The sequence below is a fragment of the Telopea speciosissima genome, chromosome 1, assembly GCF_018873765.1.
Source record: "Telopea speciosissima isolate NSW1024214 ecotype Mountain lineage chromosome 1, Tspe_v1, whole genome shotgun sequence".
NCBI lineage: Eukaryota > Viridiplantae > Streptophyta > Magnoliopsida > Proteales > Proteaceae > Telopea > Telopea speciosissima.
Window position 1 is genome coordinate 8,580,768 of NC_057916.1, and position 72,089 is coordinate 8,652,856.

The window sequence follows — 72,089 nt, forward strand, 5'->3', positions numbered from 1 at the left end:
GCCAGTCTTGACTGCAACGACCATTTGGTAAGCAATCTCTTTTGTTTATATTGATTGCTCCCGTCGTTCTTCTCTCATCGGTAAACCTAGAAAATTTGAGGGAGTTTTGTCTTCTATCTCCCTCAGTTCACGGATTTCATCGTGGGTTGTTGTCTGATTCCAGCGACTCAAACCAAATACTAGCACAGACCTCTGATTCTGGCGACTCAAACCAGATAGAATGAGGCACTCAGCCAAAACGCAGTAGACCTATGCTTAATGTGGCATCTAGCCTAAACACATTATCTTCAGAGCTCAAGAGACCGAAACAGTATGTGTACACATGATCTTAATGACCCAGTTTACTTTGCTTGCCACTCCATATCATGGTTCAGGTCCCAAGTAAAGATGAGCCTTGCTATTAGTCTTAGACATCAAAGCATACCCAAGGCAACTATGGTTCTGATCCTATCCATCGCTATTTTATTCCTAAGAGAATGTAGAATCTTTCTTGCCAATGAAATGCTACAAAGGTGTCTGATCTTTGTATGATGTGTGACATCTCGATGGTTACATATGGAATGAATACTATATTTTGTTTTATATCTGTGTATGAGTGTGTGACAGCCCGATGGTATTTTATGTAATTTGGTATAAACAGAATAAATATTTTTTGTTATGATGGTTTCCAAACTGTTTTTTTTTCCTTTCATGTTTTACCGTACAACATTTAGGGGCTCGGAAGTATTCCAAATTAACAGAAACACAAAAAAGTATTTGAAATACTAATTTGAAATAGAAACGTTGCCATACAACCCCTCAGCTCGCATCTCTTATATCTCTTTTTTTGTGTTTTATTTCCCTTTTTTTTTAATAGCTATATCCTTAATAATGGGGTGGATCTGCCAAGTCCCAACTTCAAACCCAGTTTGAGTCAAGATCGAAGTTCGAACCGAGAGCGAGTTGCAGAGAAATCGAAGCATTATGCATTGATGGCATTTGAAGGATTTGGCAGGAACTCGGGCCCTTCTGCTCCTAAAACTTTGAACACATTTGGGAGCTTCCAACAGCAACATCGAAGGTGGATCTTTCGATCTTTTTCTTGTTCACTGTTTTTATCTATTCATTTGTAGTCGTTCCATTCGTTTGGAAATCCAGAATCCAGACTCTTTCTTGGGTTTCTTTCTTTATTTTTAGCAGCATGAAAAAATATAGGGTTTTGTAGCCGTATGAACCCCAGTAAGATCCTTTATTTAATCTTGGAAAACCCAATCATCCAAACAAAGGCACTTGAATTTTGTGGTAACTGGGGCAAGACGTTGCACTGAATAATGGGTCTCAAGCAAATTGTAAACTTTTATTTTCATTGTTTAGTACCATTTGGCACCAATTATGGTTTGTATGATATCCTTGCTGAAGTTCCAAGAACCTAACCAATGCGCCATGAGCATAAAAGTAGGAACCACTTTTTCACCCTACACCACAGGGACTACTCCACCCTCGTCTGCCATTATCCCACCTTCTGACTCTGTACTCACTCAGTCTGGCCTTTGTTGTGCTTCAATACGCCAAAAACGCTGGGGCTGATGAAAATCATTAAATTAGACCCTTAACCCTAGGGGTCCCATGATAATTGTTGCTTCCCATTCTGTGCTGCCACTCATTCTAGCCGGTTCGGGTACCTTTTTTCACGTCTGAAACACATCAATGTGTCCTTAACCATTTTGGTTCCCTATATAAACCTTTTTTTTTGCCACTGTTTTGGAGTTTTGTTGCTATCAGACATCTTTACAACTTAACAAAACTAATGATTGGCAGATATGTGAACTTATTTACTGACACCACCTGCCCAAGTGGCAAATAAGGACAGACATGGATGGGACTATCTGATAAGGGAAGCTGCACCCATGTCAGAGGTCTATTTTCGACCCCAAATGACTAGAAGTTGTTCAAAAGTAAATGTCAAAATCTTTCTAAAGGGGACATGTTCTGTAGGTCGTGCTGACTAGATGCATGAGAGATTGAGAGATCATTTCCACACCAAATTGTGCCACATGGCAGGCGTGATGTGGCTGAAATTTTTTTGATGGGTAGAGTGGTAGACTCAAAGGTCTCCTGCTCACATGACTAGTTCAGCTTGAATGGAGTCAGCCAAGTGTCAAAACAAAGCATTGAAAAATCCCGGGTAATGGAGAGGGTGCAGGCCACTACATGGGATGGTATATGGTTGATTTTGAGTGAAATTTGACATGTGGTGAATCAATATCCAGCGGTGGAAATTGCCACATTCCTTCCACATGACTCAACTAAGTGTGCAGTCTAGAGATGCCTTCTAGTCAGCATGACCTAGAGAATTTTTTGTCTTATGTAAATGACAAATACCCCATACTGTTGTAATGAAATCTAGTGGCATTTCTGTTACTTTATCACTTTGGACTCACTTTTGACCACTTCCTCTGCTTGTTTGGCGCTGAACTTGGCCAGTGAGATGGGTGTGGTATACTCTATCACAAGGACTGACCAACCTCTGTCCATGTGGCAGGTGTTGATGCTTAATAATGTATCCTATTGAGTGATAAACTGTATTTGGCATTTTATCACCTACACATTATATGACATATTGTAAACTTTTAAATAAAACATGACATTTGTTTTCACCCTATGGCTGATGGTCTAATACTTAACTGCAATTGCATTGTATCAAAAGAAGAAGAAAAAGTACCGAAAATAGAACTGGAAGTCTGGAATTCCATACCAATCTTCATGAATTATCCAATTCAACCCAACATAATTAATTGGCATTGGTACACCAAATCTTTTTTTAACTCTTTGTCCAGGTTTGGTCTTCTTGCATGAAAACTTCGATATTTCTTTGTTGATGTAATTGTCTTATGATAGATATATACCCATAAGCATGGTACAAAGTACTCATCGTAAACGTTTTTTTTTTTTTTTAGGAGGGGGGGGGAGGAAGATAAGAAAAGAGACTAGCATAATTTATCTCAATTGTATCATCCTTTACATAATGGGGGGTTTCCAATTAATATAAGTGGAAAATGGAAAATGACAAATGAAAGATGGGGAATAAATAGAACAATGAAAAATGAAAGATAGTAAGAGGAAAGGGACATAGCCCAACACATCAGGAGAATGACAGCTAAATGTAGTCTGCTACATGGATCCTTGCCCTCCAATAGGCTCTATCCGAGATCATACTTGGTACAAGACCTAGACTATGCATGTCCTTCCTCACCACTTCTCCTATGGTCATTTTAGGCGTGCCCCTAGCTCTTTTAGCTCCTTCGATTGGAATTATATCACCCCTCCTTACTGGGGCATCCTTAGGCCTCCGTTGAATATGACCATACCACCTTAAACAACTCTCTCGGAGCTTGTTATTGATCAGGGCAACTCCTAAATCCGCTCTGATACGTTCATTCCGTATTTTATTCTTCGTTGTTTTTCCACACATCCATCTTAACATCCTCATCTGTACTATGCATAGCTTATCAATATGACACTTCTTAACTGCTCAACATTCTGCCCCATACATCATAGCCAGATGTACAACAGTCCATTAGAATGTTCCTTTAAGCTTTAAAAGAATACGTCGGTCACACAACACTCTGGACGCACTTCTCCACTTCATCCATCCCACTTTAATTCTCTGTGGACCTTGATGAAATGGTATGGTTGCTCCAGCGTGACCAAGTCACGAGTTCTTCACAATTTTTTGCTTTTTGTCACCTGATTTGTACTTTGATCTGGATAGTTAAACTGGTTCCCCACTTCTTGGATGGACAACAATCATAAAAAAAGGAAAATGTTGAATATATTGTTTTCTCAAATTTGAAGCAGCAAGCTGCAACAGTTTTTTAGAATTCAAGTTTCTGCTTGGGGAATTGATGGTTTAGGTTGCTGATTAATATGGTTATTGGGCGGTGTTGTATCCAAATTCCAAAGTTGGGTAAATATTGGAATAGTCAGGTTTGCAATTACAGCATAGGTGACAAACTTTTGTGTCCTTAATGGGTGTGAAATTTTAGCGTCATAAACGTCTGGTATATATGGAGACTACATGAATGTAATTTTGAAATGTAACACATACACAATTGTATTTATAAAAAATCTCATATTGTGGTTTTCTTGTTCAGACCAGATATATCTCCTCCTAGATGGGGTAATCAACTACAACCCCTTGTCAATGGTTCTAATTCCCAGGCAAGGCAAGTTCCAGACACATTTGCATCATATCTTGCGACACAAAGTGCTGGAGCCCTCAGTTTTGCTAATCCTGACAGCTTTCAACACCCAAAAAGAATCAGGTCGCCTCCTATACCATCAACTAATGGAGGTTTATTGAGAAATTCCAGTCAAGGTATATCTGGGAGGTGAGTTCATAGAATATTTTGTCTTTGTTATTACTCTTGGGTTGGCTGTCCTCTTTCAATATATGTTATATTGTTATGTCAAACACAGTTGCAGTTTATCAATTCCAATTATTTATGATATATGCTGGTTTTTCTATTTCAATGCATGTGAAGGTCTACACTTAGCAGCTGGTTCTTTAGACTAGTTAATGCAAATGAGTTGATTGGTCTTTGCTTTGGTCTATCATTGTTTTTGTCTGATTTTTATATTTTGAATGTTGCTTTTACAATTATTTTACTTGAATTCCTACCTTGGTCATACTTCAATACTTCATAGTGGTTCATTTCATACTTCACAAGGATAATTATGTACTTTCTCCCCTGTCTTTGATAACAATACTGGACTAATTGTTTTAAGGGAAAATGATGTCCACACTGCCGGTGTCATGTACCCTCTCACACTTTCTTTTCTCCTTGACATGTGGGCGGCCCCCCTTGTATATGAACTGTGTGACTCCCCTCCCATGATCCCATTCACTTGGTGTGGGAGACCATGCAGGAAGTGTGGCGATCCCCTGCCTTTGTTTTAATTTATTTCATTCCTAGTGTCTTTCACCAATTTTTGTTTGAGAGTTTAATGTTACTTTCAGATTTTGGTAAGTTTGAGAGTTTCTCGTTTGTTTTCAAGGGGGTGTTTCCATATTGCAAAGAAGATATTGGATACACAATAGTTAAACTCTCTTACCTCCAACCAAAAACTTTTGGTTGTTATATTTTGGTCATTGTGCAATCATGGGCTTGGTGTTGCCTGATCCTTTTACCTTGGTATGGATAGTTCGATTGGTTGTCCACCTCTTGGATGGACCACGAACATAAATGTATAACTGAGGGAAACATTGAGTATATTGGTTATTTTCCCTATTTAAGAGCGGCAAGCTGAAGCAGCTATTATGGCTCAAGTTTCTCTGTGGGGATTTGCTGATTGTTGATTGATGTGGTTGTTGGGTTATGGTGTGTACATAGTTGGCCAGATATCAAACAGTCAGGATTTACATAGATAACTACAGAATGGAGACAAATTGGGAATGGACATGAAATTCAAGCCACATAAACATGTGTCTTTATGGAGATGATTGCAGTTTTGAAATGTAGCTATACACATCTTTGTATTTATATGAAACTCTCATATGGTGCTTCTCTTGCTCAGACCCACAGTATCTCCTCCTAGATGGGGTAATCAGCTAGAATCCCATGTTAGTAATTCCCAGACTCGTCAAGTGCCATCCACAGTTGCATCATATGTTGCGATGCAACATGTTGGAACCAACATTTCTGCTAGGCCTGACAGCTCTCAACACCCTAAAAGGACCAGGTCGTCGTCATCTTTATCCCCCACAAATGAAGATTTATCGAGAAATTCTAGGCAAGTTGTCACTGGAAGGTAAGTTCGGGGATATTTTACTTATTTGTGCTTTCTCTCGTACTCCCTGTCCACATCCTTGTATTTATGTCTCGTATGGTGGTTCTCTTTCTCTGACCCATAGTATCTCCTCGTAGATGGGGTAATCAGCTAGAATCCTTCGTCAGTGGTTCCCAGACTCACCAAGTGCCGTCCACAGTTGCATCATATGTTGCAACGGAAAAGGCTGGTGCCAGCATTTCTGCTAGGCTTGACAGCTCTCAACAGCCAAAAAGAACCAGGTCGCCCACTTTATCACCCCCAAATGAAGATTTATCAAGAAATTTTAGTCAAGGTGTCACTGGAAGGTAAGTTTGTGGCATATATTACTTATTTGTGCTTTCTTTTGTATTTCCTGTCCTCTTTTTACTCTATGTTATATCCAACATGTAACAATAACAGAACCTGAATCAGTACCTGGTGATGTGGAACCTGGGTCACAAAACCCTACTTGGGTTCGCTGTTGGCCCACCCAGATACCAAATACCAAGTTATAAAGAAATGATGGCAATTCTGTAATCATCTGAAGTTTTCAAGGGGGAGTGGCAGGGCTGTAATTAAACAGAATCTTAAAGGGGCTATTAGTTAACTCACACAATAGAGACTAGTATTTTTTGTAAGGGGACAAATTTGGAAGGAAAGATAAAATAAAGAAAAAAGAGAATAAAGACAGACGGGGAAATAATATTGGAAACCACAATGTAAGGGTTTTAAAATAACCACGATTTGGGTTGTCTTCAACCTCCAGCCCACGATTTGTGTAATAAACCAGCGGAGAACTTCAAATTTGCAATTGAGATTTCTCACTCAATATAGATCCAATCAAGGCGAGATTTCAGGGATAGGTTACTACTTCAATACTCCACCAAATACAAGCCCTAATAGCTCCATCGATCCACAACTAACAGGGATTTATCTCTGAATATGTCACTGGCAGTACCTGTAGTTTCAGATCTGAAACTTGGCTGCAATCTCAAGATAGAAGATGGCTGGGAGCTGGAATTTGGGGACTGGTATTGTCTATACCAGAGGTACTTCCCAGTCCCACTTTCAGGAGTAAAAGAAGGTTGCTAGTATCGGTGGAAAACGTAGTATGGTGAAGAGAGTTAAGAAACTCAGGTATAAGAGAAGATAGGAAGAAGAGAAGAGGGGGTCTCGCTGGGATGGGGAAGGCAGAGGGAAAAGAGAGGGAAGATAGGGGAAAGGGAAGAAACTTGCACAATAGCCACTCAGGCTTCAGCCAAAGACCAACTCAATTCATCTTTTTTGATCAACTATCCCAATCGTTGGTTACACATCTATTTATAAAGGGATTTTCTTATTGACACCCATTAAGGTGTCAAATAATTTGTAACCTTTCGTTTTTGCCCTTTTGGTATGACATACAATTTTTTTTCAATGAGGGTAATACTGTCGTTTCACATGCGTACTTGAAAAATGTGCATGACAATGACGCCTTTTGAGAATGACATACTGATATGTCACTTTCAATTTAAGTCTGAAAACCCTTTTATACCCCTATCTTAAAAACCTTTTAAGAATAAGACAAGGGATAATTAAAAGACGGTGTCAAGTTCTAAATACACCTATAGAGGTGTCATTCAGACCTCTCATTTATAAAACCCAAAAAACAAAGACTCATAATTACTTCCTAAAACTTAGATAAACAAATATAGAAACTCAATAAAACTCAAATTGGAAATTTCGCTATATGTCTAATAGATACCCTATAATAAAAGATTACATATCTTTCCCAAATAAAATAAATCCTAAATATCTTACTGAACAATTACCAGACTTGGACTCCAGTTCTTGGTTGGGGTGCTCGAATGGGTTCAACCCGGTCCAAAGACCTGCTCCTACATCACCTGGTCATAAGAAAGAAGAGAAGAGAGGAGAAGAGAGAAGTCGAAGAGAAGATGAGAGAAAGGAAGAGGACACAACCTACGTTTTGAGTAATGGGCAGAATGCTCAAACCGTGGGGTGGGGGAGTCTATTTTTATTAACCAAAGAGCAATTACAATGAATAGATTGGGACCACACCCAGTACCACCTTAAGATATAAACAAATAAAGATTATGACAACTATGACAATAATACCCATAACTTAAAGAAACAACACATACACCTAAACCCATAAAATCGACACCACATAACTACGTACCTTAATACTCCCCCTCAAGCTGGAGCATAGATATCACCCATGCCCAGCTTGGAATACCCTTGGAGAAAATACATTATGAAACAAGGCTTTGGTAAACAAGTCTTTAAGTTGATTATTAGAGCTAAGAAATGGAGTGAAAATCAATTTCTTCACCCCTACATCCGAACAAATTGATAGTCCATTTCAATATTCTTAGTCCTCTCATGAAAAACTGGATTACTAGTGATGTAAATAGTTGTCTGGTTATCACAGAACATGTTCATTGGTCTGCTAATCAGAAAACCAAGCTTCTGAACAAAGGATCTATGCCACATTAAATCAGCTGCAGTCTGAACTATAGTTTGAGAACTCGTGAGATCTCACCGAGTTTCTCGGTATTTCGAAAAGCCGAGACGAGACCATAGGCGATATTAAAAAGTCCAATATCTCGTCAAGATCTCGGTGAGATATTGGATCTCAGTTTCGGTCCACTTTTTTACCCACCTAAGTCCAATATCTCGTCGAGATATCGGATCTCGGTTTCAGTCAACATTTTTACCCACCTAATAGTTAAAAAGCCCACCTAACTTGACAGAACTCGCCATATCTCAGCGAGTTTTGTCCAAAACCCCCAAAATCCTCTCTTCTTCCCAACTGGAGTGCATTCGCATCCGGAAGCATGAGTATAGGTACTAGTAGTGAGCATCAATCGTGGCATTCATCTCAGCCTCATCATGACTATGATTATGGCCAGGAGAGCACCGGTTCTAAATATAGTGCCTATGGTTAGTTTGGCCAGTCAACACATGAGTTTGACAATCAAAGCACTGGGTCTGGTTTTAGGCACATATTCCCAGTCCCATACATGCCTCAATATGACAATAGCAGTGGATCTCACGCTTCATGGCAACCATCTCACGCCTCATGGCAACAGCTATACCCTAGGATAGGGGACTTGGCATATGCTGATGACAACTCTTATATGAATGCTGTGGAGCATTATATGCAACAGTGCAACAACATTATGTCATGGGAAGACTATGTGGCACGAGTGGGGACTGAATACGTGATTCGATCTCAGTTTATGTGATGATAGTTGTAACATCGTTAAACAATTTGATGTATCACTGTAACATTTCTAATGCTTATTAAGTTGTTTTACTATTAATTGAATGTTTTACTAGCTTTCTATTACTAAATTATGTCATTTATGAATAGACTAGGGTATTTAGTACGTCGTCGCCTACCGACTTAGGGTCTGATGTAAAAGTCCTATTTGGACTTTGTTTTTGCAAAATTTGATAATGCCATTGTGTTTAAATGGCCTAAAATAGGCTGAATACCAAGTTTCAGACCCAAAATAGGTCTAAAACCCACAGAGTTGAGGCTTCGAGTCGAAAAAAAAAATGCACCAACTTGCTGAGATCTCGACTCGACTCGTCTCGGTTTTTTGAGGGACCGAGATGGCACCGAGACCCGAGTTATAGTACCTTGGTCTGAACATTACTCTATGCTAAGCTTCAGCACTTGACCAGGCTATTGTAGTTTGCTTTTTACGCCTCCATGTAACAAGATTACCTCCGAAAAAGGTAAAATAGAGAGCCTATAATAGATCTCCGATCACCATCAGCACCAACCCAATTAGCATCAGAATAACCAATGTTGATGTGACCATTATGGCTTAGAATAAGTCATGATGCTGTAGATTGTAGAATTTTTTCATAGAAAATATACCAGATGCTAGTAGTCACCAGAGGCACCATGAATAACAACAAACAACAATAGAAATAATAATTAGAGGCACAAGGCTCAAAGAAAGCAGTCAATAATCCCAACAACAGAAAATCGCAGAGAGGGTTGAAACCTTAAATCACAGATGCTAAACCCTTGAAATCGCAGATGGTTATGATTGTCTGTTTGGTCTGAAATTTGACCACAGACATTATAGTAGAGCGAGAAAAAGTCCCTAAAAAATCACATGGATCAACCCATGAGAGACACGGTTCTTAGGAAATCTCTCGAAAAAGTAGGGTTTTGCCCGACAAATTAGGTTTTGGCAGGAACAAGGAAAATCTGATCTTTCACATCAAACGAACATGATTCATTCCATAGAAGGTATTCATAATGATGTTTGTTACTTAACAGAGGAGAGGAATAACCAGCATCATCAATCAAAACCCCATACAGGGTCAAAACCCAATGTGCATGGAGAGAAAACCCCCTGTGCGCATAGGTCAAAAACAGCAAACTCTAGCATGCGATTATGACACTCAGATGAAGTGCTTCCTCCTCCAATAACTTCAGTAACAATAATGATGGAACCCCAGTTGTGCATGTTCAAGAAACTAGGGTTCTAAAAGACAGAAAACAGCATAGGTGTAGACCAAAAGGTTGGGAAAAACTCTAACCACACTGGGAACAGGAATCTCGAACGGATCCCAGGTACTGAAATCAATGCTTTGATACCATGTAACAATAACAGAACCTGAATCAGTACATGGTCATAAGAAAGAAAGAAGAGAAGAATAGAGAAGAGAGAAGTCGGACGAGAAGATGAGAGAAAGGAAGAGAACATAGCCCACAGTTTAATGGGCCGAATGCTCAAACCGTGGGGTGGGGGAGTATATTTATATTTAACCAAAGAGCAATTAAAATGTAGAGACTGGGTCCACATCCAGAATCAACTTAAGAATATAACAAATAAAGACTATGACACCTATGACAATAATACTCATAACTTAAAGAACCGACACATACAACCTAAATCCATAAAATCGACACCAAATAACTACATAACTTAACACAGCACATTCATTTTGCTTTGTCATTTCCAATAATATGCTTAATTTTGCTTTTCTCATCTTTCCTCATTTCCTTTTATCTCACTAACTCTGTTTGGTAATTCCTTGTGCATATCTGCTTTATTCCCCTCGGGCTGCATAGTCGGACAAGGTCGCCTATCAAAGAGAATTCACATCCTCAAGAAGGCCCCTCTGCACTTGGACCTCATGTAGGTTCTCACATAGGTGGATCCAGGTTGCACGCCAATCTTACCAACCAAGTGCTGGGACAGAACAGGGCTCCTCCTTTTCCATCACAAAATGAAGCTTTCCATGGAAAGTCTCATCCCATTCAGGATGCAAATCCCACCACTGAGAGGTAAATTCTAGCAGATGCTAATGAATTCTCAAAACTCTAAAGTTTCCTATTTCATCATCTTCATCTTAGTAAATTATTATGCAAATGTTTCCTACACAGCCCGTTAAGGAAGCCTTTCTTTAATGGCCCAAATATCTGCCATGGGGCAGATTAGAAGGGTACATATTTCATGGACCTCAAGGTCCCGTGCTTGCATGCCAAGAATCAGCCAGCCGGAGTTTGCGAAGAGGTAAAACAGGGTTTTGAAAACCACATAACTATGGGACTGCGCACACTAGTCCTTGGAGGACCATTGTGCATGGACGTTCTTGGGAATGCATGCCAATGCACAGGAGGGTATTTGATCGAATTCGACTCTAAAGTTTGACACGTGGCTAATCCAGACCATGTCCTCTCTATCAACGGTCGGAATTACCACATCATGTGTCCATGTGGCACAATGCGGGTGGACCATTAAGAAAGGCTTCCTTAATGGGCCCTGTAAATGCAGGGCTGATGTATCTCATCCTTGATCAAGTAAAGTAAATTCCCAAACTTACTGGAGGCCCTCCCTCCCCACCTGCTCAGAATGTCAATGTTGAAGCTGATGGAGTGAAGTCTACCACCTTTCATGTAGCCAAGAGGACCAGGTCACCCCCTGTACCTTCTCAGTGGTCCTCTCTAAAAGGTTGTAATTGCCACATCATGTGTCCATGTGGCACGATGAGGGTAGACCATTAAGGAAAGGCTTCTTTAACGGGCCCTGTAAATGAATTTTTCCCTTGTTATTATCATTACCTTTGTCTTTAGATATCTCAGTGAAACCTTCTGGTGGTTCTCTTATCCAGGGCTGCTGTATCTCATCCTAGATCAAGTAAAATTAATTCCCAAACTTACTGGAGGCCCTCCCCACCTGCTCAGAATGTCAGTGTTGAGGCTGATGGTGTGAAGTTTACTACCTTTCATGTACCCAAGAGGACCAGGTCATCCCCTGCACCTTCTTCGGATGAAAATATTCTAGGAGATTCATCCTCTACGCAATTCAATACTGATAGGTAAATTATCATGGCCTTCTAATTCATTTATTGTTCAATTTCAGTAGTCTTTTTTTTCCCTGGTGGATGCAAATACTTATATTTGTTTTTTTATGAAAAATGTATCTTCTTGAAAGGGGGGGGGGTCTTCCCATTACTCATAAGGGTATCCTGGTGGGATCCCAAAACCAGTGTTATACAGGACCATTGAACCAGACATTGCCACAGTAGTTGTTTTGGTCAATTGACCTTTTTGACTTAAAGGTTGATGGTTTTTGAGGGGTATTGCAGGTCGGATCATTGGGCTGGGTGATCAGACTGTTTGGATCACCAAGTGCTGCGCCACTGAATGTGAAATGCCTAGTCTGTTTTTCAAAACATTCCCAAAATAAATTCACGGTAACCCCACACTCTGATTATCTACAAAACCACTGTCGTGCAGTTAGAACACCACAGAAACCATGAGCCCTCCAAATCCCAAATTTAAACACTCAAGTGTAACAGCACCTGAGAAATATATCAACTCGAACCTCCGACTACTTCCTCTATGTTCTCTTTTTTTGAAATAAAATGTTAAAGTATATTCATGTTCACTCTCCTTACTTCCATACAACTATCAAATTGATTGAATATGCTTTAGATTATCTTTCCAGTCCCTCATTTTTGTGATTTGCATGATATGGATTGTAGAGAGCTACAAGCGAAGGCAAAGCGATTGGCACGCTTCAGTGTCGAGCTAAGACAACCGGTGCCAAATGCTGATGATCTGAAAAAGCACAAGTCTTCAGGGGATAGACATGATCAATCTCCGGTGGATAGACGGAAGTTTGTTCTGGGGCATGCCTTTGAAGCAGCAGGGGACTTCTCTAATGGCAGCATTTTACCTGATTCTGAAGGCTTGTTATCTTCCCATGCTATAATTGGGTTCTGTCCTGATATGTGTCCAGGTATTGTTTTAGCTTTTAATTGGTTGTCACTTGTCATGTCTGTGTTTAGACTTTAGTTGCGACTATGGGTCGTGGTTCTCATTCCATCTCATCTATCAAGTTGGCCTGTGTTATCCTTCATATTTCAGATTCAGAAAGGGAGGAGCGTGAGAGGAAAGGAGATCTTGACAAATATGAACGCTTGGATGGAGATAGAAATCAAACTACCCAATTCCTTGCTGTCAAGAAGGTTGTCCTTGAGCTGTCTTGGAACATATTTTCTGAGTTTGGTTTGCTTGTTATGAAGTTATCTATCATCACCCATAATATGGAGCATAGCTGAAGTGCTTATCTGTTCTTGTACAGTATAATAGGACAGCTGAGAGGGAAGCAGACTTGATTAGACCCATGCCAGTCTTGCAGAAGACGGTTGATTATCTTCTGGCTTTGCTAGGTCAACCTTATGATGATAGGTTTCTGGGCATGTATAACTTCTTGTGGGACAGGATGAGGGCAATCCGGATGGACCTCAGGATGCAACACATTTTCAACAGAAGGGCAATAACCATGTTGGAGCAAATGGTATCTCTACTGCCAGATACTTTTATTTCTTTGAGACAATATGTGTAAGACCTTAGACATTTTATTTGAAAGCATGGACTATAAAATTTGTTTAGTTAAAACTGAATAATTTAATTGCAGATATGCATGAATTTTTGGGACAAGTGTATGAAGAGTGAATTTAGTATGACATGCTTTCTATGTACTGTAACTGTAATGCTGTATATAACTGGAGGACTGTATCACGACTGGATTGGAAGAGGCTGTTGTTGCTGCCTGTCGTATAAAAATGACGTGTGTAGGAGGGGTGGGGACCTACCAATTGATAAATACACCGTTGGAGATGTAATTCGCCATATCCACCAGACTGGATGATGTGGCAAGTTGATTTTTCATGATCTTTGGACAGTGAAAAACATATGGAGCACCTAAGCAGGAAGTTTATATTGTACAATTGCAATTACACCAGTGGGCTTAAATAATTAGATTGGATTTCCAGGTGATTCTCACTGCTTGCGAATGTCAGGGACATGGAGGAATCTTCCAATCCTTAAGCAAGGACTTCCCCTCTTGTAAATATTTTTGGTTTTCAAATAACCATCTCCCATTCCTGTTTCATATTTTGTGTGCGTAATAGTCATAACTTTCATTTGAAACTTATTTTACCATTCTAATTGGTTTGGTTGATATGTGCTCTGTAGCCACTTAATTTTGCTTAAAACTAAGTTGTCTTGTTTCATCCCCTTGATGCCAGATAAGACTTCACATCATAGCTATGTATGAATTGTGTGAATACACAAAAGGAGAGGGCTTCTCGGAGGGATTTGATGCACACCTCAACATTGAACAGATGAATAAAACATCAGTAGAGTTGTTCCAAATGTATGACGATCATCGGAAGAAGGGAATTGATGTGTCCACAGAGAAAGAATTTCGGGGTTATTACGCACTTCTAAAACTGGATAAGCATCCTGGCTACAAAGTAAGTCAGCTATAGCAGTAATTCAGTCTCGTTTAATTTGGGGTTTGTGACTATAAGCCATTTTGCTAGGTTGAACCTGCAGAGCTCTCACTTGATCTTGCAAAGATGACTCCAGAGATAAGGCAAGCCCCGGAAGTTCTATTTGCTCGTGAGGTAGCAAGGTTTGTTGGCCTCCTTTAATTCTTTATCTCCATCTCCCCCCCCCCCCCCTCTTTTTGTGCTCAACCTGATAGTGAAGGCGATTTTAACCTTTCAGGGCTTGCAGAACGGGTAATTTCATTGCCTTCTTCCGGCTTGCAAGGAAAGCGACTTACCTTCAAGCATGCCTAATGCATGCACACTTTTCTAAGGTACTGTTTGCTGGATTAGGTCTTGAATCTCATGCATCAATGCCAGTTCTTTTAGGCAACCTAGATAAGAATGAAGCAACTTAGATAAGAATGAATCCTATATCACCTAGGAACCAACTATTACCAGTTTAACTCTTACATATCATGCAACAAGGGTGCCATTTTGGATACTTGTGATTTTGGACAGAAGGCAACAATAAGAAGATTTTTCTCAAATTCACCTTCTCCAATTCATTATTCATCTTTGTATCAGCCGCCACTTCATGTGTTGTGTTATGTACATGTTATTGTTGATGTTGACCAAGGAATAAAACATGTTGAATTGTCTCAGATAGACACAGCATGATATATTTCGAACAGGGAAAAGGGATTTGGAGGAATGTAATACACAAGAGAGGCACACTGGTTGACTGTTAAGAACAGTTTAACTAGAGAAGTACGCTTCAAATTGGTAAGCCGTGGTTATGGCTTAATTAGGTCTCAACTCTCAATATTATGCCAAATTTGTGTCCGGCATAGTTGTCAAGGTGTTGCCTAGGCATCCAGGCTCTTTCTTAGGTCCAAGGCGACATCCGGCCTTGTTGACACTTTATGAGTCCATATTGTTTTGTTTTTTGATGAACATGCTTATAGTATCTCTTATTATATACTGGTTTTCTCATTTTTTTTTTTTGGATGAATAAAAATTATATTACGAAGAAGGGGATAATATACAAGCCCGAGGGCAAGGCAAAGAGAAAAGCATAAGAAACAAAACTAGTCTAAGGGGGGGGGGGCTGGCTGCTAAAAAGGGAATAGGTAAACCTCAGAACACAACAATGAGCCTGTTCGTTTGGGAGTCCTCTACAGGAGCTTGGGGGAGCGAGGAAAGCTTGGAGGAAACATCAAAGAAGCTATCTTCGAAGGTTACGTTCCATCCAAATATGAGAGATAATGGTGCAAAAAGCTAGCTTGCCAGCATAGTCACATATAGTCTTTCCTCCAAAAGTCATGTCGATCTAGAGCCACTCTCTGAAGGGGAAGGTGTCTTATTCTGCCCGGCCAGCAACAACTCAGGGCTCTCTTCCATATGGAGGCTGCAAAGGGACAGGAGAAGAACAGGTGGTCCACATCTTCTTGCCCATTCCAACAAAAGCAACATGAAGGGGAGACCTGGATGTGGTGGTGGATGAGGAAAGCCTGCATCGAAAGACAATTAGAGAGGGCACGCTAAGAGGTGAAGCTGTGGCGGGGGATGTGGCCTTTAAACCAAACAACTTTGTGCCAGGGGAGAGGGAGCCTCTGTGTCTCACCCAGGTCTCAAGCTGAATGAGTACTAAACATGCCTGAAGCTGAGAGGAGCCAATTAGGTGTACTAGCATAATTATATCATATTCCATTGATATGGCTTCTATGTTGCATATAAGCATAATAATATAAAATTATAATTGCTATATTACATGTAGTCATATACTACACGCCTAGGGCGCCTTGTCGCTGTGACAACTATGGTGTCCGATTATGGAACTGTTTAAGATGAAGGTGTCATGATTCAGTCTCTATTTCTGAGTTCTGACATATTAGCATAATTCATGATCAAAAGTTGGTCAATTAGGGTTAAGTTAGAGATGGATTTTTTTTTTTAATACAGTGAGAGATAGAATTAGGTCATATTGCAAATCTGGAATTGGGGGAGGGGGGGGGGGGGAGAAGTCTGCGAAGGGGCAGCTGATACTAAATAATTCTTTCGGCAGGTTTGTGTGGGTTTTGGATGGGTGATTTTCAGGTAGGATGTTTAAGTATGCTGGCTGGTGGTATTGGGGGAATGAGATTGGGAATAGGGTGGTGTTGAGGAAAGTACTAAGAACATTTTTTTTTGGGGGGGGGGGGGGTTACAAAGTTATAAGAATGTAACTGGTTTAAGGGAGTGTAACAAGAGGGGCTGTGTTCTGCAGAGAAAAATACAGTATGAAAGTGGAGAAGAGAATTAGAAAAGAAATGATAAGAAGACTATGTGGGGTTCTCTGAGTGTTGAACTCCAGAACTTCTGCTCCCAGAATACTAATTGAATGTCAATTCATTCACTAATCCATGTCTTGGGGTTACTGGCATATAATCAGATTCTAACAGCTAACAGCATCAAATGACATAAGAACCATGTCTATTGGGGGGAAAAATAGCATAGGAACCACCACCATACTAAATGATCGGAATGTGCTCTCTTTTAATTGAGGGAGAAAATTACAAGTGGAAACCCCTAATGGCTTAAAAGAAACAAGTAACTCAAAAAGCACCTAATACTCCCTGCCCACATGCCTTAACTTTTTGTTGTGGAAGAAAAAGGGACCTGTAATTCAATTCCCCTACCATATATTTTTGCATGTGAAAAAACCAAAAGGTTTTTAATACAAGACTAGAATATCCAGGCGGGCCACAGATCTGTCTCATTATAGAGGATTGCAATCTACAACAGAATGGGTCCCAGCTAAGAGATATTAGGATGAAATTCAGAATGATCAGATGATTTTAAAATACTTCTTTTATTCTTTATTATGATTTCTTTAGATATTTCCCGTAACGCTTTTACCATGGTTGTCAATGTGTCGCCTAGGTGACAAGGCGCTTTTCCAGAGGCTAGGTGTGCTCTCGCCTTATTTTGTACAAAAGGTGCCACCTGCCTTTGTTTCCTTAGCGTCGCTTGGTTCTTTCCCTTGCCCTCATTCTGTCTCATTAGGGGCTAAAACAAACCTACATAGTTTGCACTATGCACGCTTAGGCGACAAGGCCCCTAGGTGCCTAGCCACCGCCTTGGTTTGCCTTGTTGTTACGACAACTATGCAATTCAAGTACTCAACTTAATTCAGCCTTATCCCAACTAAATAGGGTCGACCACATAGATCCTTTTTCTCCAATCAGCTCTATTCAAAGCCATATATTTTTTTTGGGTAAACTACATCTGAGGTCCCCAATGTTTGATAAAAGTACGTTTAGGGTACCTCAATTTTTAAATTGATGTTTGGGGTTCCTTTGAGTTTAGTCCTACCCCAAACAGAATATATTTCCAACTTTACCCCTTCACCTCCTCTTCACCCTTCCTCCCCTCCACCCCTACTCCTATTGCGCAACCCGGGGCCACCCCCTCTCCACAAGGCCCATCCCATCCCTCTCTACAAATGCAATCTAAAGTTCGAAGCCATCAAACAACCAACACATTGAGTTCTAGTCCCAGCGTCACAACCTACACAACTATCCCAATATCCAACAATGACGTCATATCTTGATCACTATTCAATCTATCGGCTTTCCTTTCTCGCTGCCGCCCATGGTAGGAATTTGTTGCAATGGGCGTTTTCGACAGGCCAAAGTCCTTATCAAGTGCCGTTGATCGATTTCAGAAGGATGGCAACTATTTCCGGTTGAATTATGCTATCCTCATCTTCGCATATTCCGCATGTTCATCATGGCCGTACCTCTGACCCTATTCAGTCTTTATGGTCTTCGCGCTCTGGTTGATCTTTTTTGTCGTCTGTGAAGATCATCTCATCTTGTGGGGTCACCATGTGAGCAATCGCATGGACCTACTGCCTCTCATCTTGCTATGATTGTCTGCCGTTGGTTCATGGGAGTCCTCGAGAATCTAATTATCAATCTTTCCATTGGGCTATGCATATCGGCTACTCACGGGGTCTTTAGGAATTCTGATGGGAGTGAAGTTGCGTCCACGGTTTTGTTCTGATCTTCCAGTTCCAGGGTGACGTGATGGGATGAGATCAATTCAAGATCAAATGATCTCAAATTCATGGCTCATGAAGAGGAATGCCAATGAAAATCTCCTTCCCCTTGTCTGGATTCAATCTTGGTACATTACCGGATCCTGGTTTCTTTTTCCGAAAAATATCAATTGCATTTGGGTTTCCTTTTTCATTCCAAATTTGTAATTCCAATTGAAGATCGTATGCTACTGCTCTGCTAAAAGACATCACCAATTCTCATATAGGCTAGTGGAAGGCAAAATGAACAATGGGGATGAACAGTTTAAGGCCAAGAAAGAAGGGATTGGATGATGCAAACCCGAGAGGGTAAGCAAGCCAAGATCGAATTTGAACGAGGGTTCTGATCTGAATCTGGTTTAAGTGGGTTATGGGTAGGTATGATGGAGGTTGATGGAGGGTGGCTGCAGGGAGTGGATTATGATAGTTGAAGATGAAGATATATACGTGGCAGCCTAGAGTCCCAGTAGTTGCCCAACCATCGAAGTCCCACCTTGATCCCACTTGAGTCTCACAAGCAAAAGTTCTCAAAGAGAGAATTGTTTTCAATTCATGGTTGCCAAGAGAGGCTCCCATGGTTTCTCTTTATATAGGGAGTGGGAGGCTAAAAGCCCACCTTAATTATATCAAAGACAATAAGTGATAGTTTGGAATTCCAAGAGACAAAAAGTAATTCCACAACAAAAATATAGCTAGTGACTATTAGACTTCTACATAGAAACATGAAAGGACTCTTTAATAAGCCTAGGAAATATGAAAAGACTAACTAATAGTCCTACGAATAAGAAAAGGGCTCATAAATGTGCCTTGGAATACAAAAGTTAAGCACTAGAAACTAAGAGAACCAATGAGATATTCTAGTGGCTTCCTAGTAAGGCCACTAGATGCACATCAGCAGAACTGCAGGGCCAGAGATGCCCTGGCCAGCCTATCCGCAAGGTCTGGGCTTGGCTTGGTGCTGGTCTTGGACCGACATGTGGACCAGGTTCTGGAAACGAACCTTGTGAGCCAACTTCGCCCTGCATCATAGGATGCCGTTGACCTTTCTCTGGTTCTTCATCTTCAATGGCATTCTCCTGTGTACGTGAATGCTTTCTCACAATCTCACTTGGAAGGATTTTCTGTTTGTTTGTTTGTTTCCGACTGTCGAGAGAAAGGACCTCGTAGGGAAACGAGGGCAGAATTAATGAGTGTGACTTTGACAGGGAGAGTGTATGGGACTGGAAACGAGGGCAGAATTAATGAGCGTGACTTTGACAGTATGGGACTGATTCTGTATGTTTCGAGTCTTTGCTTATTTATTGTGTATTGGTCTCAGAACTCAGAAATTACATTGGATGGGTAATGGGTTTTTTGTGATGTTCTGTAGAAAATAAATTGTTTAATGTGGCTGGCTTTCTTCTACCTTTATGTCGATTTGACCGTCTCTTTCATTTCTTGTGTGCACCTTGCACATGCCTCTCTCATTTGGCAATGGAAGCACAGAGTGACAGACCCAGCCCACCTACCTACCCATGTCATGACTCATGACCTAACAAGGTATTTGGTTTCCAACACTAGCTCATCGAAAGAGCATGCTAGCAATGCTCACACGAAGTAGACAAAGCTAAGAAACCATACATAAGTGAAGATTTTCTCCCCCCCAAGGTTTAAAGTATCGGTATCGGGTATCGTGTTGATCGGGTGATTTTAAGAGACGTATCGTATCGTATCGGATTGGAGATACGTATCGATCGGTGCAGAAACGCATGAAAATGATCAAAATACGTATGAAAATAAACTTTTGGACACAAAAAACAATATAAACAAGCAATTTGTGTCATATATCATGCATATACACTAAGAATTGTGAATAATGTATAACCAGACAAGTGCGGCACTTTGAAATTGTTATAAAAGATTAAAAGATGAGATTTCTTACATGTAGAGTCACTCTATTGCCATGAAGAATGTCGGGGTGGATCAAAGTCATGTCTGTAAGGGTCTTCAAGAATAGGAGCGATTAGGATGATGTTGTGTACTGACCGAACATATGCACAATACTGACCCCAGTCGAAATACTGATGGTAGCGACTCTCCCACTAATAGTAGAATCATGTGTACTGCTCTGGAGTGGTTAATGTTGTGAAAGCACTGGGTTGTGGTTGTGCCTCTTCGTATCCATAACTTCCATACTCTACAGAAGCCTCATGTCCATAGCCCGAAGAAGAACCTGATGCATAATGCCCATAGCCTGATGAAGCACCAACATGATCAGAACTAATGCTAAGTGACTCCATGCCACTCATAAGCACATCACTATCATATGGATTGTGGGAACACTTGCAGCCTTGCCCTTCCGACTGTAAGTCTTATGACGACCACCTTGATGAGTATCTTGGTTAGCATGTGTGTATCCTGCCTCACATGTGAATTGCATCCCAGCATAATGTTGTGAAACCCCATGGCCACCACCACCACCACCATCATCATCATCATCACCATCACCATCACCATGGTCGCCTTCATCATCATCATCAACATCTTGTTGAGTTCCTCCATACGGATGACCTGACCTCGTCTTCCTAATTAAACCTTCTTCAGGGCTACTTCATCGTCTTCAACATTAGGATAAAGATCTTGTGATGGTGCCTGTGTTTCATCATCATCAATCTGTCGAATTATGTTCTCTATGATTGGATCAGGTATGGTTGTAATGTAGTTCTAGATAGGGTAAAGCCCTACTAGAAGCCAATTAAACCAGGACCAACAAAAAGGAACTAAGGGGCTGTTGGTTCTGCAGTTTCAGTAGGACAGAATTGCAGTTTTAGGTCAAATCTAGGGCTTAGGTTAGGATAATGGAAGGGGGGCTTAGGGGGTATGGCTAGGCAGGTTTATAGGACTCTAATAATGTAGGTATTATAGAGTTTTAAGTGTTTTGAAAATTCTGTAAAACTGGGCAGTAAGTCAGGATCGACTATGGATTTTGGGGAAATTAATGAAGGATGAGGGGATTAGGGTTTTGATGGACAAATATGGCTGAGCAGCAAGATCTAGAGTTGAATGGAATTCAAGCAAAAATAAAGGGGGATCAATTGGGGAAGGGAGTAGAGGATTAGAAGAAGAAATTAATGAACAAGTTGCAGCAGAAATCCACTAGCAGCAGCTTGGACAGAAGTGAAGGATAGAACCACCTTCAAATTGGGATCCTCCCAGCCGTCACGGCGCAAGGAGTCGATCGGATTCCACCAATCCCTTTCCACCTTGATAGAATCACAAGGATGCACACTCACAAGGAGCACAGGAGCAGCAACAATGGCAGCCAACAAGCAAAAGCTTTTTCATTAATCAAATTCGTATTCAAAGCTTTGCCCCCTTACAACCTGATATAAAAGACTCAAAAATAGAGTTCTACTCTAAAAAGGAAAGGCTTAACCCAATCCTTAACCTATTAGGTAACTTAAACTGACTAGGAAAAAAATACTAAAAGAAATAGATTCAAAACCTGGCTGGACTTATAGAATCCTAATCCAGCCTAACTTACATCACATGACCACTTAGACAAGTCACATGATCACTAATTACATAAAAATCAAAACTAAGGAATTAAAACAGCTAATCCCGTATACAACCTAATTACCCAAATTTTAGGTCCAATAAAGTGGCCTATTACATAGAAAACCCATGGGATCAAAGGCCCAACATACATATAACCCAACCCTAGACTTATTTCTAAAGAAATAAGTCCATTTCGGTGATGAATCTACATCAACTCTCCCCAACTTGAAAAAATTCGTCCTCGAATTTTGCAGTGATGAGGGGGAAATAACATATGTGTAGCAGCTTAAACCATTCCCAAACAAAATTCTGGTGATGCAACAACATTAGGGATGAAGTCTTCAAGGCGTGGAGCTTTATCTGTGAAGAACCATGGTGGCATAACAAACTCTATGTGTTCGATCTCTGAATCACCCGTGAATGCCCTATCCATAGAGTCTTTAGTGTTAATAACCTTCTTAGACACCAGCTCCACCTCTTCATCTTCTACTGTATCAGCCTTATCTACATTGGTTTCTTCAATATAGACCACTTCAGTAGGATCTTCTACATGTTGCTTTTCCATCTTTGAAGCTATAGGAGTGGTCTTTTTCTTTTTATCACAATTCACTGTCACTTTAGATTTATTTTCAATTTCCTTTGGCAATGAAAATATGTATTCTCTATACCTGTCTGTGTCTTCTCTGTAACCTCTGAGTCTCTCCCTGTGATCTCTGGTAGGGGTGACTCTTTGTTCTCCCAATTGTTGCAACCTATCCAGGATGGCTTCATTTGCAGCCCTTTGTTCAGCAGCAAATTTCTGGAACAATTCCAACATAGTAGCCATAGGATCTGCTGATGGATTTACTACTTGATTACCATGCTGATCTATGGCTCTGATACCAAATAATGTAGTTCTAGATAGGGTAAAGCCCTATTAGAAGCCAATTAAACTAGGACCAATAAAAAGGAACTAAGGGGCTGTTGGTTTTGCAGTTTCAGTAGGACAGAATTGCAGTTTTAGGTCAAATCTAGGGCTTAGGTTAGGATAATGGAAGGGGGGCTTAGGGGGTATGGCTAGGCAGGTTTATAGGACTCTAATAATGTAGGTATTATAGAGTTTTAAGTGTTTTGAAAATTCTCAAAATCGGGCGAAGTAAGTCGGGATCGACTATGGGTTTTGGGGAAATTAATAAAGGATGAGGGGATTAGGGTTTTGATGGACAAATATGGCTGAGTAGCAAGATCTAGAGTTTAATGGAATTCAAGCAAAAATAAGGGGGGGTCAATTGGGGAAGGGAGTAGAGGATTAGAAGAAGAAATTAATGAACAAGTTGTAGCAGAAATCCACTAGTAGTAGCTTGGACAGAAGTGAAGGATAAAACCACCTTCAAATTGGGATCTTTTCGGCCGTCACGGCGCAGGGAGTCAATCGGATTCCACCAATCCCTTTCCACCTTGATAGAACCACAATGATGCACACTCAAAAGGAGCACAGGAGCAACAACAATGGCAGCCAACTTGCAAAAGCTTTTTCATTAATCAAATTCGTATTCACAGCTTTGCCCCCTTACAATCTTATATTAAAGACTCAAAAATAGACTTTTACTCTAAAAAGGAAAGGCCTAACCCAATCCTTAACCTATTAGGTAACTTAAACTGACTAGAAAACTAAAATACTAAAAGAAATAAACTCAAAACTTGGCTGGACTTATAGAATCCTAATCCAGCCCAACTAACATCACATGATCACTTAAGTTGTCACATGACCACTTAGACAAGTCACATGATCACTCGACCACTAATTGCATAAAAATCAAAACTAAGGAATTAAAAAAGCTAATCCCGTATGCAACCTAATTACCCATATTTTAGGTCCATAAAAGTGGCCTATTACATAGAAAACCCATGGGATCAAAGGCCCAACATACATATAACCCAACCCTAGACTTATTTCTAAAGAAATATGTCCATTTTGGTGATGAATCTGCATCAGGTTGTCTGGCGATCCTCACTTAAATGATCCATTACCAATACCTTATCGGTGTCCTCTATTTATGCTCTAACTGGATCTTCATCGTCAAGTAGGTGGTTGATGTCGATTGGGTTGACATCTACTTCATCCCCGTCTCTTTCCAATTCTAAATATTTAAGATTCATCTTCATATTGTAATGGACATACACTAGCTTCAGGTTTTGGTGTGTATCAACCCGTATGTACTCCAGTTACATTCAGAGACACTAGAGGATGCCGTTAGAGATAACACCCGAACTGCAATTGTTGTCAAGTGTGGAGCACTTGTACCCCCCATAATTGAGCCACCAATCAACTGCACAATAATGAATGAAATATTAAAAGACAAAAGTTTGAAACAAATTTTAAATAACATAATAAATTATTAAACCCAACTTACCTTGGCGTTGTGTGCTCCTAGCATGGATAGTCATTCTATCAGCAAAACCATGAGTGACCTCCCGAAAATATTTAGTCTAGAGAGGTATTAAAATATTAGTTAACTACTAAAGCTGTTCTATGATAAATTCTTAGTCTCAATCTTTTTATACATTAATGTATTACTAACCTCTTCCATGGCAAGTGTGGCCTTGGCCACATCTAGCTCCAATCTGTTGACAACTCTCTTTAGGGCTTCCAATAGATGTGGTCTACACCCTATATTATTGGTGTATTGAATATCCGGATTCAAATAATATGTTGCACATGGTTTGTAATTGATGGTTAGAAACCTAAAACTAACATAAATAAATAGTAACTTAGGATGAGTTATAAGAATAAGATTACCTGCCCGATGAACATCTTGAACCCATGAGAGAGCGCACGCTGGCATCTCAGGGGCGGAATTTCTGCCTTTCATAGGAGGCAGAGCTGTAATTCCCCCCCCCCCCAACCGGAGAACATTTTCCCAAAATTTATTGTGTTCTGTATCTGATTCTTTACTTGTTTTTAATTCTTACCTACATATACACATTCAGACTGTATTTTTATTAAGCACTAATATGCATTTCCTAATTCTTTTAATATCTTAAAATTTCCAGCATATCTGCCTTGAGTGTTTTACAAATTGACTTACTGAAATCCACCTTCGTATTGATTCTTTGTTCCTATTGGTGTATACTTGTGTAATTGAAAGCTATAACTCATGTTTCCAGCTTGGTGAAAAAAAAAAATAACAATTCTGTTGAAATTGATACGAGTTAAATTTATAAGTCTCTTGGTGTGGATCTATGAGAGAGAGACTAATGGTTCAGCATTCTGCTCTACCTGCTACTTTTGGTTCTTGCTGCTGTTCAACTGATTATATTGGCATTGCATATGTCAGTGCCAAACTTTTAATCATAAGATTTGTATACTTTGCTCAATTTAGGAAATGTAGATACATGTATTCATACCTTTTTAGTAATGATGGTAACCTACATATTTAAATTTTGACTACATGAGGCCTAAGTGTTGTCATGCTCTTTTGACCAGTTACGAACCCAGGCACTTGCTTCTCTACATGGTGGCCTTCAGAATAACCAAGGAATACCTATCACACATGTTAGAAAATGGCTTGGGATGGAGGTAATTTTGTTGGTCTAACATGGATAAAATCTCTGTTATCTTACTCAGGACAAATCTCAAGTCTTTTTGCTTGATTTTTAGTTTTTTTTTTTAACCAGGAAGAGGACATAGAAAACCTCCTAGAATACCATGGATTTTCAGTAAAGGAATTTGAAGAATCATACATGTTTAAGGAAGGTCCATTTCTCAACAGCGACAATGACTGCCCTACCAAATGCTCAAAACTTGTTCACCTGAAAAGGTCGAGAAGGATTCTTGATGATGTTGTTTCTTCCAATTATGTGGTGACATTGCCTGTGAAAGAACCCAAACAGGTTTTCCCAGAAAAGATGGACAAGATTGAACAGAAAGCTGTACAATTTGTTGAAATGAAAGATTCTGCTGATGTTGTTGATGAAGACATGTCTGATTTTGAATCCAACACTACTCCAAGGAATGGCTCTGCAGTACAGCCAACACTTAAAACATCAACTGACCATCACTTGGGCAATGTTTCTTTCGAGCCTTTGGATGTTCCTGAAGTTCTTTGTCTTGAGACTCCGCCATCTATGGTTGGAAGAGTTAGCAGTCCAGTCTCAGGTGCCGATTCGACTGATTTTATGAAAAGAAATATGCTTTCAAGTGTGAAAGAGATGCCCTTGATTAGTAGGGATAACACTCCAGTTTCAAATACGTTTTGGACTGATTCTCTGGAAAGACATATGCCTTCCAGTGTGAAAGAAACACCCCTGCATACTTTGCCAGGGGATCTCTCACGAGTTGAGAGATATCAGGGGTCGCTTTTTGAGACTGTGTTGAAGGATTCGGCAACTCAGGAAGAAGTAATCAAACACCTAGAGAATAAAGAAGTCATGGTTTCTTCTGAAGAATTAGAAGGTGAAAAAGCTATAGCAATTCGACAGGAAGCTGAAGCTTGGCAGGCAAAACTTAAGTGGATCCTAAGGTTTGAAGCTTGTTTGACTAGTTAGCTGAAAGTTGAGATTTAGCACTGAAACATGCAGCTTAATTTCTTTTTCATTCGTATTTGGTCAGGATATGGAAGCGTCGTTCTTCAAAGCAAAGGGAGCTACGTGAGCAACGGAAATTGGCAGCAGATGCTGCATTAAATTTATTATCATTAGGCCCACCACTTCGACCAAGGAAAACTGTAAGAGTTTATCTAGTTCCAGCTTTCCTATTAAATTTCAGTGTTTTGCATTATGTTTTCTTGAATGGATTTTAGTGCTATTAGCAAACAGCCATGAATTCATCTGAATCTTATTTTGAATTTCTTACATTAGCATGACTTGCACTAGTCAACAGCTGACTAAAAGAGAATGTCTTCCATTAAGAGGAATATTATATCCATAAAATTGTCTGATATCCCAGTAACTTGCAGGTTTAGCTTATGATAAATGGTTAATGATCTGCTGTCGGATAGGCTTAATCGAAGAGATTCAAGGGACAAGATATCAAGAATAGATGATCCAAAGAGTAGTGCATAGATTTTATGGGTTGCATGGTTTTAACTATCGATGTGTATCATACTGTATCGCCTGATATGTATTGGTATCAGTGATTGATATGATACAGTACCAATACGATACTGAAGAAAACAAGACAACTGTATCTTCCCTGTATCAACCCATATGAATGAAGTGGAGAGGTGCATCCGAAGTCTTGTGTGATCAAAGTAATCCTTTAAACTTAAAAGGGAAATTTTATTGGACAGTTATATAACTGACTAAAGACTTGGAGACAGGATTATGTCCATCAAACTGGTTTTGGAGAAAGAGGGTTTCAATATTGTATTCGCTTATGCACCCCAAGTAGGATTGGATGAAAATAGTAAGCGGCAGTTTTGGGATCACTTGGATGATTTAATGCAGGGTTTTGGCCAAGATGAATCGATTTTTATTGGAGGTGACCTGAACCGACATGTTAGGAGTGATCGTAGGGGATTTGAAGTTGCCCATGGCGGTTTCGAGATCGGAGAGAGGAACGAGGAAGGGACCTCGATCCTAGACTATGCGGTAGCTTATGATCTTTCCATTGTGAACACTTTCTTTGAAAAAAGAAAGGAGCACTTAGTTACATATAAAAGTGGGAATCATACCAATCAAATAAACTTCTTCCTAACAAGGGACATAAGGGTTTGTAAGGACTGTAAGGTTATCCCTGGGAAGAGCCTAACCACCCAACATAGACTGGTGGACCTGGATTTATGAATCAACGCACAAAAGCGTAGGAGGAGGGAACCTATGTACCTTAAGATAAGTTGGTGGAGACTAAAAAGGGAGTCCCTAAAGACATTTACTGATACTATGGTCAAACAAGGAAAGTGGGACTTTGAGGGAGACACCAACACGATGTGGAGCGAGATGATGACGTGTATTAAGAGGGTTGCCAGGGATGTGCTAGGGGAAGCGAAGGATAGTTGTTAGGCCCCTAAGGAGACTTGGTGGTGGAACGATGAGGTCTAAGTAACCATTAAGACCAAGAAAAAATGTTTTAAGGCATGGCAAAGGACTAAAGAAACAGAGGATAAAAAGAGGTATTTTGATGTCGTAAATGAAGCTAGGAAGATTATGGGGAGGGTTAGGACGAAGAAATATGCAGATCTCTATACTATCCTAAACACAAAAGAAAGGGAAAAAGCTATTTATAAGATAGCTAAGATGAGAGAAAGGATGAGTAGAGATTTCGATTAGGTGAGGTGTATCAAGGGTAATGATGGAAGGGTGTTGGTAAGGGATGAAGACATTAGGAAGAGATGGTACAAGTATATATGTGACCTCCTTAATGGAGATAGGTTGAGTAGATATGAACCAGATGATTACATTATTCAACAAGACACCACACGACATAGATATGTACGAAAGGTTAGTGTGGCGGAAGTTAAAGAAGCCTTAAGAAAGATGCACACAGGCAAGACACCCGCCCCTGATGAGATTCCAATAGAAGTGTGGAAATGCTTAGGAGGTTATGGTGTACATTGATTAACCACTTCTGTTTAACAAGATTATGAACACAAGGGAGATGCTAGATGAGTGAAGGAGAAGCATTGTAGTCTCGATCTACAAAAATAAAGGTGATATCCAAAGCTGCAATAACTATAGAAGCATAAAGTTAATGAGTCACACTATGAAGCTTTGGGAGAAGGTTATTGAAGCCCGTTTGAGAAGAGAGACTCATATCTCGATGAACCAATTTGGCTTTATGCCTGATAGATCCACAACAGATGCTATCTACTTATTGAGGTAGCTCATGGAAAGATATAGAGATAGCAAGATGGATCTCCATTTGGTCTTTATTGACTTGGAAAAAGCATATGACCGAGTCCCTAGAAATCTAATCCAACATGTTCTAGTGAAGAGAGGGGTGTCGAGTATATATGTGGAGGTAATTGAAGATATGTATGAGGGCGTGGTGACTAGTGTGAGATCTGTGGGAGGTCAGGGCAAGGAATTCCCAATCATGATTGGGTTACATCAGGGTTCAGCCTTAAGCCCTTATCTATTTGTGCTTATCATGGATGACCTAACCAAGAGCATCCAAGACGAGGTCCCGTGGTGTATGCTCTTCGCCGATAATATCTTTTTGGTGGATGAAACTAAAACAGGGATTAACGCTAAGTTAGAGTTGTGGAGATCGACCTTGGAAACAAGGGGCTTTAAGATTAGTAGAACAAAGACGGAGTATATGTGTAATTTTAGTCTTAATATAATGGATTCTGACATGGTATGAATTGAGGAAAAAGAGATACCGCAAAGTGACTACTTTAGATATCTGGGGTCAATCATAAGTAAAGAGGGTGACATAGATGATGATGTTTCGCAGCATAGTTGTCATGGCGTCCCTCTTTGATTTCTTCTTCCTGTCTCTCTTTCCCTCTTCGATTTCTTCTTCCTGTCTTCGATTTCTTCTTCCCTCTTCGATTTCTTCTTTCCCTCTTCAATTTCTTTCGATTTCTTCTTCCTGTCTTCTTTCCCTCTTCGATTTCTTTTGATTTCTTCTTTCTCTCTTCGATCTTCTTCGATTTCTGAATTTTCTTCTTAAAACTTGAGAAACAATAGAGAAAAAATAAAACATGGCTTGATTATACATCTATTAACACATTAAAAATAGAGAAAATAAAAAATAAAACATGGTCGACATGCTCGCCATGTCGATATATTGACGTGACACCCCTCCACTGACTTGGATCGCCGTGACAACTATGTTTCGCAGAGAATTAAAGTGGGATGGATGAAGTGGAGCTCGGAATGTTGTGTGGCATTGTGACCGACATATTCCTTTAAAGCTTAAAGGAAAGTTCTAGAGGACTGTTGTTCGACCTGCTATGATGTATGGGGCCAAATGTTGGGCAGTTAAAAACTGTCATATTGAGAAGCTTTGTGTAGCAGAGATGAGGATGTTAAGATGGATGTGCAGAAAAACTAGGAAGGATAAAGTAAGGAATGAACGTTTTAGAGCGGACTTGGGAGTTGCCCCTATCAATGACAAATTCAAAGAGAGTCGTTTGAGGCGGTATGGTCATGTGCAATTGATGCTAAGGACGCTCCAGTAAGGAGGAGTGATATGATCCCAATTGAAGGAGCTAAAAGAGCTAGGGGCAGGCCGAAAATGACCATAGGAGAAGTTATGAGGAAGGACATGCATAGTCTAGGTCTTGTACAAAGTATGACCTCGGATAGAGCCTATTGGAGGGCAAGGATCCATGTTGTAGACCCCATCTAGCTGAGATTCTCTTGACTGGCTGGGCTGTGCCTCTTTCCTCTTACTTTAATCTTTCACCTCTCTTTTTTATTTCATTTTCCATCTTCCTTTGTTGTTTTCCTTTTGTTTCGACCGTAGTTTCCCTACTTTGTCTGTTTGGATCCATGTAGCCGACCCCATTAAGTTGGGAAAAGGCTGAGTTTGTTGATGTATAAATGGCTATGATGTATGGTGTGGAATGTTGGGCAGTATCATATAGATAACTCAGTGTAGCGGAGATGAGGATGTTGAGATGGATGAGTAGCAAAACTAAGAAGGATAAAGGAAGGAATGATCATATTAGAGCTGATTTGGGAGTAGCTTTGATACATGATAAACTACGAGAAAGTCATTTGAAGTGGCATTGCCACATTCAATGGAGGCCTTTGGATGTTTTAGTGTGGAGGAGTGTTTTGATTCAGATTGAAAGAACTAAAAGAGCCAAGTATACCTAAAATGGCCCTCGGAGAAATGGTGAGACATGCATAGGTTAGGCCTTGTATCAAGTATGACCTCGAATAGAGCTGATTGGAGGGCAATGATCCATGTAGCCTACCCCATTTAGTTGGGATAAGGCTGAGTTGTTGTTGAGTTTTGTGATAGTTAAGTGTATTTTGTATTTATTGAAGTAGGTTTAATTTTTATCTTTTCACTGCAGTCTGTTGTGTCTAAACAAGGGGTTTGCCCGAATAATCCCTCTCTCTGTCCTTTCTTTTTTGTTGATAACAAACTTGAAACTTTTTCTTATAAAGATGAATATCCATGCCATATAAATTTCTAAAAAGACCATAATTTCCCAATAAGTAGTAGCTACTGGATGAAGAAATGTTTCAGCATTGATTTTCTTTCCCAATAAATTGTAGCTAATGGACGAGTAAATTTCTCATGAATTTTTCAGCATTGGTTCTCTTTCTTTTTGAGATTCTTATTCCACCTTATAATTTTTTTTTCTCCTTATCCTTGAAGGAATCAAACATTGTTGGTGAGCTTAACATTGATCATATTGTGAAGGAGAGACGTGAGATACAAAGGAGATTATGGTCCAGGCTGAATGTTGCTGAAGTGGTTGAGGGGGTACTGAGGGAAAGAAATCCAGATGCCAAGTGCTGTTGCTGGAAACTTCTTGTCTGTTTCCAAATGAATGACGCAGGGAAGAATGGATCACTTCAGAGAAGCCAAATCAACCATTTTGGTGGGCGATGGTTGCTCAACAAGCTTATGGGTGTGAGGAAGGAAGTTGATGATGAGCTGCTAGTTTCCTTGCCAGGCGTATCAATATGGAAGAAGTGGTCTACCAGGCTATCCGGCAGCCTTCCGACCTGTTGTTTATCTGTCATCAGAGACATTGAAGTTGATAAATCAGATGATACAGCAGCTGGTGCAAGTTCCGTTCTTTTTCTTGTATCAGAAACCATTCCTTTGGAGCTTCAAAAAGTTAAACTCCATAACCTTATTATGTCCTTACCTTGTGGTTCCCGCTTGCCACTGCTTATCTTAAGTGGCATGCTTGGAGAAGAGGTTCATGATCCTTCTCTGAGGGTAGTTAATGGACTAGGACTTCATGACATGGATGAAACCAGGATAAAGAGCTTCTCGATCAAATTCTTAACAAAAGATCAGTCAATGGAACATGTTGACGAGTTTTTCTGTGATGATAAGTTACGAGAGGGCTTACAATGGCTAGCAGGACAGTCACCACCACAACCTTATCTTCTTCGTCTTAGGACACGTGAACTGGTTTTAACTCACTTGAATGCTTCATTAGAGGTTCTTGACAAGATGAATGTGTCTGATGTGAGTCCCAACCATTGTATTTCTGTCTTCAATGAAGCATTGGATCGATCAGCAGAGGAGGTTACTTGTGCAGCTGATATCAATCCTGCCTGTTGGCCCTGTCCTGAGATTGATATGCTTGAGAAATCCAGCGATGAGCAGAAGGCTGTGAACTGGTTTTTACCAAGCATTGGGTGGAGCTCAGCTGCGAGAATTGAGCCAATTAAAATTGCAATTAATGGCTGCAAGCTACCACTTTTCCCTGATGACTCGTCTTGGTTGGATCAGGATTTACACACAGGAAAGGAGGTCCAAGACCAGAAGTTAGAACTCGAGAAATGCCTTGCCAGATATCTGACTCAATTAAGTAAGATGATGGGATGGACACTGGCAGCAAGAGAGTCAAATGTAATGGTTCAAAAAGGTGCTCAATTAGTGCTTCATGATTCCTGCTACCATATAGTTCCAAGATGGGTAGTGATCTTTCGACGAGTTTTCAATTGGCAGCTAATGAATTTAAGCAGTGGGATCTCCTCAGTAGCTCATGTGTTGGAGCACCAGCATGAATCCTCTTTGAAAGAACACAGCATGGTTACTTCGCAGGTTGAAACTCCATTGGAAATTGCAGATTATTTAAGGTATCGAGAGGATAAATTACCACCATGTTTTCTCAGCCAGCTATCACTTGATGAAATGGTTGAAGTTGGCTGTAACTCACTTCCTTCTCGGAGGGACCAATCAGAGTTCGAGCCTGTTCATCATCTCTCTGCGATGGAAGACAATGGTAGTATAGCTGTGGAGGCTACCACTGCCTCTGATTTAGTGGAGGATGTCCAGTTCCCTCGACGAGATTGTGAATTTGCTGAGACTGGCGATACTTATATATCAGGTGAGTTGAATTACAGTAATTGCGAAGTAGTTGTAGTTAACAAGGAGAAGAAACAGGCTGATAGATTGACGAAGTTGTTGGAGCAGTGTAACCTTGTGCAGGACATGATTGATGAAAAGCTCTTTATATATTTCTAATAACCTTATGTACCTAGATAATTTTTGTAAGCCGATTATAATTCAAATGTCACAATTCACTTGTAGTTCTGGTTCGTAATTCCACTTATATGGTATTCAAGGTGTACAAGTCTGCCCAGAGATGTTTCTACGTATAGTAGGGAGTTAATCACTGTAGAGTCTTTTGTTTGGTTGTTCATTTTAGAGAACATTCTCACTGACATGTTTTACTAATCAAGAAAAAAATATGTATGTCTTCTATCTCTGATAACTGTGTTCTATTTTGTGAAATTTTTTCAGAAACAAAAACGGAATGTAAAAAATTTCAATTCTGCAGCTTGTCTCAGTGTTACAGTGGTGCAACCATTAAAAATAAGGGTAGTTATCCTTGTAACAATGGAAGGTAAAACACCTCAACTCAGGTTTTCATTACAATTTGTTGGGCTGGATTTGGACTTTCTTTCACTTAGAAAGTCACAGTCCTGTCTCCTGATTGGGCTTGGCCTTGGCTTCTTTAGGCTAGGTTTGGATGTTAAGAAAAGAAGAAAAAAAATAATAAGACAAGAATCATGATGGTGTATAACATTTATGTCTCTTTTTCTCTCTCTCCTCAAATTCAACATTTTTTGGATTTTTTTCTTTTCTTAGCTTCCAAACATAGCCTTAGTTTCGGCCCACTTACATATGAAAGCGATATGAAACTAACCTCTTTGGATTGATTTGCCTTAGAAGATCGTTGACCAGTCATAGATAGGTTACTTTTTGATGAGTAATTTTCTACCATCAGATCCATTACTACTTTGACAGGATCTTGATCTTGATTCCAATCCAAAGGTCAATAAACAGCTCTTTAGATGAGGGAAGCGTCACTATCCCATTTTCTTTCCCCAAAAAGAATTATAATATTCGTAATACACGTCAGAGTCCACGACACTAGATGTTGACTTTTATGAGCTACGAGGGTTAGTTAAGTAATTTTACTAGGAAAGACAAGAGCAGAACGGGTAACTCAACATTCGAGAAAAACCCGACTCATTGATGTGAAGGAACTGGTCAACCACTACCAGTCTTGCTCTTGCCACCGTACGAAGGAAAGATCACTAAGAGCCCTTATTTTCCATCATAGATTCCAATCCGTTTCTGAATAACATTGGTAATATGATAAGATATGTACTATCTAATGCACTGAATCTTTTTTTCCAATTAGCCTTTACCCGCAAAGCACCCCTGATGTCGGTTTATTAGGTTATTTAGTTGAAGACCAAGGGTAGTTTAGGAAACAAAAATTCTCTTCACCATTTCCACGCATTCTCTTCAATAAGCCTTCCTCAGGGGAGCTCAGATCGAGCAGAGACTCTTTGAAGGATAGCAAAGAAGAAGAGAATCAAATCAAGAACCAGAGAATTGAGAGAAAATCGATGGATAGAGAACCAGAGGAGCTTCAATTCCTGGGATTGTTCGGAATCTACAAGGAATCCTTCAAGATCATCATCTCATGGCGAAAAATTTTCAACAAGATCACCCTTGCACTTGTCCTCCCACTTACCTTCATCTTCTTAGCTCACATGCAAGTCTCTGGGCTCATCTTCTCCAAAATCCTCCACAACGAAGAAGCCTTAGACTTCACTCGCACAGATACGGCTACCTACCATCGCCTTAGCGATCGAATCTCATCGGAATGGGTCGCTTTCTGGTTATTCAAGGCGGCTTACCTCGTTTTCCTTCTCATCTTCTCCCTTCTGTCCACCTCTGCTGTCGTGTACTCAATCGCTTCTATCTACACCGCTAAAGAATTGACCTTCAAGAAGGTCATGGCCGTTGTCCCCAAGGTCTGGAAACGCCTCATGGTCACCTTCCTATGGAGTTTCCTCATCGTTTTCATTTACAATGTTGTTGCGGTGGTTTTCTTCGTACTTGCCCTAATCGTCGTCAATCCTGGAACCACCGCCGGGATAACACTTGGCATCGGTCTTCTCGCCCTCTATTTCAGTGGGGTTGTTTATATCAGTATTGTGTGGCACTTGGCTTCGGTGATTTCTGTTTTAGAAGATTTCAAGGGTATTAAGGCTATGACCAAGAGCAGGGCCTTAATAAAGGGGAAGATGAGGATTGCTTGTGCGATCTTCGTTAAGCTTAGTATCATGTTTGCATTGATACAGATTGCGTTTGAGAAGATGGTGGTACATGGTGGGAAATTGGAGATGGGGAGTAGGGTTTTGTTTGGGATAGTTTGCTTCTTGTTGCTGATGCAGTTGTTTCTGTTCGGGCTGGTTGTTCAGTCTGTGTTTTACTTCGTCTGCAAATCGTATCACCATGAGAGCATCGATAAATCTCTCTTGGCAGATCATCTCGAGGTTTATGGCGGAGAGTATGTTCCTCTCAGAGGTAAGGATATTCAATTGGAGCAATATGATGTGTAAAAGTTTTCTTTTCCTTTTTTGATTTGAAATCCTACTTTGTAGTTTGTATACACATAAAACTGGCTCTAGAGTCATTCTATCAAGTATGTTTGTGATATATGCTCAAATACAACAAAATTTTGGTGTCGCTCTCTCTCTCCATCTTCCATTGAAGGATGAACAAAGATTGGTATCATAGTCCCTAATTTTTTTGGTACAATTAAAATTTTGTCTCTCTCTCTCTCCATCTTCCATTGAAGGATGAACAAAGGTTGGAATCATGGCAATTTTTGGGGGGCTGTTCTTGTAAGGGGCTGGCTCACTAATAATAAACTAACGGTTCACAAATAGGATGTTGAAGCTGATCTTGTAAGGGGGCTGGCCCACTAAAAATACACTAATGGTTCAAAAATAGTATATTGATTGATATGATGGTAATAAGAGTCTTAGTTTTCAACAAGGGGGGTGGGGAGTGGAAGAGATTGCTCTCTTAGTCGTATAGCACTTGCACCAGCACGGGCCCAAGGAGTAAGGTAGTATTTTCGCACACTTCTGTGTTTGGATGCAGAGTCATGCGAACAAGTAGTGTTCTTTTTCCCCAAAAAACAAAAAGGTCTTAGTTTTTCTCTCACTGCCACAAGTTCCAGCCAGCTAGCCCTTCTTGAACCTGCTTGCAAGTCTGGTTTCAACATCAACTCGGCCATATTAATCCACTGGTTTTGTTGTGTTGTGTCAGCATCTCAAAAGATCATTTCTTGTAAATTTTTTGGGTGAATGAAAATATATTTAATAAATCCCCGGAATTCTTTCTCCCCCCCTCACAAAAAAAAAATTTAATAGAGGAAAGAAAAAATGAAATCAATGGAAAAAACTCCATAACAAAAACAATGGCCCATCCCCAAAGAAGGAATAAATTTAGTATTCACAAATAGGTGATTTGAGGAGAGTTCGACAGTTTTAGTATAAAATACCTCAATATATGTTGAGATAAATTGTTTGTTACAGATAAGAAATTGTGAATCAAAACTTCTTTGGTGAATAGACTATTATTAGGATTAGTGGTGGTCACACAAAACTACCCAAATTAGTGTTTGTTATTAGGGGTATTATTACAAAACTATCCAAAATAGTGCTTGTTAAGTACTGCATATGGCTTTTTTTACATTTTTGTCCCCAAACTCCCTCTCTCATTTCTTCTCGTTCTGTCTTTCAAACTTGAGTTCCAAAGGAGTCTCCTCTGCTACCGTGTGCGGTAGGACCCATTTAAGGAGTGGGTGCCAGTTCTTGAAAGAGATGGAGAACAAAGGCTGTCTTCTAAACGAAGTGTAAGCACTCTTCGTTATTGCCGAATTTCTAACCAGCAGAATCAACAATCTGTACCCAAATAAACTTTAGCAACAGAAGAAAAAATATATTTTCGTGGTGGGTTCAACTGGGACAGGGAAGTCAAACTCCAAACTTGCAATATTTCTTGCAACTAAATCTCATGCAGAGGTAATTAACTATGAAAAAATTTAAGTACACAGGTTTGGACATTGTAATAAACAAAGTTACAGAATGAGGAGATGTGCGGTGTTCCACACCACCTATTAGGACTCCTCTAGATCTTGATGTTGAAATCACCATGTCAGAGTTCTATGAAAAAACTTCGCTTGCAATGGCTTCCGTAATCTTGGATCAGAACATGTAGAGATGAAACAGTGTCAGGGAAGGAATCGTAGTTGAAGCGATGCAGATTCTGAGAAAAGCAGGCGGGGAGTGAAGAGTTTTCTACCCAACCCAGCGAAGAGAAGCTAAAAGGTGCGAATTTCCCTGCAAATTTGCTTAGAATTGACACCACCTGCAAAAATTGAGGAATTATTTAATCAGAAATCACAAACATTGTCGTACCAACATTAAAGAATAAGAAAAAGAAAGCTTCTTCTTTTTAATCAAGGTGGGAGAATCAAGCACAGAACCCACTAAGAATAATGGGGGGAGGGGATATCTTCTCTCTCTCTCTCTCTCTCTCTACCTCTTCTTGAGAACCCATGAGTTTAATGCGCTTGGTATCAGTTTCTGAGACTTCGAATCCCTCGTCAATCTCCTCCTCCTTGTTGATAGAACCAAATGGAGAAGTATGAAGGCCATCCAAAGTGGTTAGCTCATCACAGCCACCTTTTTCATCCTTCATATATTTCTGTTAATACGACAAAAAGGGGTTACTTTCAGATTAGTTTTGTTTTTGCGATTATTTCAGATCATTTTCGTTTGCGAAAGGCAAAGATGATACTATAAAATAGAAAAGAGACGCATAGACAAAAACCGAGCACTAGAAGAGCGGAATTGTCGCAGGTCAGATTAAAGCCTGCTACTCCCAAACCCAAGTTCCCAATCCAGCCCAAATATTGGGCAGTGATGCAGGGGTGGGGACGGTGGGGACTCCGATGGAGGGGAGAGGGATTGAACACAGGTTGTGGGATGGGGTGGCCGGGTGGGTGAGGGCACTGAGAGGGCAGAGAATCAGGGGATGGGGCGGGGATTGATGAGAGCACGGTAGGGCAGGATTGCAGAGGATGGGAGAGTGAGAGCAGGAGAGGGAGGGGGCATTTCAGGTGGGCGGGCAGGCAGGCAGGCAAGGTGAGGGGATTGTAGGTGGGGGATGATTAAGGAATCGGTATCGGATCGGTTCCAATTTCTATCGATATCGATCTCTATCGATACTGATTTCAATCTAGGGGTATTGACCAAAGGTAAAAATGTAAATAAAACTGATTTTTATTAAAATTTAGGGTTAAAAGTGTCTGATCTGGACCAATACGGGCCGATCCAAATTGGTAACAATCCCGATTACTAAAACTATGCCCGAGAGAGGAGGAAAACTGTAGGAAATACCTAAACTCCATACGAGTTACTCCTTTTCTGCTCTGAGTTTTTTTTTTTTTTTTCCCCCTTTTCTTCCCGGCCATGGCTTGGTTTTCTTACTGAATCCCCAATAAAATCTTTCTTACCTTGTTTCCAATCGCTTTTTGCTGATCATTTGAAAATATAGCTGGGTTTACACTGTACTCAAGCATAATCTCGTTGGAGTTCATTATTTCTTTTTGTATTGACCAGAAGAAATTGATTTGGCCCTCAGAAGAAATCAAACTGCTCCTTAAACCCTAGCATTTGGCCCTCATTGAAGATCTCCTCGGGATACCTACCAAAAAAAAATCTATAATCTATACATATACGCACACAAAAAAAAAAAAAAAGAGAGAAGAAATTATTATAGGAAATTAAGTCTAATGATATACTCACTCTAGAATTTGGTAAATCGTTGATCCAATATAAGTTGTCTCCATCACCTTTACATGCTTTTGAAACTCTATTTGTCGGTGCAGTAGAATTTGTTGTCTTAATGTTAATTTTCTTTTCTCTAACTGAACCAGGTAAAAGAAAAAACAAACCAACAAATTCACTAATATTCCTATCTCTTTTTAATTTAAAAAGAAAATATTCTCTTATCCATATACATCATTTTTGTAAACAAAACATAGGTAAACACAAACACAGAAGAGAGAGAGAGAGAGAGAGAGAGAGAGAGAGGTACCAATCTCGTACATATGCTGCATTTGCTAACCATCTAAACATCTCGAACATGAATTCCATGAAGTATATGGGTGAATATGAGAAGAAAAACTATCGATTTGTCGACGGTGACAACAATTCTTTAAGGAGGCATGAGGACTGAAAGTGGTTTAGGCTACTAAACCTGATGAGTAAACCATCTAGCATGAGCACCCTTAATATAGTAGTAGAAAGTGGTAACTAGCTAACCAATATGTTGGTTTCTCCAGTCGATATCGCGTCAAACCTTTTTAAATCTTACCTAACCTCTTTTAGAAAAAAATTTTATTTATTTTTGTCGATATTTAAGATCTGAGGAAGATTTTTTGGAATCTTACTTTGCAGATTTTGGAAAAATACATTTTATATTCGTTAACTTAAGATCTAAGGAACATTGTTCTTCACCGCCCACAGTATTTCATAAAACAGCCAAACCCACCATATCTTTTTTGGCAAAATTATTTATATTCGTCAATATAAAATCCGAGGAAAGTGGTAAACGGTTAATCAATGTGCTGGTTTCGTCAATACATATGCTCTCAAAATCTTTTGAAATCTCACCAAACCACTTTTTAGCAAAATATGATTAATTTTTGTTATTAAAGATTTGAGGAACGGTCTTTTGGAATCTTACCTGGCAGTGTTTGAGGAAATTTTTTTTTTAAATTCATTCAATTTAAAATCCAAGGAAAGTTGTTCTTTAACCCTAGGCCTTGCCTGGTTGGACACCGATATCTCTACTCTAGCTTGGGATATATCTCACATTCAGGTTTGACTTTGACCATCCCAAGAGCTTGTAGTGAGAGAGCGATTTTGGATTTGGATTGGAGTATGACAGTACTATTCATTGGCCCATCCCATTTAATTGGGATAAGGTTGAGTTGAGTTACGTTGTGTATGATGCTATCCATTATTATCATCTATTATGGGTGAACGAGAAACAACCATGGATGTTGTGGTAACTGTACATTTTACTGAGGAACACATCCATGGACAAACTAGAGAATACGAGGAGTTCTTCGAAATTTTGCATGATTATATTTTCAGAAAATAGGCCTTATTGGCACAACATTCCCATGACAAGAAGAGGGTTCTTTGTTTCGTAGGACAACTTCGACCTATTGGGGACGAATGCACAGTCATGAGGAAGAACCGGAGCAAACTATCAAAAACAACACAAGGAATTTAACATGGTTCGGCATAAATGCTTACATCCACATGAGAGAACCAGATATTTTTTCACTAACCAGAAAAAAATCCCTTTACCACTCTCTACCTCTCAAAGTGACCTCCTGTTTGCTTGTGTTTAAGTTTTTCCCACAAAGACAATATATTGGGAACTCAAAAACTCTAATTCTCACATAATTAAAATTTTAACCCCATCAACAGTTAGGGACCATCAAATGATACCAATTATGGTTACAACTTGATGGATCAGCCCCACATCCGCCAAGTGGGTGGATCCGGAGAGTCTCCTTCAATACTAACTAGAGATATAATAGGTTCACCTCGTCTGCATCCATTAGGCCCTTGTCACTGACACGAGTTCTAGCTAGCCCTTCTTGAACCTAGGGGTGAAACAGGGCCGGATTGGGTCGGGTTTTTTAAAACCTAGCCCAACCTTGAGTCCTCGTAGCTCAACCCAAGCCCAACCCGACCCTAGGTCGAGCTAAGATATCTCAGCCAGGCCCAACCCTGCCTAGCTCAACCCAGCCCAGCCCGGCCCTGATTGACCCTGATCAGGCAGGGTTGGCCCTAATTGACCTTGGATTTTTGCCATTTACTTCATCCTATACATTAAAAAAATGAGTGTAGCTTTTGCGCCAGACTCATTATAGTGCGAAATGACCATTCCTCCCCCCATAGAAGGCAGATTTCCCACCCTAGTTGATGCTTTCTCACTTACTCTCATTGGCTTTGTTCAAGTGCAAGGCCGCTGGAGAAAACTCTTTCCTAAACTTAAAATACAAAATGGCAAGGAGCTCTGTGGTGCCTTCACCAACAAGAGTAGGCTAATGGGAGTGAGCAACGACGCAAGTCATCGAGTAAGGAAAAAATATTTGTTTTTCCCGATCTGAGACATCTTCATCTGTGATTTTACCTCCAGTATGTACTAACTGTCATCTTCCCATCTCTCTCTAATCTCCCCCACGCCTGGAAGTTAGCTATTCTCGAAGGCGACGGTGTTGGCTGTAGGATCTTTTCTGGCCACGACTTGGATCCTTGTTGTAAGTAGGCCTTGACACCTTCAATACCAGGTAAATCATTATAAAAAATGATAATTTCATTAACATAAACTATGTTGGAATATGTAATCCAGAATACTGTGGGGGTATTCTGATCCTTTTGGGGTTAGTTTATTTATTATGTTATTAGGTACAGTCGGCAATGTGGGTTTTAGTCCCACATCGCCTAGTTTAGTCTATTTATAATTTCCCCTTTATTATAAATAGAGGGGCTTACCTATCAATTAATTCATTCAAGTATTTTACAATTTCCATCTTCTCTTCTCTCGTTTCTTCTCTCTAGAGTTACTGGTTACAGGTCCTAGGTTTTCTACATGGTATCAGAGTTAAGCAACTAGTGACTCATTCTCTCCAAGATTGCCGATTTGAGAGTCGTTCCAAGTTTCTCCGATTTATGGAGAAACCCTAGTTCATAAAAGAAAGAGAACTAGGGTTTCGTATAAGTTTCGTTGAAGATTGATGTATGTTAATCATACCGGATCGTTAAATCTTTGCTCTCGGTTGTTCTCATTTATCTTTGATCGTGGCTTCTGCTTCTCTCTGGTAGCATGATACCCGATGCGTCTTGCTCATTGTGATACCCCCGCCGGTTACGTTTCTGTTTTATCGCGCGCCGAACACCTTTTTATCCTTGTTCTTGGTTGCAAATCCTTTATTTTCGTATGTAGTTCTAGTTCGCTTCATTGCGATTGATTATTTACCTCTACTGCGATCAATTGAGTCGCTAAGTTCTCGCTATCAATTTTTCGAACAAGGTCTGTCATCGATGTTCAATCTCGTGAAGTTTATTGCTGATATCTATTACTGTTTGGCGGTACCATTGGGTCTGAGAAGAAGATCTACGACACACCATATTGCTACTTTCCTCCTTCTCCGAGAAGCACTGCTGGTTCTACTTGTGTTATGATACAGGTAGCTGGTCGTTCTTTAGGTTTCGCCTCTTGGTCGAAGGTTTTCCCTTTTGTATCGTGAGGAAGAAGAAATCTTCTTCACTGTTCTTGTTCGCTGGTTGTTACAGGTTTCAGATCTCCGCCTGATACGTTGAAGTCGATGAGGGTATTGGGTTCCGTCTCAAATCTGATCTCTGCCGCTCCTCCTCCTTTCTTTGGTTTCTCATTGCAAGGTTGAAGACGTTCTTTCTTTTTCTATCTTGCTAGTTTCGTGCTTTGCCTTTTAAATTCATATCTTATTTTTATTCCTCTATTACCCCTCGTTTCTCTCTTTATTCCACTTAGCCTATATTTTACAGCCCTTCCAAGTATGTCCCCCATCTATAAATCTAATTCCCTACATGACCCATTACTTTCTTATTTACCAAGGGCCCCTTGCAAAATTCTAGTTATTTATAGAACTGCCATCCCTTATTTCACTTTATGTTATTTGCAATTTTGCCATTCCCCTATTTGACTATCCAATTGACCCTTGAAAATTCTGATTTATTATCAGTTTGCCCTTTGACTTGGATTGTATTTAAAAGTGGATTTCCACCAAATTACAACCATGCCATCCTTTTTACCAACACCGTTCCTTTTCAATAACTCTAATTCCCTTCATATCCCATACATTTGGTATTTACCCATAACCTTTGGAAACTTCTGGTAAATTATAATTTTGCCATTCCTTCCTTTTTACTTACCCATAGCACCTTTGGAAAATTCTAGAATCTTATGTTTTTGCCCTATCTCTTACAACATCTCTATTATGTCCACGTGTACTACACGTGAGGGGGGGATTATGTACAATACACCTGCAGACATTAAAGAACGCAGAACTTGCAGGAACATTGGTGCAAAACATAGAAGATCAGTTTTCTCCACCATTGCCATTGGGTATCCTTCATTATTGGGTTAAGTCTGTCGTAAGGGGGAGATTGAAGTATTGAAGAGTATTGAAGATATTTGGTTGTTGCCTATTTGAGGACTTTCAGTTGGGTTGATACAGTATTTTTTCCGCTGCTTGATTCAATTTGTTTTCGCTGCTCGCTGCTCTAGTTATTTCACTTCAAGATTCTATGTCACTATGACAATCTGAGATTCATCACTGGATAGCTATTGAAGATCGTTGAAAGCTGCCTTTTTTGGAAGACATTTCAGTCCCGGTTTGCTGATCATGTCTATCCAAGTTTTGAAAATCTATTTTTTCAAGTTCTTGAAGGTTTATTTGGGGGCTGCATTCATGTGTCAAACTGGATTCTGCTGCAACTTAGGTTTTTTTTTTTTTTTTTTTTTCCATTTTGTTCAAGTTGGGCATTAGTACCTTGTGTACGCCAACTTGAGGGGGAGTGTTAGCATTATTTGGAGTTCTTTTTTCTTTAGTTCAAACTGGATCTTCTTTCTTTACTTATTTGTATAATCCAGCTTGAGGGGGAGTGTTGGAATATATAATCCAGAATACTGTGGGGGTATTCTGGTCCTTTTGGGGTTAGTTTATTTATTATGTTATTAGGTACAGTCGGCAATGTGGGTTTTAGTCCCACATCGCCTAGTTTAGTCTATTTGTAATTTCCCCTCTATTATAAATAGAGGGGCTTACCTATCAATTAATTCATTCAAGTATTTTACAATTTCCATCTTCTCTTCTCTCTAGAGTTACTGGTTATAGGTCCTAGGTTTTCTACAAACTATGAACACAACAAAACTATCACCTTGGACCCTTAGTGACAAATAAACATAGAGTGATCAGATTAGCGATGTGTGAACCCACGACCAAGCTCTTGGTAACGTATGCAAATCATAAATTGCCTTGCGAAGCTTACTTACGTTCCATGTATTCTTCCCCTAAGAAACACACCCAAGAGGTTGCTCTATATAGACCTCTTCAATTGAATCACCATACAAAATGCATTCTTTATGTAAAGCTAAAATAATGGTCAGTTAAGAGTAATGGCTACATAAATAAAAATGCGAACAAAGTTCAGGCAAGCCACAACCACTGGAGAAAATGTCTCAAAGTATTAAACCCCATATGTCTAAGTGTATCCCTTAACAACCAAGTGAGTTGCTCAATAGAGCCATCAAAGTTATACTTAATGGTAAACACCCAACGATACTTCACAAGCCCTTACCTGAAAGCATGGAACAAAAACTCGACTGAAACCTGTCGAAACCATCGAGTTAACTCGGTTTCCCAGGTTTTCGAGACAAGTTGAAGGGGGATTTTATAAAATCCCTGGATTCGACCCGGTTTCGATGGTTTCGACTACTTTCAACCATATTTTGGTGGTTTCGACACATGCCCATCGAAACTTGGACAAACAAGTATTTATGCTAGAAACTGCTAGAAACCAGGACAGACACTTAGTTATGTCTAATATCATTTAAGTAAGATATTATTCATAAATAAGCAAATACTCCCTATTTGAATTCAATAAAAATAGTTAAAAAATCAAATTCCAAAAGGAAAAAAAGTCAACCCCCGAGTTCAAGAATAAAAACTGAATTTTCGACGATAAGTACAATTTTCAACTTTCTAATGCTGGGTTTTTCTCAAATCTAAAAATCCATAAATGTCAATATGGCAAAACATTGCTAAAAACCAAAAGTGCGGTAAAATATTTATTTATTTCGATGTCCAAAAAAATATTTTCATTCAGAGTGATTTTAACAGCATTCGTGCACACCAAATTAAGTTTGACCGGTACATAACTCCTTTAATATAAATCAGATTTAACAATCTTGGACTTATTGAAAAGCTATCAAAACAAAGCTTTCTAACAAATCCAAGATTGCTTGAATCTCATTTATATTAAATGAGTTATGTTCCGGTCAAACCTTATTTGATATCATGTCCAAGAACAATATACAGTATCAAACTTGGATCAAAATCACAAGTAATATTTTTAGTGTTCTCTATGTGAAACTAATGCATGGATTCAGTTTAAAGTGTCAAAAAATAGGCAGCATAGCAAAAATCAGGGCAAAAAACCAAATTCTGGGCCTCGAAACCAAGGTTCGAGTTAGCCTGGAGAAAGTCCCAAGTTTCGACTGAGATATGGTCGAAACCGAAACGAACTCGTTTTCTGGCTGGTCGAAACCTAATCGAAACCCGAGTTTTAGAACCTTGCCTGAAAGTAAATCAACTAGAGTTCACGTCTGACGATAATGCAGTACATCCATTTCCACATCCATAGCTGATTTCTACCCAGGATGAAACACCACCTCTTGATAAGCATCAAGAGCAAAGTGCACAAATAAGGTCAAGGTAAAGGTATGAAGAGAAGAAGGAAGATATGAAAAACAAACTGAGCAATAGGGTGAGTAAAAAAGGATTTATGAGTACATGAGTGAGTACCTTTCCTTAGGGCAATAGGTATGAGAGAAAGATTCGTAGACAGGAGTCGGACTATGTAGAGGTCAATAGAGAAGGAATAATGGCAACTGGTGGAGATGGCTTGGGTCGGTGTCTATACACTTGGAATGGTACAGATCAAGGTGATTTTGTAAGTATACTTTACTTTAATTTCCTCCATATATATATGTACATTATTCGAAAGGGCCAACACATATACATCCCCTCCAATCAACCCATGAGGCCATGACTCGTGGACTTTACACATGGCCCAGTTTATCCAACCCAATTACCATTCATAAAACGTTATGATTGATAATGTTTTATTAATTTTCTTGTTTATTTGTTAGGTAATGAGAATTTTCACGTGTGCCTTACAGGGTAAAAATAAGGGCAAACCTTTATCATAATCAAATGGAGTAAAAGTATGGATGTTTTGTATCCCTTAAAAGTGTAGGGTGAAAACCTTCTATAACCTTAAGAAAGTTTTCCTTCAGCTATGGTCAAGGGATTCTCTCTTGACCGAGGGGATTCGAATGGTGTTTGTACTACTTTGTAGGGTATCAACAATAATAGGGATATTTTCGACCATTCATAAATAGAGGGCAGGCATTGACAATCACTAATGTCTATCTTTTTCCTTCATGCGACATGAAGGAAAACTTCTTCCAAAACAAAATGGAACTATGGCAGTTCACCAAAAAAGAAAATAATTTAAAAAAAAAAAATAAATGATTGAAAATACAAACGAAACACCAATACATTATGGATGCACATGATTAAAGGGAAGTACTAATTGCATGCATGCATGTGGGAATGCTCCCATTGTGATCACTCCAACAATGCAAGAGTAATCCATGAGAGAATTCTATTGCTTTGCATGCAAATAACACTCACTTGTAATTGAATTGAGCTTTGAAAATTGCCAAGTGGCTAATGTAAACCATCTCCTATCCCAACTTTAGTTATTTAAGGAATGATATAGATTGACCAAATAACAAAGGGAGTGAGATAGTTATGATACCCCCTTATATTGGCATCATATATACTTAGAGATGAATTTAGACAGGTTTCAATTCATAGAGAAGGAGGGCAAAAAATTCTCTACAATGCCCTAATCTTGCAGTGCACTGCAGTGTGGGCATGAGGGTTCGACACGTGGAAGAAGCAACATCCAACGATGCCGAGCTTGAGAAAAAAAAAAACTGCATTGCATCGAGCTTGCACCGTTGGATGAAGCTTACTCCACGTGGCGAGCTCTCATGCACGCATTGCAATGCACCGCAAGATTCCTGCACTGTAGAGGAGACCCGCATCATTAAATTAGGAAGAGTAGAAAGAACTTATGAAGGGGCATGTACATGGTCACAAGCCCACCTTTTTACAACAACAGCTCAGCCTTATCCTAACTAAATGGGGTTGGCTACATGGATCCCAGTAGAAACAAAAAAAATAGTAATAAGAAGTAGAAGAAGGATCTTTGTTTGGGTCGACTACATGTTTCGCCCACCTTTTTCCCTACAGTAAATTTCAAACTCAAATATTCTCACTTAGTCTCTCAAAACAGTCAATCATTTATTAACCAACACACTTTATTCAAAGGTTCTAGATTTTCAAAGCTTTACTTTTTACCACTTAACATGTGAGGAAAGGATCTTTGTTTGGGTTGAAATTTATACATAGTTGGGATATTGAGTTATAACTGTCTAAATTTTTTTGGCTCTGATATACCTAAATAAGGCTCACCAATACTAACATGATCATGGCAAGGCCACAACCATGTAGAGCCATTCTCAACCAACGGGTTATACCCGTGTGGTACCTGACTGACCCAAATCAAGAAACATAGTCACGTGAGGACACGATCCCCATAGAGAAGGCAACAAACGTATCCTATAAGGAAACAATACCTCCCACTGATCAGTAACATAGGAACTCCCATTAGTGGTGGACTCTCCGGCCATCACTCTCCTAATAGGACTGTTGCTATGATAAGCTCAGCGTGGAGCGTAAGACTCATCGTCTCCTTGTGAAGCACAACCTCTGCCTAGTCTGACATATAAATAGGAGGCCTACGGGTTAGGTAAATCATCTAACTTATTCTCTCAAGTTCTCTTGAATTGTCTGCTGCTAAAGAGACTTGACTTAGGCATCGGAGAGTCCCCTGCCGGAGAAGTTCGGCTCTCCCTTGCTTGTTTGTTCTTCTTTGTAAGTTTCATCCCAGAGGACCCATCCGATAGTTTCTTGACACAATAGACTCCACACAAACTAGTTGCCGTCGTCCATGAAACCCAACTGACAAAGATCAATGACATTGTTTCAAAAATTGGGATTAGATCGATTGAATTGACCAATTTAGATAGGTATCAATTGTGAACCTGTGATTGATCCAGCTAGATGTACCGATCCAGTTGATTATTGGGTTTTAGGACCAAATCATTGGGTTTTCGGATCTAAGGGATCAATTCTAGGGTTTCTAGTATAGATTCGACACCTGACTAGGAGTTTAAAATCATTGGTCTGCTAGGCAAGAAATACGATAAAATTACGCGTGGTGATTATACAAATGCTTTTCGTTTCTAGGATGTTTAGGATCCATACGCTAAAAAGCAGATGGTTACCGATTCTAGGACTTTTAGGACCCACTCACTCTCTCTATTCCAACTACTATCTTATCATTCATCCTGTCATAGTCTTCTTATGGTATCCTTAATTAATTAGAATCTCACAAATAATAGCTCCTATCTTCCTCTACCGACAATGGTTCATGATCTCGGTATCGGTTGGATCGGATCGGATTGGGATCGCTCAAACTCAGGCAAATATGAAACTTTTGTCCTTGTTTTCTTATTAAAAAGCTAATTTTTTTTTACATTTTTACCCTTGTCCGTACAGTTGGATTGGATCGGTATCGGGATCGGTCTCAGCCTATACCGATCTGATCCGACCAAAATCAGTCGATCAGATCCGATACCTCAAACCATGCTACCAACCCTATCCTGGTTTTTAAAACTAAGGATCAACAGATTCGGATCAGAATTGGCTGAGATCAATCCCAGTTTCAGCCATTTCGGAGCCACCAATCCGTATTGCATTTCTAGATTTGGGATAGAATCTCACTGATTCTGACTAAATTTGACCGACACATGACCAGAATCAGATTAGAATCAATCGAACCAGATTTCGATTGCACTCATTAAAACCCCATAGCTTAGCTAGAAATGATTTATGAAGGCTGGTCCGATCTTGATCCTGGTCCGATTCCAGTTCAGACACAGAGCACCGACATGGAGTCTTGGAGCCGTTGTAAGCTGACAGCAACATTAAACTGAAATACTGATCACCGCCTTACCATAAAAAAATCTTACCTTAATTGACACAATGCACTCAAATCTACAGCTGGCGCGTATCTTTGACGCCACCTCCACTATATGCCTGTATAATAAATATTTGCCCTTCTCGACCGTTATTTCGTTTCCTGTCGTTCAAACCAACTCTATTTTCCCTCTCTTTCTCGTGCTATCTCTCCGTCCTCCTCTTCAAGAAACCCCGCTTTCGGCCCTTGAAATTCCTTCTTTTTCGTTTTCCCTCTCTTCTCTCCTCCGCCATTTTTAAGCGGTTCTACTTCTCCAACTCCACCGATCTATTTGGCTGTTATGTAGTTTCCTATTTCCCTTTTTATTCCTTTCTCTCGCTCGCTCTATCTCGCTCTATGGGAGATGAACGTGATTATCATTCGCATTCTTCATCGCTGAAGCACAAGTTCCGGTCAACCCTTTCTCTCTCGTGTTGCTTCGGCAACGGTCACCATGAACAATTCGTAGACGAAGACAAGCCGAGGCTCGTCAGATCTTCGTCTGGGTGGCTGAGATCGAGGGCTCACGAGTTTCCAGAATTCAAAGAAAAATGCCGGAATCTCCTCTCCCGGAAGGGAAGAGGAGGTCGTAGACACTCGGCCGATTTCAGGTACGATCCGTTGAGTTACGCTCTTAATTTTGACGAAGGACCAGGCGACTTTCAGAGCGACGAGTTACCTCTTAGGAACATGTCACTCAGGCTTCCAGCGACGACACCAGCGAAATTACCTCACCCGGACTCAAATTTGGCTGGTTCAACGTTTTACATTGGAGTTTCCTTTCTGTCTTATGATTGGCAATGTGAATTAGATAATTCTCAACTCAGGTTAGGTGCTAACTGTTGTTCCATGGATACTATTATTTGAAGTAGATAATTTTCACTCGTGGCCTCACCTTCACCTTCACCTCCTCCACCTCCGCCACTGCTTCCACCCTGCTGCAACCACCCGCTCCTTCCCCTTAGACCACCGCCCCCCCCCCCCCTTGTATAAACTAGCGTTGGGTTTACGTAGTAAAGAAGGTCCTTCTATCTATCAGAACCACCCATCTCTTTAAGCCGTAGCTTCTCACTATTTTCAACCCAGAATTCATGTCGAAGTCTGGTTAAAATCGACGAAGTCACAGTTAGGAGAAAACGAAGGTCACAATCCATTGAGCTGAAGCATCCTCAGTTCCTTTATGGGAGAAGTCACCGGATTCAGGTGTGGAATTGATGTCTCCCGGAGCTGACTCACATCGGAACCGGTGTTATCCCAAGGCCATTTTGAGGGAGAAAAACAGATAGTAATGATGCCGGGAACAAGTGAGTGATTCTCTATTTCTTTTAAATGTGAGCTCCTTTTTTTTCTGTTTCTCGTTTCTAGGGCTTTTAGGATCCATTCTTTTTTTTAATAAAATTAAGGACCCATTCAATATTTCAATCCTGAAAAGCAGATGCCTACCAATTCTAGGGCTTTTAGGACCCATTCTTTTTATCTGTAAAATTAAGGACCCATTCAATATTTAGGCACCGATTTCCAGTTTAAAATCCACGTGGTGATTAGGCTGATTAGCAGATGATTTTGAATTTTGATAGTTATGGCGGGACTTAGGAACAGATTTGAGAGAATATTTTCTTACAATATTATTATTACATTTAGTGGGATCCATCTGTAGCTGCTGTCAATTAATAACTGACTCCAGATCGATATTTTTTTTTTGGTAAGAGACTCGATCGATATCATTGACACGATTGCACGCATGTCTCTACAGCTGGCGCGTATCTTTGACGCCACCTCCATAAATATCTCTCGTCGACCGTTATTCCGTTTCTTCGCTTTCAAAACAACTCCAAATACTTTCCATTTTGTTTCATAGCCCAAGATTTGATTAGCTTCGTGTACAAGTCTCAATATTACCTTGCAAGAGACTTTCTATTTTCGAAGTAGGCAGCTGCAGCTATATGTATTCGAGACCATTGTCTTTCCTCCACAATTTATAAATGAGATTGAATTTGGCTTTGTGCTAATGGTTGTGTGATACAGTGAGGTGAGAGACGTTATAGGTGAGATACCTAGGAGAGAATGAGAGGCTCGATCCACCCTAACCCCTTCTACCTTTTCTATCTTCTTTTTCTTTCCATTCGACATCCTGTGTTGTGGTTACTGTTCTGAGATCTTTTGTTCAACTGAGATTCTATCGTGAGTGTTGTGTTACTGCAGGAATTCTATGTTGAATGTTACAGGAGTGCTTGGGCTTATAGTTTCTGGTTGGAGAAGACTGAACATACCTTGCGGCTCACTGGACTGAGTTGCTGGAACTCTATGTTGAATGCTACAGGAGTGCTTGGGCTTATAGTTGCTGGTTGGAGAAGACTGAACATACCTTGTGGCTCACTGGACTGAGTTGCTGGAATTCTATGTTGAATGTTACAGGAGTGCTTGGGATTATAGTTGCTGGTTGGAGAAGACTGAACATACCTTGCGGCTCACTGGACTGAGTTCTCTCCTACAATAGAAAATTTTGAGCCCCAAGATCTTCCAATCCACCCATCGGTTGCTGGCCAACTTTTGAGGTTCAAATCAATACCCCAGCCCTGCTGTTCGACAGTAAAATCAGAGTCATCTGCTGGTCCATCAACCCTGTGGTAACTAGTTACTAAGTTATGGTCCTTGTGTATGATATTTCTTAAATTCTTAAGTTTCAGTTGGATATTTATTGTTTCACATCCTTTTTGTAAATAGAATTTGTGCTTCCTCCCCCCCCCCCCCCCCGGCCCCCTTAATCAGTAGGTCTTCCCTTATGGTATGCATTTTGAGGTTTATCTCTCTATTTTCTCTAGAATAAGCTAACTCCAATCCATAATTCTGTAAATGCTAAATTTTTGGATTCTATTAAACCTATAGAAATTTGTATAAATGCTATCTATTTCCTAAGTCCTAACTAGATCTTGATCTGCGTTTGAAAACTTCAGCACCTAAATTTTTTTGGGGATCAATGAAGCCTAATGAAGAATTTTATTTATAAGAAAAAGGAAGAATGAAATTTTACAACGAAGAGCCAGCAATAACACAAACAACTCAAGCTGTACACTACGAAAACAAAATCTGCAAACAAAACTATCTATAAATTCTGAGAAAATTTCCATCACTGGACTCTTCTCACAAAGGCCATAGCCCTCCATATCTTGAGACACCTTTAGAACCAAATCCCACAAATATGCAACTCCAACATTGGATGCCCATCACTTCACATCAAAATCTACAAGATGAGGTGAAAGTAGACATAACTATCCTTCCTTCGACCCTTCTCAGAATAAGAAATCTCTTCTGAGAAAGTAAACTTGATACTTGATTGTATTTCTGAAGCACGTTCGAGGCTGTTTCTTAAGCTGGAACTCATGCTTATGGACTAATTGTTAGTTTCACTGCCAGACACATGTTTGACAAACTGTCAGGCCAAACAGATAGGATTTCGTATTGGTCGTGCAGATATGGAAAGAAGCATCTCTCTCTCTATTTGTGGGATAAGTAGGAAAGATCCTGCTTTCTTATTGGCAGTTTCATGCAGCATGTTTCCTCTGGCGTTTTTTAAGGAGATCAATTTTTTTTATTTGGGGGATTTTGTTATTTTAGAGACTTAACCAGAAACTATACTTCATTTAGGCTACTTAGCTGGCTTTACTCCCCCAGCATCTTGGCTGATCAAAGCCTTGAATTTTTTTCCTTCTTCCGCTTTTTTCTTCCTTATTTTTTAGTCATTCTAATTTGTGCTATTTTGAAGTGCAGATCGTAATCTTCTCTGTTCGCATTTCCTTCTTCCTCTTTGGATTTGGATTTGGATTTTGGGTTTTAAATCTTAGTCCAGTTCTTAGTCTGAGTTTTTCATAATTATTTTTTGAAGAGAGGGAGAGAGAGAAGAAGAAGGATCGGGACAGGGACAGGGAGAGAGATAGGTATAGGAATAGGGAGGGGGAGGGAAAGAGGGAAATTAAACTTAAATCTGATTCCAAATTAACATGTGAACCATTAAACAATCCGACACTTCACATCGAGCAAATGAAACTTGATGAAACTTAAATTTGATTGCAAATGAACATACTATGCTAATTTTGAAGGGAATTGCATACTTGTGCTGAACTTCTAAAAAGTTGCTTGTTATTGCAACTTATTTAAATAAAAAAAAGCTGGATATTATAGTATGGTGATTTTGTAGATCAAAAGTAAACTCTATCAGGTATCTAGTTCAGTTGCTCTATAACAAAACCTCTTTGACCTGACGTAGTCTGTTGGACCTATGGAAAAGCCATGTGTACTGCGTTAAAGAAAAAATGATCTGGAATGTTTGGAAATTGACCACTCTGCTCTTTTTTCCCTCTTGGCTCTTGCAAAATTACATCTTCTGATCCTTACAAGGGTGTGGGTTGGTGAAGCTGCAATGATTTACTGAACAGAAAATGCAATATCTAGGACTGAGATGTCTATGGAATTGTTATTCCTTTGTTGTTTTATCTTTTTTATTTTAATTTTTTAGTGTTATTTTGCTTTGCTCTTGTTGGCCCTTTATAAAATTTCTTGTTATTTATCCCTGGGTGGGTTGTCATGTTTTTGGTTTTTGCTATAAATGCATAATAATGTGGTAGTGGAGTTATTTTACTCCCACTTGTATTATACTTCATTTATCAGATACAGTGGTTGCTCTCTCTCTCTCTCTTCCCCCACCCCTCCCAAATGACTTCTATTCTTCACTGATTTTGTCTTGAACAGTTATCCTCATGCTTAGTAATTTTTGCAGGGAAAAGGAGATGGTTTGCATCTTGAAAGAAGTGGTCTTCCTGACAACTGGGACGATACAGAGGGTTATAACAGTAAGTCCTTCATCAAACCTTTCTTTGTTTTCTTTTGTCATATGCAAGGCAAAAGAACTATTATGCCTCTTTGGTATCAACTGGATTTCGGGTTGACCTATCTTTTGCAGGAATTGTACTTTGTTATTTTCTTTTCATGGTATTCACATATTCTCTGTGCAGGCTATCGATTTGGAGAAATATTTGACAGTAGGTATGAAGTTACTGCAGCCCATGGGAAAGGTGTTTTTTCGACAGTAGTTCGTGCAAAGGGCCTCAAGGCTGGGAAGGGTGATCTTGAAGAGGTGGCTATAAAAATCATACGCAATAATGACACTATGTGAGATGATGTTACCCTTTTTGCTCTCAGATTGCTTTAGTTCTAGCTAAATATTGATTTTAACTGGATAGTGCAAGTTACTGTTGACTGTATTTCAATGCACAGGTTCAAAGCAGGTTTAGAAGAGCTGATAATATTGAAGAAATTAGCTAGTGCAGATCCTGAGAATAGACACCATTGTGTTTGATTTTTCTCAAGTTTCAAGTACCGAAATCATCTTTGTTTGGTTTTTGAATCTCCTCATATGAATCTTCGTGAGGTACTAAAGAAGTTTGGTCGTAATATTGGCCTTAATCTGGGAACTGTAAGAGAATATGCCAAACAGCTTTTTATTGCATTAAAGCATCTGCGGAACTGTGGAGTCCTGCATTGTGACATAAAGCCAGATAATATGCTGGTGAGTTTAAATTATTCTTCCATTACTGGGGTGGTTTCTTTTATGACTTTCTAACATAGGTATGTTGTCCCGTTCAGGTAAATGAGACAAAAAATGTGTTGAAGCTTTGTGATTTTGGTAATGCCATCTTTGCCAGAAAAAATGAGATCACGCCATATCTTGTGAGCCGCTTTTACCGAGCTCCTGAAATAAGTAAGTTCTTTGTTCATATCCCTTGATTTTTTATTTTTTAAAATTTTTTTTTTGGGGGGGGGGGGGGGGTTATGTGTTTGTTGAGATATTGTTTTTTTTTTATTGGTTTCTGTCAGTAAAATATGTAAATTTTCTTTTCCTGTTGCAGTTCTTGGCTTGCCATATGATCATCACATGGATACATGGTCTGTTGGTTGATGTTTATATGAGCTTTATTTGGGGAAAATCCTTTTTCCAGGCCCATCAAACAATGACATGTTGCGTCTCCACATGGAGTTGAAGGGATCTTTTCCAAAGAAGATGCTCCGCAAGGTTGAAATTTGATATTTGTTTTCTTCAGATTCCCTGCAACCCTCACGAGGGGTGTTTAAACCCTTTATTTTTTGCAGCTTTGTTTCCATGGTCATCAATATCTTTAGCTTATCATTTTAGGTTATTGAATGGAAATACTATGTTATGATTCTTATTTTTATTGTTTGTGCTGATTTCAACATCTCTTGCTTTTTCTACAGGGTGGAATTACCAATCAGCATTTTGACCAGGATTTGAATTTTCATGCTACTGAAGAAGAACCTGTTACAAAGAAGGTGGAATTACTTGTCAATGAAATCTGTAGTGATTATGTTTTAGTGACTGTTTCTATTGTTATTCCTACTACTGCAACCACCCTATTCCTTCCCCCCCCCCCTCCCACCCCAAAAAACAAAAAAAGAAAAGAAAAGGGGAAGCATCATTGCCCTCATTTTAATTTAGCCTTGTAAACTATGCCTGCAGACTGTGACGATGCTGCTTCTCAATATTAAGCAAAAAGATATTGGTTCCTTAATTACAAGCTCCCCTGGTGAGGATCCGAAGATGTTGATGAATTTCAAAGATTTAGAAAAAATATTTGTCTTAGATCCAGAGAAGAGAATGACAGTATGTCAAGCATTGAGGCATTCATTCATCACAGGCAAGTGACCAAAGATGCTGATTTTATGACCCCAGAAATGCTGTTGAGCTAGATACATGTACATTATGATCTAAATTTATTTTTATCTCTCTAATCATTGGGCATTTCTCTGTCTTTATCTCTCTGTGATTGCCTAAGAGGATCGACACAATGTTATTGGCATGGATGAAATGCGAAGAAGATGATGTCTGGTCTGAAGACCTTCCTACATGGCGGTTCTTTCAGTTGGATGGGTTCTGTTTCTATTGTAAGACAATTCGCCAAAGGCGTTTACATCTCTTGTAATCATTCTTAATGATGGGCTTTGAGAAGATTTAACATATTTGTCCCCCCTTGAAATTTTTGTTTGAAGTTTGAAAACAGTGTGCTGCAACCTTTTGCAGGCTTTAGTGCATTAGAAAATTCACACCAATGCTAATTACTAAATTAAACTCAATGAGGTTGTGAAAAGTGTTCCTATGGCTTTTGGAAAAGATAGACTCGAGTCACTCGACAGAATCTTTTCCTTTCAGATAGCTTCCATCTTACATTGGATTTCATCTTTCCAATATTTAGTGGATACTTGGATATTGCATTTTTTTTGTGTATACATTTTTTTCATTTATCCAAATCAATTGGGTCCTGGAGTCTAATTCTATTTTTCATTCAGTGTTTCATCCAGGGCTATGACGCAACCAATCAGTGCTTTAGATGCTTAGAAGGCAACCAAAAGAAGGTACCCTGGTTTGTTTATTAGGCAGCTTATTCTGAAACCCTTGAAACTACTTTGCATGCTCTTAACTATAAAATTGGGCTCCTGAACTGTCTTCAGACTTGGAGAAATTAACCAGAAGAATTTTACAACCTGAAGTTGAATGGTCCATTTCTTCCTTGCCTATCAGAGCTCTCATGCCTGTTTGCATGTACATGTTTCTGCATTGTGTGTGTGTGTGTATGTGTAGAAATAGAGGTTCAATTTCTGTAATATGGAATATTTTAATTTTTATTGGTACACCCTCCTACAAGTAACAAAAAGAAAAAAGAAAAATGAAAAAAAAAAGATTCTTAGGGTGAATAATCATAATTTATATTCTGGTAGTGGCTAAATTATGATTAGAAACCTTTGAACTGTTTGCCCTCATTATTTTTTGTGAAACTGCATTACATCTGATCTATGTTATGGTGGTTCTGGAGGCTTTTGCACTGGCGATGAGAGGTTGCAGTGTTGCAGTTAATGTTCAAATTGGTTAGTGGTTCTGGTTGTTTCAGGTATTTCGTTTCATGGATATTTTATAAGGAGATCATGTAAATGTTGTTACTTGTATGGTTGATCATACTCAGGAAACCTTTTAGATTTGACCAGTTAGTTGGATGCTTTCCTCATCTTGCCTCTAGCCTGCATTGCTCTTTTCAATGACAGCCTAGAGTGGTCAATGAGATGGCTGATGAGTTGAAAAAGAAAGGCGTTTTACTTTTGAGATTCTGTTATGGGAATACCATTCCATTATGAGGTGTGGGCTTTTATAGGGGGTGGGGGTGTAGTTCTTTGTTGTTGTAAATTTTCTGTGCTCTTGCCTCCTTGGAGGCCTGTTATAGCATATTATCTTTCTTTTAATAAAATTTATGTTAATTAACAAAATATATTGTTAGTGTTACCATTTAAAGTGTTCCATATGTTTCAGATATTCTTTTTTCCCTTCAAATTATATCCCTCATAGATATCTTCTGAACTTTTGACTCATGAGGAGGTTTGATTTATCTGTTGCTTGATATACTTTCAGAGCTTGTGTGGGTATCCCTTATTCATGTACACCATACTTTTGCAACATCAGGTTCTGATGGTGCTTTCAATTTTTGGGACTAGCACAGTAAACAGAGACTTAAGGTTTGGTTACCTTCTTTCTGTTTTATTCTTATCTAACCCCAATGGTTGTTATTGGTTTCATTGAGTGGCAATTATTTTTACACGATATTTCACTACTAATTAACAGCCTGTTTGTGGAGGATAAGCAAATTTTTAATGAGAAGATGATGTAGAGAAGATTCACCAAAATCTGTGGAATATGAGTTGGAACTTAAGAAAAATGCTCACTTTGGATAATTCTCCTGGTGCATGGTCTGAAACCCAACCCTAAATTTAGACTAGGGCAGAAGTTGCAAAGGCTCTAAAAGGACAGAATAGGCTAGTTAGGAAACAAGAAACACTGACTACAGGAACTGGGTAGGCCACCAAAACAGCATGTATGATTAGAAGATTAAAACAGAAATGAAGGAAATCGAAAGCTCATTAACAGAATGGGGGATATTTTGTTACTCAAAACTACAGAGCTGATGAGCCTGAAACTTGGGTTGAGTAACTCTTTAGATCAAACCTATCAGCGGTTAAACCAGGACAGATATCTCCGGCTAATAATAGCAGGGTGTGATCGGGGCTGATATGGGAACTAACAGAAACAGAGCAGGGGTGTGGAAAGTGGTAACAGCAGGTGTTAAAGTAGTGTTAGAAGATCAGAATCAATAGAGAATGAGGGGGGATTAATTATGATTAGAAACCTTTGTTCCTTTTTCCCTCATTATTTTTTTGTGAAACTGCATTACATCTCATCTATGGTTTGGTGGTTCTGGAGGCTTTTGCACTGGCGATGAGAGGTTGCAGTGTCACAGTTAATGTTCGAATTGGTTAGTAGTTGCATGCGATTTTAATTTTCTTTTCTTTAACATGATCCATGAGTTTTACCTTTTTCATGTTTTTCCTGATAGGAAACATAGGTTTAGTTTTGTCTCTACATTCTGTGGTGTATAACAATGCTTTTTGATTTTTCTGGGACATAGGTGCTCCATCAGGCAAAACCTCGATAAAAGTCCTAGTCCAATACAGCGAGGCCCACTATTATCTATTGGCATTTTCATTGGTAATTTTTGTTCAATTTCAATGCCTTGCTTCACTTTGTTCTATTGAGTTCATTTTATTTTCCTTATTTTGTTTTTGTTTCAATTGCTATGCTTAGGTTATTCTCTGTATCCCTTCTTTCTTATATTTGAAAAAGAAAGATAGTCATTGAAGAGAAAGGAATTTTTTCGATAATGATTAATAACTCTCGTCTCTCTCTTTTTTCCCTCTAAACAGTTGTGTGCGTGTACAAGAGGGCATAATAACCTAGAAGTGACGTTTGGGTTTTTCTTAGCCGATAAAATGTCACTAATCCGTGCTATGATGTACATGGTGGCACAATGTTTGGGTGCAATGTGTGGTGTAGGGCTAGTAAAGGCCTTCCAAAAGTCTTACTATGTGCAGTATGGTGGTGGGGTGAACGAGAGTGCCGATGGCTACAGCAAAGGTATGGGTTTGGCAGCAGAATTTATTGATACTTTCATCCTTGTCTACATCGTTTTCTCTGCTACTGATCCCAAGAGAAGTGCCAGAGCCTCCCAAGTCCCTATAAGTTCACCTCGGTTGGTGGGACAACTAGGTTTTTTTATCGCAACCGTGAATTTCTTCCTTCTTCCTCTTTTCTCTTCTTGATTTTTTAGTCATTCCCTCGCAGTGCACATTCTAATATGCGTTATTTTGAAGTGAAACTTGTAATCTAATCTTTATGCATTTCTCTTTATGTGATAAACTTGATAGGGTTTTAAGAACCAACTTGAGTTTAAAATCCATCGTTTGCCTGGCAAACTAGGAAAAAAAGAAAAAAAAAAGGGGAAGCATCATTGCCCACATTTTCATTTAGCCTTGTAAATTATGTCTGCAGACTGTGAAGAGGCTGCTTCTCAATATTTAGCAAAAAGACATTGGTTCCTTAATTACAAGCTCCCCTGGTGAGGATCCGAAGATGTTGGCGAATTTCTAAGATCTTCTAGAAAAAATATTCGTCTTAGATCCAGAAAAGAGAATGACAGTATCTCAAGCATTGAGGCATTCATTTATCACAGGCAAGTAACCAAAGATGCTGATTTTATGACCCCAGAAATGCTGTTGAGCTAGATACATGTACATTATGATCTCACTTTATTTTTAGATCTCTAATCATTGGGCATTTCTCTGTCTTTATCGTTCTGTGATTGCCTAAGAGGATTGACACAGTGTTATTGGGGTGGATGACATGCGAAGAAGATGATGTTTGGTCTGAAGACCTTCCTACATGGCGATTCTTTCTGTGGGATGGCTTCTGTTTCTATTGTAAGACAACTCGCCAAAGGCATTTACATCTCTTGTAATCATTCTTAATGATGGGCTTTGAGAAGATTTATCACATTTATCCCTCCTTGAAAATTTTGATTGAAGTTTGAAAACACTGTGCTGCAACCATTTGCAGGCTTTAGTGCATTAGAAAATTCACGCCAATGCTAGTAACTAAATTAAACTCAATGAGGTTGTGAAAAGTGTTCCTATGGCTTTTGGAAAAGATAGACTCGACAGAATCTTTTCCTTTCAGATAGCGTCCATCTTACATTGGATTTCATCTTTCCAAAATTTAGTGGAGACGTGGATATTAAATTTTTTTGGTTGTCTACATTTTTTTCATTTATCCAAATCACTAGGGTCCTGGAGTCTAATACAATTTTTCATTCAGGGTTTCATCCAGGGCAATGACGCAACCAATCAGTGCTTTACATGCTTAGAAGGCAACCAAAAGAAGGTACCCTGGTTTGTTTTTTAGGCAGCTTATTGTGAAAACCTTGAAAGTGCTTTGCGTGTTCTTAACTATAAAATTGGGCTCCTGAACTGTTTTCAGACTTGGAGGAATTAAGCAGAAGAATTTTACAACCTGAAGTTGAATGGTCCATTTCTTCCTTGCCTATCAGAGCTCTCATGCCTGTTTGCATGTACATGTTCCTGCATTGTGTGCGTGCGTGTATGTGTAGAAATAGAGGTTCAATTTCTGTTATATGGAATATTTTAATTTTTATTGGTACACCCTCCTACAAGTAACAAAAAAAAGAAAGAAAAAAGTAGATTCTTAAGGTGAATAATCATAGTTTATTTTCTGGTAGTGGCTAAATTATGATTAGAAACCTTTGTTCTGTTTGCCCTCATTATTTTTTATGAAACTGCATTACATCTGATCTATGGTTTGGTGGTTATGGAGGATTTTGCACTGGCGATGAGGGGTTGCAGTGTTGCAGTTAATGTTCAAATTGGTTAGTAGTTGCATCCGATTTTAATTTTCTTTTCTTTAACATGATCCATGAGTTTTAGCTTTTTCATGTTATTCCTGATAGGAAACATATGCTTAGTTTTGTCTCTTCATTCTGTGGTGTATAACAATGCTTTTTGGTTTTTCTAGGACATAGGTGTTAAGTTCATGGAATTCCAGTAAGTTCTTCATCTCTAATCCTATTACTCCATTTTGTCATGGTTCTGGTTGTTTCAGGTATTTCGTTTCATGTATATTTATAAGGAAATCATGTAAATGTTGTTACTTGTATGGTTGATCATACTTAGGAAACCTTCTAGATTTGCACATTTAGTTGGATGCATTCCTCATCTTGCCTCTAGCCTGCATTGCTCTTTTCAATGACAGCCTAGAGTGGTCAATGAGATGGCTGATGAGTTGAAAAAGCACGGCGTTTTACTTTTGAGATTCTGTTATGGGAATACCATTCCATTATGAGGTGTGGGCTTTTATAGGGGGTGGGGGTGTAATCCTTTGTTGTTGTATATTATCTGTGCTCTTGCTTCCTCGGAGGCCTGTTATACCATATTATCTTTCTTTTAATAAAATTTATGTTAATTAAACAAAATATATTGTTAGTGTCACCATTTAAAGTGTTCCATATGTTTCAGATATTCTTTTTTCCCTTCAAATTATATCCCTCATAGATATCTTCTGAACTTTTGACTCATGAGGAGGTTTGATTTATCTGTTGCTTGATATACTTTCAGAGCTTGTGTGGGTATCCCTTATTCATGTACACCATACTTTTGCAAAATCAGGTTCTGATGGTGCTTTCAATTTTTGGGACTAGCACAGTAAACAGAGACTTAAGGTTTGGTTACCTTCTTTCTGTTTTATTCTTATCTAACCCCAATGGTTGTTATTGGTTTCATTGAATGGCAATTATTTTTATATGATATTTCACTACTAATTACCAGCCTGTTTGTGGAGGATAAACAAATTCTTAATGAGAAGATGATGTAGAGAAGATTCACCAAAATATGTGGAATATGAGTTGGAACCTAAGAAAAATGCTCATTTTGGATAATTCTCCTGATGCATGGTCCGAAACCCAACCCTAAATTGAGATTAGCGCAGAATTTGCAAAGGCTCTAAAAGGACAGAATAGACTAGTTAGGAAACAAGAAACACTGACTACAGGAACTGGGTAGGCCACCAAAACAGCATGTATGATTAGAAGATTAAAACAGAAATGAAGGAAATCGAAAGCTCATTAACAGAATAGGGGATATTTTATTACTAAAAACTACAGAGCTGTTGAGCCTGAAACTTGGGTTGAGTAACTCTTTAGATCAAACCTATCAGTGATTAAACCAGGGCAGATATCTTTGGCTAATAATAGCAGGGTGTGATCGGGGCTGATATGGGAACTAACAGAAACGGAGCAGGGGTGTGGAAAGTGGTAACAGCAGGTGTTAAAGTAGTGTTAGAAGATCAGAATCAGTGGAGAATGAGGGGGGATTAATTATGATTAGAAACCTTTGTTCTGTTTGCCCTCATTATTTTTTGTGGAACTGCATTACATCTGATCTATGGTTTGGTGGTTCTGGTGGCTTTTGCACTGGCGATGAGAAGTTGCAGTGTTGCAGTTAATGTTCAAATTGGTTAGTAGTTGCATCCTATTTTAATTTTCTTTTCTTTAACATGATCCATGAGTTTTAACATTTTCTTGTTTTTCCTGATAGGAAACATTGGTTTAGTTTTGTCTCTACATTCTGTGGTGTATAACAATGCTTTTTGGTTTTTCTAGGACATAGGTGTTGCATCAGGCAAAACCTCGGTAAAAGTCCTAGTCCAATACAGCGAGGCCCACTGTTATCTGTTGGCATTTTCATTGGTAATTTTTGTTCAATTTCAATGCTTCGCTTCACTTTGTTCTATTGAGTTCATTTTATTTTCCTTATTTTGTTTTTGTTTCAATTGCTATGCTTAGGTTATTCTCTGTATCCCTTCTTTCTTATATATAAAAAAGAAAGATAGTCATTGAAAAGAAAGGAATTTTTTCAATAATGATTTATAACTCTCGGCTCTCTCTTTTTTCCCTCTAAACAGTTGTGTGCGTGTACAGGAGGGCATAATAACCTAGAAGTGACGTTTGGGCTTTTCTTAGCCCATAAAGTGTCACTAATCCATCCTGTGATGTATATGGTGGCACAATGCTTGGGTGCAATGTGTGGTGTAGGGCTAGTAAAGGCCTTCCAAAAGTCTTACTATGTGCAGTATGGTGGTGGGGTGAACAAGATCACCGATGGCTACAGCAAAGGTATGGGTTTGGCAGCAGAATTTATTGATACTTTCATCCTTGTCTACACTGTTTTCTCTGCTACTGATCCCAAGAGAAGTGCCAGAGACTCCCATGTCCCTATAAGTTCACCTTGGTGGGTGGAACAACCAGGTTTTTTTTATCGCCGTCGCAATTGAATTTCTTCTTTCTTCCTCTTTTCTCTTCTTGATTTTTTAGTCATTCCCTTGCCGTGCACATTCTAATATGCGTTATTTTGAAGTGAAACTTGTAATCTAATCTTTATGCATTTTTTTTTATGTGTGAAACTTGATAGGGTTTTAAGAACTGACTTGAGTTTAAAATCCTTAGTTGGCCTGGCAAATTAGGAAAAAAAGAAAAAAAAAGTGGAAGCATCATTGCCTACATTTTAATTTAGCCTTGTAAACTATGTTTGCAGACTGTGAAGAGGCTGCTTGTCAATGTTTAGCAAAAAGACATTGGTTCCTTAATTACAAGCTCCCCTAGTGAGGATCCGAAGATGTTGGCTAATTTCTAAGATCTTCTAGAAAAAATATTCGTCTTAGATCCAGAGAAGAGAATGACAGTATCTCAAGCATTGAGGCATTCATTCATCACAGGAAAGTGACCAAAGATGCTGATTTTATGACCCTAGAAATGCTGTTGAGCTAGATACATGTACATTATGATCTCAATTTAATTTTAGCTCTCTAATCATTGGACGTTTCTCTGTCTTTATCTCTCTGTGATTGCCTAAGAGGATTGATACAGTGTTATTGGCGTGGATGAAATGCGAAGAAAATGATGTTTGGTCTGAAGACCTTCCTACATGGCGGTTCTTTCAGTGGGATGGCTTCTGTTTCTTTTGTAAGACAACTCGCCAAAGGTGTTTACATCTCTTGTAATCATTCTTGATGATGGGCTTTGAGAAGATTTATCACATTTATCCCCCCCTTGTAAATTTTGAAGTTTGAAAACAGTGTGCTGCAACCTTTTGCAGGCTTTAGTGCATTAGAAAATTCACACCAATGCTAGTTACTAAATTAAACTCAATGAGGTTGTGAAAAGTGTTCCTCTGGCTTTTGGAAAAGATAGACTCGACAGAATCTTTTCCTTTCAGATAGTGTCCATCTTACATTGGATTTCATCTTTCCAATATTTAGTGGAGACTTGGATTTTAAATTTTTTTGGTTGTCTACATTTTTTTCATTTATCCAAATCACTAGGGTCCTGGAGTCTAATACTATTTTTCATTCAGGGTTTCATCCAGGGCAGTGACGCAACCAATCAGTGCTTTACATGCTTAAAAGGCAACCAAAAGAAGGTACCCTGGTTTGTTTTTTAGGCAGCTTATTGTGAAAACATAGAAAGTGCTTTGTGTGGTCTTAACTATAAAATTAGGCTTCTGAACTGTTTTCAGACTTGGAGGAATTAACCAGAAGAATTTTACAACCTGAAGTTGAATGGTCCATTTCTTCCTTGCCTATCAGAGCTCTCATGCCTGTTTGCATGTACATGTTCATGCATTGTGTGCGTGCGTGTATGTGTAGAAATAGAGGTGAAATTTCTGTTGTATGGAATATTTTAATTTTTATTTGTACACCCTCCTACAAGTAACAAAAAAAGAAAGAAAAAAAGAAAAAAGTAGATTCTTAAGGTGAATAATCATAGTTTATTTTCTGGTACTGGCTAAATTATGATTAGAAACCTTTGTTCTGTTTGCCCTCATTATTTTTTATGAAACTGCATTACATCTGATCTACGGTTTGGTGGTTCTGGAGGATTTTGCACTGACGATGAGAGGTTGCAGTGTTGCAGTTAATGTTCAAATTGGTTAGTAGTTGCATCCGATTTTAATTTTCTTTTCTTTAACATGATCCATGAGTTTTAGCTTTTTCAAATTTTTCCTGATAGGAAACATATGCTTAGTTTTATCTCTTCATTCTGTGGTGTATAACAATGCTTTTTGGTTTTTCTAGGACATAGGTGCTAAGTTCATGGAATTCCAGTAAGTTCTTCATCGCTAATCCTATTACTCCATTTTGTCATGGTCCTGGTTGTTTCAGGTATTTCGTTTCATGTATATTTATAGGGAAATAATGTTAATGTTGTTAATTGTGGGTTGATCATACTTAGGAAACCTTTGAGATTTGCACATTTAGTTGGATGCATTCCTCATCTTGCCTCTAGCCTGCATTGCTCTTTTCAATGACAGCCTAGAGTGGTCAATGAGATGGCTGACGAGTTGAAAAAACACGGCGTTTTACTTTGAGATTCTGTTATGGGAATACCATTCCATTAAGAGGTGTGGGCTTTTATAGGGGGTGGGGGTGTAGTCCTTTGTTGTTGTATATTATCTGTGCTCTTGCCTCCTTGGAGGCCTGTTATACCATGTTATCTTTCTTTTAATAAAATTTATGTTAATTAAAAAAAATATATTGTTAGTGTTACCATTTAAAGTGTTCCATATGTTTCAGATATTCTTTTTTCCCTTCAAATTATATCCCTCATAGATATCTTCTGAACTTTTGACTCATGAGGAGGTTTGATTTATCTGTTGCTTAATATACTTTCAGAGCTTGTGTGGGTATCCCTTATTCATGTACACCATACTTTTGCAACATCAGGTTCTGATGGTGCTTTCAATTTTTGGGACTAGCACAGTAAACAGAGACTTAAGGTTTGGTTTCCTTCTTTCTGTTTTATTCTTATCTAACCCCAATGGTTGTTATTGGTTTCATTGAATGGCAATTATTTTTATATGATATTTCACTACTAATTACCAGCCTGTTTGTGGAGGATAAACAAATTCTTAATGAGAAGATGATGTAGAGAAGATTCACCAAAATATGTGGAATATGAGTTGGAACCTAAGAAAAATGCTCATTTTGGATAATTCTCCAGGTGCATGGTCCGAAACCCAACCCTAAATTGAGATTAGGGCAGAATTTGCAGAGGATCTAAAAGGACAGAATAGGCTAGTTAGGAAACAAGAAACACTGACTACAGGAACTGGGTAGGCCACCAAAACAGCATGTATGATTAGAAGACTAAAACAGAAATGAAGGAAATCGAAAGCTCATTAACAGAATGGGGGATATTTTATTACTCAAAACTACAGAGCTGTTGAGCCTGAAACTTGGGTTGAGTAACTCTTTAGATCAAACCTATCGGTGGTTAAACCAGGACAGATATGTTTGGCTAATAATAGCAGGGTGTGATCGGGGCTGATATGGGAACTAACAGAAACCGAGCAGGGGTGTGGAAAGTGGTAACAGCCGGTGTTAAAGTAGTGTTAGAAGATCAGAATCAATGGAGAATGAGGGGGGATTAATTATGATTAGAAACCTTTGTTCTGTTTGCCCTCATTATTTTTTGTGGAACTGCATTACATCTGATCTATGGTTTGGTGGTTCTGGTGGCTTTTGCACTGGCGATGAGAAGTTGCAGTGTTGCAGTTAATGTTCAAATTGGTTAGTAGTTGCATCCTATTTTAATTTTCTTTTCTTTAACATGATCCATGAGTTTTAACATTTTCATGTTTTTCCTGATAGGAAACATAGGTTTAGTTTTGTCTCTACATTCTGTGGTGTATAACAATGCTTTTTGGTTTTTCTAGGACATAGGTGCTGCATCAGGCAAAACCTCGAGAAAAGTCGTAGTCCAATACAGCGAGGCCCACTATTATCCGTTGGCATTTTCATTGGTAATTTTTGTTCAATTTCAATGCCTCGCTTCACTTTGTTCTATTGAGTTCATTTTATTTTCCTTATTTTGTTTTTGTTTCAATTGCTATGCTTAGGTTATTCTCTGTATCCCTTCTTTCTTATATATTAAAAAGAAAGATAGTCATTGAAAAGAAAGGAATTTTTTCAATAATGATTAATAACGCTCGTCTCTCTCTTTTTTCCCTCTAAACAGTTGTGTGCGTGAACAGGAGGGCATAATAACCTAGAAGTGACGTTTGGGCTTTTCTTAGCCCATAAAGTGTCACTAATCCGTCCTGTGATGTGTATGGTGGTACAATGCTTGGCTGCAATGTGTGGTGCAGGGCTAGTAAAGGCCTTCCAAAAGTCTTACTATGTGCAGTATGGTGGTGGGGTGAACGAGATCACCAATGGCTACAGCAAAGGTATGGGTTTGGCAGCTGAATTTATTGATACTTTCATCCTTGTCTACACTGTTTTCTCTGCTACTGATCCCAAGAGAAGCGCCAGAGCCTCCCATGTCCCTATAAGTTCACCTCGGTTGGTAGGACAACTAGGTTTTTTTATCGCAACCACAATTGAATTTCTTCCTTCTTCCTCTTTTCTCTTGTTGATTTTTTAGTCATTCCCTCACAGTGCACATTCTAATATGCGTTATTTTGAAGTGAAACTTGTAATATAATCTGTATGCATTTCTCTTTATGTGATAAACTTGATAGGGTTTTGAGAACCAACTTGAGTTTAAAATCCATAGTTGGCCTGGCAAACTAGGAAAAAAAGAAAAAAAAGGGGAAGCATCATTTCCCACATTTTCATTTAGCCTTGTAAATTATGTCTGCAGACTGTGAAGAGGCTGCTTCTCAATATTTAGCAAAAAGACATTGGTTCCTTAATTACAAGCTCCCCTGGTGAGGATCCGAAGATGTTGGCGAATTTCTAAGATCTTCTGGAAAAAATATTCGTCTTAGATCCAGGAAAGAAAATGACAGTATCTCAAGCATTGAGGCATTCATTTATCACAGGCAAGTGACTAAAGATGCTGATTTTATGACCCCAGAAATGCTGTTGAGCTAGATACATGTACATTATGATCTCAATTTATTTTTAGATCTCTAATCATTGGGCATTTCTCTGTCTTTATCTTTCTGTGATTGCCTAAGAGGATTGACACAGTGTTATTGGCGTGGATGAAATGCGAAGAAGATGATGTTTGGTCTGAAGAACTTTCTACTTGGCGATTCTTTCTGTGGGATGGCTTCTGTTTTTATTGTAAGACAACTCGCCAAAGGCTTTTACATCTCTTGTAATCATTCTTAATGATGGGCTTTGAGAAGATTTATCACATTTATCCCTCCTTGAAATTTTTGATTGAAGTTTGAAAACAGTGTGCTTCAACCTTTTGCAGGCTTTAGTGCATTAGAAAATTCACGCCAATGCTAGTAACTAAATTAAACTCCATGAGGTTGTGAAATGTGTTCCTATGGCTTTTGGAAAAGATAGACTCGACAGAATCTTTTCCTTTCAGATAGCGTCCATCTTACATTGGATTTCATCTTTCCAATATTTAGTGGAGACTCGGATATTAAATTTTTTTGGTTGTCTGCATTTTTTTCATTTATCCAAATCACTAGGGTCCTGGAGTCTAATACAATTTTTCATTCAGGGTTTCATCCAGGGCAATGACGCAACCAATCTGTGCTTTACATGCTTAGAAAGCAACCAAAAGAAGGTACCCTGGTTTGTTTTTTAGGCAGCTTATTGTGAAAACCTTGAAAGTGCTTTGCGTGTTCTTAACTATAAAATTGGGCTCCTGAACTGTTTTCAGACTTGGAGGAATTAAGCAGAAGAATTTTACAACCTGAAGTTGAATGGTCCATTTCTTCCTTGCCTATCAGAGCTCTCATGCCTGTTTGCATGTACATGTTCATGCATTGTGTGCGTGCGTGTATGTGTAGAAATAGAGGTTCAATTTCTGTTATATGGAATATTTTAATTTTTATTGGTACACCCTCCTACAAGTAACAAAAAAAAGAAAGAAAAAAGTAGATTCTTAAGGTGAATAATCATAGTTTTGTTTTCTGGTAGTGGCTAAATTATGATTAGAAACCTTTGTTCTGTTTGCCCTCATTATTTTTTATGAAACTGCATTACATCTGATCTATGGTTCGGTGGTTCTGGAGGATTTTGCACTGATGAGAGGTTGCAGTGTTGCAGTTAATGTTCAAATTGGTTAGTAGTTGCATCCGATTTTAATTTTCTTTTCTTTAACATGATCCATGAGTTTTAGCTGTTTCATGTTTTTCCTGATAGGAAACATATGCTTAGTTTTGTCTCTTCATTCTGTGGTGTGTAACAATGCTTTTTGGTTTTTCTAGGACATAGGTGTTAAGTTCATGGAATTCCAGTAAGTTCTTCATCTCTAATCCTATTACTCCATTTTGTGATGGTTCTGGTTGTTTCAGGTATTTCGTTTCATGTATATTTATAAGGAAATCTTGTAAATGTTGTTACTTGTATGGTTGATCATACTTAGGAAACCTTTTAGATTTGCACATTTAGTTGGTTGCATTCCTCATCTTGCCTCTAGCCTGCATTGCTCTTTTCAATGACAGCCTAGAGTGGTCAATGAGAAGGCTGATGAGTTGAAAAAGCACGGCGTTTTACTTTTGAGATTCTGTTATGGGAATACCATTCCATTTTGAGGTGTGGGCTTTTATAGGGGGTGGGGGTGTAGTCCTTTGTTGTTGTATATTATCTGTGCTCTTGCCTCCTTGGAGGCCTGTTATACCATATTATCTTTCTTTTAATAAAATTTAGGTTAATTAAAAAAAATATATTGTTAGTGTTACCATTTAAAGTTATCCATATGTTTCAGATATTCTTTTTTCCCTTCAAATTATATCCCTCATAGATATCTTCTGAACTTTTGACTCATGAGGAGGTTTGATTTATCTGTTGCTTAATATACTTTCAGAGCTTGTGTGGGTATCCCTTATTCATGTACACCATACTTTTGCAACATCAGGTTCTGATGGTGCTTTCAATTTTTGGGACTAGCACAGTAAACAGAGACTTAAGGTTTGGTTACCTTCTTTCTGTTTTATTCTTATCTAACCCCAATGGTTGTTATTGGTTTCATTGAATGGCAATTATTTTTATATGATATTTCACTACTAATTACCAGCCTGTTTGTGGAGGATAAACAAATTCTTAATGAGAAGATGATGTAGAGAAGATTCACCAAAATATGTGGAATATGAGTTGGAACCTAAGAAAAATGCTCATTTTGGGTAATTCTCCTGGTGCATGGTCCGAAACCCGATCCTAAATTGAGATTAGGGCAGAATTTGCAGAGGATCTAAAAGGACAGAATAGGCTAGTTAGGAAACAAGAAACACTGACTACAGGAACTGGGTAGGCCACCAAAACAGCATGTATGATTAGAAGATTAAAACAGAAATGAAGGAAATCGAAAGCTCATTAACAGAATGGGGGATATTTTATTACTCAAAACTACAGAGCTGTTGAGCCTGAAACTTGGGTTGAGTAACTCTTTAGATCAAACCTATCAGTGGTTAAACCAGGACAGATATGTTTGGCTAATAATAGCTGGGTGTGATCGGGGCTGATATGGGAACAAACAAAAACAGAGCAGGGGTGTGGAAAGTGGTAACAGCAGGTGTTAAAGTAGTGTTAGAAGATCAGAGTCAATGGAGAATGAGGGGGGATTAATTATGATTAGAAACCTTTGTTCTGTTTGCCCGCATTATTTTTTCTGGAACTGCATTACATCTGATCTATGGTTTGGTGGTTCTGGTGGCTTTTGCACTGGCGATGAGAAGTTGCAGTGTTGCAGTTAATGTTCAAATTGGTTAGTAGTCGCATCCTAGTTTAATTTTCTTTTCTTTAACATGATCCATGAGTTTTAACATTTTCATGTTTTTCCTGATAGGAAACATAGGTTTATTTTTGTCTCTACATTCTGTGGTGTATAACAATGCTTTTTGGTTTTTCTAGGACATAGGTGCTGCATCAAGCAAAACCTCGATAAAAGTCGTAGTCCAATACAGCATGGCCCACTATTAACTGTTGGCATTTTTATTGGTAATTTTTGTTCAATTTCAATGCCTCGCTTCACTTTGTTCTATTGAGTTCATTTTATTTTCCTTATTTTGTTTTTGTTTCAATTGCTATGCTTAGGTTATTCTCTGTATCCCTTCTTTCTTAGATATAAAAAAGAAAGATAGTCATTGAAAAGAAAGGAATTTTTTCAATAATGATTAATAACTCTCGTCTCTCTCTTTTTTCCCTCTAAACAGTTGTGTGCGTGTACAGGAGGGCATAATAACCTTGAAGTGACGTTTGGGCTTTTCTTAGCCCATAAAGTGTCACTAATCCGTCCTGTGATGTATATGGTGGCACAATGCTTGGCTACAATGTGTGGTGTAGGGCTAGTAAAGGCCTTCCAAAAGCCTTACTATGTGCAGTATGGTGGTGGGTTGAACGAGATCACCGATGGCTACAGCAAAGGTATGGGTTTGGCAGCAGAATTTATTGATACTTTCATCCTTGTCTACACTGTTTTCTCTGCTACTGATCCCAAGAGAAGTGCCAGAGACTCCCATGTCCCTATAAGTTCACCTTGGTGGGTGGGACAACCAGGTTTTTTTTATCGCCGCCGCAATTGAATTTCTTCTTTCTTCCTCTTTTCTCTTCTTGATTTTTTAGTCATTCCCTCACAGTGCACATTCTAATATGCGTTGTTTTGAAGTGAAACTTGTAATCTAATCTTTATGCATTTCTTTTTATGTGTGAAACTTGATAGGGTTTTAAGAACCGACTTGAGTTTAAAATCCTTAGTTGGCCTGGCAAACTAGGAAAAAAAGAAAAAAAAATGGGAAGCATCATTGCCCACATTTTAATTTAGCCTTGTAAACTGTGTCTGCAGACTGTGAAGAGGCTGCTTCTCAATATTTAGCAAAAAGACATTGGTTCCTTAATTACAAGCTCCCCTAGTGAGGATCCGAAGATGTTGGCTAATTTCTAAGATCTTCTAGAAAAAATATTCGTCTTAGATCCAGAGAAGAGAATGAC

General features: G+C 39.0%; 2 protein-coding genes, 1 long non-coding RNA gene and 1 pseudogene across 3 annotated transcripts; all 4 read left to right on the top strand.

The window, feature by feature from the left end:
- The first annotated feature begins 862 nt into the window (after window positions 1-862).
- LOC122655343 (SAC3 family protein B-like) lies at window positions 863-33,326 on the top strand. Its single transcript, XM_043849567.1, has 15 exons — window positions 863-1,060; window positions 4,134-4,370; window positions 5,557-5,790; window positions 5,892-6,116; window positions 11,938-12,144; window positions 12,814-13,070; window positions 13,199-13,299; window positions 13,416-13,631; window positions 14,365-14,592; window positions 14,662-14,753; window positions 14,849-14,942; window positions 25,695-25,787; window positions 25,886-26,730; window positions 26,820-26,934; window positions 31,491-33,326. The coding sequence occupies exons 1-15, from the start codon at window positions 972-974 to the stop codon at window positions 33,321-33,323; spliced, it is 4,866 nt and encodes a 1,621-aa protein (XP_043705502.1). The 5' UTR covers window positions 863-971; the 3' UTR covers window positions 33,324-33,326.
- A 1,394-nt stretch (window positions 33,327-34,720) lies between these two features.
- Window positions 34,721-35,722, top strand: LOC122655410. The gene has a single exon (XM_043849630.1). The coding sequence runs from the start codon at window positions 34,721-34,723 to the stop codon at window positions 35,720-35,722; it is 1,002 nt and encodes a 333-aa protein (XP_043705565.1).
- Window positions 35,723-49,537: 13,815 nt separating this feature from the next.
- LOC122655492 lies at window positions 49,538-63,916 on the top strand (annotated as a pseudogene).
- On the top strand, window positions 55,914-61,249 carry LOC122648990. Its single transcript, XR_006331154.1, has 4 exons — window positions 55,914-56,134; window positions 56,537-56,602; window positions 57,061-57,112; window positions 61,155-61,249. It is a non-coding gene; the product is annotated as an uncharacterized LOC122648990 (long non-coding RNA).
- Window positions 63,917-72,089: the final 8,173 nt, after the last annotated feature.

Excerpts from the sequence above, each read along its gene's own strand:
- LOC122655343 (XM_043849567.1), top strand. The coding sequence starts at position 972 with ATGGCATTTGAAGGATTTGGCAGGAACTCGGGCCCTTCTGCTCCTAAA. Across the intron at positions 4,371-5,556 it reads AGTCAAGGTATATCTGGGAG|ACCCACAGTATCTCCTCCTA; the intron begins GTGAGTTCATAG and ends TCTCTTGCTCAG. Across the intron at positions 26,935-31,490 it reads CACTTCGACCAAGGAAAACT|GAATCAAACATTGTTGGTGA; the intron begins GTAAGAGTTTAT and ends TTATCCTTGAAG.
- LOC122655410 (XM_043849630.1), top strand. The coding sequence starts at position 34,721 with ATGGATAGAGAACCAGAGGAGCTTCAATTCCTGGGATTGTTCGGAATC.